The 71,368-nt window shown below is 44.3% G+C and overlaps 4 protein-coding genes and 1 long non-coding RNA gene across 6 annotated transcripts; all 5 read left to right on the plus strand.

Annotated features, from left to right (window-relative positions):
- Positions 1-7,989: 7,989 nt before the first annotated feature.
- LOC129595776 (uncharacterized) lies at positions 7,990-11,920 on the plus strand. 2 transcript variants are annotated; one of them, XM_055492886.1, is made up of 5 exons: positions 7,990-8,121; positions 8,424-8,479; positions 9,114-9,909; positions 10,113-10,979; positions 11,357-11,920. In XM_055492886.1, the coding sequence occupies exons 3-5, from the start codon at positions 9,160-9,162 to the stop codon at positions 11,525-11,527; spliced, it is 1,788 nt and encodes a 595-aa protein (XP_055348861.1). In that variant the 5' UTR covers positions 7,990-8,121; positions 8,424-8,479; positions 9,114-9,159; the 3' UTR covers positions 11,528-11,920. The 2 variants fall into 2 exon arrangements, with proteins under 2 accessions (XP_055348861.1, XP_055348860.1); XM_055492885.1 differs by lacking the exon at positions 7,990-8,121 and having other exon boundaries at positions 8,340-8,479.
- Positions 11,921-15,847: 3,927 nt separating this feature from the next.
- LOC129595790 (uncharacterized) lies at positions 15,848-19,520 on the plus strand. The gene is made up of 4 exons (XM_055492900.1): positions 15,848-15,932; positions 16,583-17,359; positions 17,601-18,476; positions 18,986-19,520. Exons 2-4 carry the CDS (start codon positions 16,625-16,627, stop codon positions 19,211-19,213), a joined length of 1,839 nt encoding a protein of 612 aa, XP_055348875.1. The 5' UTR covers positions 15,848-15,932; positions 16,583-16,624; the 3' UTR covers positions 19,214-19,520.
- Positions 19,521-21,518: 1,998 nt separating this feature from the next.
- LOC129595791 (uncharacterized) lies at positions 21,519-25,002 on the plus strand. Its single transcript, XM_055492901.1, has 4 exons — positions 21,519-21,643; positions 22,413-23,268; positions 23,395-24,274; positions 24,551-25,002. Exons 3-4 carry the CDS (start codon positions 23,459-23,461, stop codon positions 24,737-24,739), a joined length of 1,005 nt encoding a protein of 334 aa, XP_055348876.1. The 5' UTR covers positions 21,519-21,643; positions 22,413-23,268; positions 23,395-23,458; the 3' UTR covers positions 24,740-25,002.
- A 7,309-nt stretch (positions 25,003-32,311) lies between these two features.
- Positions 32,312-34,890, plus strand: LOC129595794 (uncharacterized). The gene is made up of 3 exons (XM_055492905.1): positions 32,312-33,201; positions 33,379-34,267; positions 34,623-34,890. The coding sequence occupies exons 1-2, from the start codon at positions 32,467-32,469 to the stop codon at positions 34,180-34,182; spliced, it is 1,539 nt and encodes a 512-aa protein (XP_055348880.1). The 5' UTR covers positions 32,312-32,466; the 3' UTR covers positions 34,183-34,267; positions 34,623-34,890.
- A 12,739-nt stretch (positions 34,891-47,629) lies between these two features.
- On the plus strand, positions 47,630-48,818 carry LOC129595804 (uncharacterized). The gene is made up of 3 exons (XR_008691365.1): positions 47,630-47,782; positions 48,075-48,443; positions 48,533-48,818. It is a non-coding gene; the product is annotated as an uncharacterized LOC129595804 (long non-coding RNA).
- Positions 48,819-71,368: the final 22,550 nt, after the last annotated feature.

Raw genomic sequence — 71,368 nt, forward strand, 5'->3', positions numbered from 1 at the left:
TTTCACCACAAAGAACGACGATATAAAGTGTGCGATGGTGGAGCGCTTCAACAGAACGCTCAAGGACAGACTTTATGTCTATATGACAGAGAAGCAGACCTACCGATACCTGGATGCACTGGATAATGTAGTATCAGCATATAATAACAGCGTGCATTCGGCTATAGGTTTTGCACCAAGTGAAGTGGACGTAGAAGAAGCTCGCGTTATTCGGGGAAAATGCTTGAGGATGATGAAAGGATACAATGAAACCTCCTGTTTTTGCTGTTAACGACTATGTGAGACTTGCCAAAAAAAAAACTTACGTTTGAGAAAGGCTATGAAACAAACTACACGGAAGAGCTATTCAAAATAGTAAAAGTTGTCAAGAAAGGAAAGCAATGGTTGTATGCAGTTGAAGATTTATCAGGTGAAGCAGTGGACGGCCTGTTCTATCGTCAAGAGTTGTCGAAATTTATTATGACTGAACGACCAGGTCATAAAATATCACGCATATTAAGGACGAGAAAGCATAAAGGAAAGGAACAATATCTCGTGAGATGGTACGGTTACGGACCAGCTTATGATTCATGGGAAGATAAGGAGAATCTAAAATGAGTTTTACATGTCATTACAAGTTCTGCATCCAAGACGATATTCCCGGATAATCGTCCTGGCTGCTATACGACACAACTCGTCCGTTCGATTGACTTGGACGGATCGTGGAGGTTGGACTTTCTGAACTAATTCTCCGCCAATGGAAATGCGTTTTCAGTCAGATCTAAAGGTTGGGATAAGCAAACCATATATGCCGACTTTTGAAGTTCGTACGCTGCCAAGAAATTATTCTACAGAGATGAATATGATTTAATCAGTAGCGTAAACGAAATGCTCACATACAATCCGCGTTTCGCTCGCAATTTGGACTTTCGCTACAGCAACCACGACTTGATTAACAGAGAGCCTAAAGATTTACCCCAAACAACGGAAGACGAAAAAAGCAGTATGAAAAACTTCCTTTGCAGCCATCAAAATTCAAGGAGATCATGGACAGCTTTTCGTGCGCGGTGACAGTCAAGTTATATTTGAAGGAGCGGAGTATACGTGCCCTTGGATTACACGATAATTATCCTTATATGGGGATCGAAAAGGAACCTTTCGTGTTACGTCCACCAAAACATTGTCGCATTGTGAACATTTACTGTGATTTAGTGGAATATCAACTCGTAGGGGATGCAATGGTCCCTGTTCTGCGCACGTTGTGTACCGAAGCCAGTTCGTACGATGGTACTGTTCTGCGCTTTGAGAATCCGCATTACTTGCCTGTTCAAAAACAGACATTTAGCTCAGTGGAGATTGAAGTGACTGACGACAGAGGAGAAGAAATACGATTTCATAGCGGAGTAGCAGTGATTAAGTTACATTTCAGACCAAAAAGATATTAACCATGGTACTGAAAGAGCACCATTTTAGCGAATCTCGCTACACAGATTTATTTGCCAAACAGCATGGCTTCGGTATGCCAAAATACCGAGGCGCCCCAGTTTTGGCGGCAGCTTCTGGGGCGGGTGATTGGATTTGCTAAAGGTCTATTTAGCAAAGCTGCACCATACATTTCGAGCCTTGTAACCAAAGCACAACCACATATGAAGACAGTTGCTTCTAAGGCAGTGGAGTCGGTCATCGATACAGCAGTAGAGAAAGTTAACAAAAGCTAAAAGAGTCCGCCGGCGAAGAAATGGGCATTGGGAGGACGCAGGCGACGGAGAGTACGAAGACACAAAGCGCAGAAAACACGTCGACAAACAAAACGCACGCCAAACGAAAAGGAACAAGAAAACGAACCAAGCGACAGTTAGCTATCGACGCTATCGCTAATAGATTTTGACAAAATGGCAATGATCGAAGCAAACTCGGAGCCTTCAATGCTACTGGAAAGCCATCTATTTTACCTGCCGGCAACACTGACAGAAAGATGGAATACGAAGGACTATGACATTGGACCAGCTCAAGCAACATTCGATTCAGCAAACGATATTGTTTTTACTATTGCTCCCTCTCTGAGTGAGTTGGTGAGCCTAGCGGATATTAGATTTAAGTGTGACTTGCACGTTACGAATAAGGATGGCGCAGATTTGAAAGACTCGGACTGTCTGGCACCAATTAACAACATTTTGCACAGCTTATTCCAATCTGTTACCGTTAGTATCGGTGGCAGGAATGTCACGGATACAAGCACGCTGTATCATTACCGTGCGTATCTAGAGTCGCTGCTCGGCTTTACGGATCAAGCTCAAAAATCGCAGTTAACTCTATCAGGATTTGCATTGGATAATAACTGGGAGAAGAAACCAGGTCATGTAACATCAGCGGATGCGGCGAAAGTGAACCGTTTCTGTAGCGATGGAGCTAACAAACGGCGCGATTGGCTACAGAATATGAAACCGTTACAATTGTCAGGCAAGCTGCACTGTGATCTGTTTCAACAAGAAAAACCACTCCTGCCTGGAGTTGAGCTCACAATTAAATTGGTGAGGAACAAAAATGAAGTGGTTTTGTTGCTGACAGTGATAACAACGCCCCAAAGCTGTGGCTATAAGAAATCCACGTTTGCAAGTAAGAAAATTTGAGCCATCTCCGGATTATTTTACCGCAATGAGCAAACAACTACTCAGCAACACAGTCAAATATCACATTGAGCGAGTGGTGATGCGTGAACATACACTTATTCTTGGACAGCAACAGGCTGTTTGGTCCAATATTGTAATGGGACAGTTGCCGAAAATTATGATTTTTGGCCTAGTGCCTAGTCGCTCGTTTGCCGGGAATATGCATCATCACCATTTAATTTCACGCACTGCAATTTAACGAACATTGTTGCCGAGATTGACGGTCAGCTATTTCCCACACAAGGCTACAATTTAAACTACGAGAAAGGCAGCTCTATACAAGGCTATGAAGGCTTGCTTGATACACTTGAACGTCTTAACGAAGGAGCGGGTGAATTGCCAATAGACCGCGAACAGTACAACAAGGGGATTCTGCCTATACGGTTTCGATTTCACACGTGGACACACAGGACGAGGAGCAATGTCCTTATCGCGTCATGGAAATCTGAACATACATTTGAAATTTGCTAAGGGTTTGGAGGAAAATGTTGTTTGTGTTGCCATGCTAGTATTCGATAACGTTATAGAAATCAACAATAATCGTCAAGTCATTTTTGACTTTGCACCATGAACAACATACAGATCCAAGACGCGCTACAGAGAGATCCGAAAATCCGCGAGATTTTTATCGGAGTGTATTCTGCCAACAGAATCCCAGACAAGGAATTTCCCGGCGCTTACATTGTCAATACGGAGGTGGAGGGCGATCCCGGACAGCACTGGGTTGCATTCTACTGTGTCTCACCAGGCATACTTGAGGCTTTCGATTCATACGGTGAAAACCCATCCGTTTACTCGCAGCATATCAAGAACTGGATGGGGACGACTTTATTATTTTATCTAACACGGAGCGACAAAGCGTAAACAGCACAGTATGCGGCCAATACTGTATGTTTTTTGTTACGCTACGCTGCTACGGATATACATACAAGGATGTCATGTCAGCGTTAACCAAGCATAAAGGAGTGAACGATGTGTTCGTATGCAAATTTATTAACAAGTTTTTCAGTATGCGAACACGAGTGAAAGACCGGAACTTTATAAATGGACTTCTCAAAATTAACAGAAAGCAGGTCGCAGGTACCGTTTTCTGGGTGATTATGTTTGGCCTCCTACTCAGTTTCTATTCCTGCAAATCTATCAATCCATTAGGGAAACAGAAATATAACGGAAATCGATATCAAGGCATCGAAGGACGTGACAGAAGCGTTTCTAAATACTCTGAGATTAACGTCAGATGAAATCGGCGGAAACAATTCGACAAGCTACAATGGATAAAAAGATTTCATATTCTACAGCATTGTCTCGACATTGTGCATCATTTTGTGGACGTTGGAAGTGTATGTTCAAATCAAGATGACATCACAGCTGCCTAGTGATCCGGTTATGATCCCTGAAGTCATGTTCAACAAAATTTTTCATAACGTAACTAGCCTACTGGGTGGACGACAAATATACAGAATAACCGGGTACGGACCTTTGACTGTTTAAATAAAAAGGGCAGATGTTAAGCTACTCTCAATGTGCAGATCCATGAAGGTATGAGTATGTCAGAAGACAACCAGGAAATAGCAATACGTATCATTACGGTGGACATTCAGTATTAAACAAACCAGTTTTCTCCCTCTCACTAGAGCTAAGAATGTCCTCAATCAAGCCACAACCTGAAGACGCTATGTCCGTTAACACAGAGGAGAAGGACGGTGTGAAGTATTATCATTTTACCGATACTCTGTGCATGGGGTGGCGTGCGGCTAACAAGTCGTTTATGCTTGTACGGGTATGCCCTGGCGGTTTGGTGAATAATGATCCCAATGAAGGTTTTGAACAGTCTGTTGAGAGTATGGATGAGTATGATGTGCGTGTGGCTCGCAAACTTATTAGGATGGAACTCTCCGGTGAGATGCCCCAGACACTTGTCAAATCGATTAATCGTTGGCAACCTGTTGTTCGGGTAATCACTGATGCCAAGCGTAAAGATTTGTTCATCAAAGTGAATGGACGTGCGATGAATAAGCAAGCACAGATCTGTTTTATACGTCCAGCCAATGGTGGACCCGTGGAAATATCTGTATTAGAGTTCCGGATGCTTTGTGCAACTCTCATGACACTGATCGATCAGTAATGGTAAGCGGCATAGTCAGAAGTTGTACAGAAGTAACATAGCCACTCTGAACGTCAGAAGTGTAGCGGTTACACACTTGTATCGCTATCTAGGAAAAACTAAGAGTCTATAATCACATATCTCGCCTTCTGCAGCCGCCAATATGGAGCGCCTATCTTTACCGTTGTTATGCCTTTCCCATGGCGTGCTATGGTATCACTTAACGGACAACATTCGCGTGGGTGTCAGAATACAAGATGGGCATCTTATTATCGGATCATTAGCAGCTCGTGGATCCAGTTGTAGTTTTATGCAAACCATCGGCGAGTATGATAAAGCAGTTGTTATACGGATGGCAAAGTTGTATGTGGACGGTACAATTCTTCGGATGTGGGATCGGGCTTTTACTTCACGGAAAACTCAGTGCTATCGAATCAGGACCGACACAGGGAGAACCGTTCGGATCCGTCTCAGACCACACTTATGGGACACAAACTGCTTCCGCATCACTAGTGCTGGGGCAGTGCCCTTGGATCTAACTTTTGTTCAGTTTAGTGGCCTATGTGCCAAATTAGCTGTTCTAACACTCTGAATAATTTTTTTTCCTATGAAATAAATAAAAAGCAAAAAAAGTTTCAAAATGCAAAAAAAAAGAGGCGTTGCCCCAAATTAGTGACGGTCTTAGCTTGTCAGAATAATTGACAGACAAGCTGACATCGTCACTATTTTGGGAACCTTTTTTGCATTAAGGATCGGCACTTGGATTAGAACTAGACTGAAAGTCAGCACAATTACTTATAATGGAGGCGGCTTTGGTAGAAGTTAGTTACCCCGGTTTTGAGGGGATCCGAACGTACCGGTTTGGTAATGGTAAAACAATTATTTTCTGGCACTACACAGTCGGTAAAATGGTCATTGCAAATAATATTTCGTCAGCTGACGAGCAAGGCTACACTCAGGCCAAAAAGATTGGAGTGATTCTTACCAAACGAGATCTAGAATTTTGGAATGGTTGGTTCACATGGACCGCTATTCTCCTGATCTGGACCAAACCGAACATGTTTACAAAATAAACCAAAACCTAGAGATTATTTTGAAACCAGTGACTTCAATGTACACTCCTACTATAGAATTTAGACAATTGGATCGAGCAATTTTGTTGTCAGCATTCACCCTTATTCAAATCTTAGAAGTTGCAAGTTGAGGTATTAATGTGTTTTTGTGACGTTGTTTAATGCAGTACTTGGTTCAAGCGCTGCTGTTATTTCTTGTTACATGTTTTTAATTTTTTTCTAGATGAATCCAGTGAAGAAACCGACGAAACCGACGAAGCCGACGAACGCTGTGCAGCAGCGTGTGGACGAGCTCGAGCTACAAGTAGCTCGACTGACCTCGCAAAAAAATACCCTGGAAGCGCGCTGCAGTGCATCGGAGGACAGCTACGCCTCTCTGCTCCGCAGAACCACTGCGGAGCGCGAAGCCCTCCGGGAAAAGGAAGTGGAGGAAGCCAAGCGTCTTGCCGCTGAGAAGCGTGCGGCAATCAAGGAGGTCGCCGAAGGCGCACCCACCGTGGCAGCGGCAGTGAATGCCCCGGGAGTAGCGGCCGCCGGGGTGGCGGTGGCCATGACTGCAACGTCGACTTCAACGTTGCAGCGAGCCGACCTGTTCCTGACACTGGACGGTGAAGTCCAGCGTTATTCGAAGCAGTTAATTGAACTGCTGGTGCGTAAATTAAAGTGTACAAAATATATATGTATAGATACATTATATACATATATATGGCTGTATTACAGGGTAAGCAGGAGAAGTGTCGAAAGGTCATCGCGGAGCACGTGAACGCTGCCTTGGCTTTCAACCGTGGTGAAGTGCCACGGACGCTGAAGAAAGAATTCCGCTGGATTGCAGCGGAATATGTCCCCATCTATCCGGACGTTGCCAACCTGGAGCGCGACCAGAAGATCCGGGGCTGGTTTGGGAGTTGCGTAAGAGTGTGGTGGAGGCCGGCAACAAGGATGCCCAGCGGAAGTATGCGATGCTACAGGAGGAGGAGCGCAACCTGCTGCGCGGTGTGGCCCAGACGTTCGGAGAGTGGCGTGCGAAGCGTCTGCAGCAGTTGTGTGCGCCGCTTCGTGGAGCGCAAGCACAACAAGCGAGCACACCCGTACCTGGCGTTCTTGCCTCCACGGATAAATAATGTGTGCCTGTTTTGAGCGGAGAAATGGCGGCGTCGGCGGCGGCGGCGGCGGTGGCGGCGACGCGGTGGTGGGTCATTGTCGTTTGTTTGTTACATTGTTATTTTGACTGTTGCGTTGGTATGCAGTAAGTTGTGCATGTAGTTGTTTTGTCATTAGTGGTGTCGCGCATGTTGGTAATTGCCATTATTGTTTGTTAGTTTTGTTAGTGGGGAAATTTGTTGTGGTGACGGTAATAATTATTGTATTAATGATAATAAATTAATGCCGCCGACTGTTGGTCTTTGTTAAACAAGAAACGGAAAGTAACACGGTACAGCACACACAAACACACACACACACACACACACCGAGAGAGAGAGAGAGAGAGAGAGAGAGAGAGCTGCCCGGAAGTCCAGGCTATTTGTACGAGCGTGGGCGGGGGATGCTATTTGACGGGGATAAAAGGGGCGGGGGATGCTATTTGACGGGGAAAATCCATGCTCTTTCCCCCGAGTACTCTTCTTAGGATGAGCATTTCATTGATGTTAGTTGAAGCGGAAACATCTGAATGTGTAATCGTACGAAATCTACGAATGTTCACTTTTATCGTGGATTTATAGACTGGTTTGGGAAATGTCTAACTAAGATTGTTCTTGCTCTTGCCCCTGCCCTTGCTCTTCCTCAATGAATTTCAGCTGATTAAATTTGTGTGCATACGCGTTGAGAATGAGTTCCGTTGCCGACTTTCGTTAATGGTTAATTACATAAGCGATCTTAAAATAATTCGTTAACACCACCAGCACTTCCGATCTTGGTAAGGGTGTGTAACCCACTCCACTAGGGACCGCTTAGAAGTGTCATTGCAATATGCACAACAAGTGTACTAAAGACAATCGGTGCAATTCTCATGAATTATGACACATAAAAGTTAGTTATTCAGTGGCATGATCCACAAGGGCACGCGCCGGCTGTGAGCATTCACACGGGACTGGCGACGCATTGTTAGTGTTTATAGTTAGCGGTACTTCCTCAAGTTATCTCACTTTTTTCAATAACAGAGCGTGTCATCTGGCAAACTCGACCGGTCAAGCGTGTCATCTGGCAAACTCTGATCACCTCCCGGTGCATTTCGTGGAAGCGATGTGGCGTACATCTGCGGCTCTTCTATCGGTATATCGCTAAGTGACGCTAACTGGTAAGAGAAAATTATTCATATGTTTTACAGACCTGTTTATACGATACTTCTACTTCATACGAGTATAAACGACACCAGTGTGAGTGCCGATGTATTGCCCACGAAGGCGGGGGTATCCAATGGGAAGCTTTCTTTGCATAGTACGTGCGTTCTCGGTCTTGCGCTCTGCAGTTCGTCCTCGGTCTCCTGGTGGAGTCTGCACTCAGATGCATCAGAAGGCAGAAGCTGTGCTTTCATACTGCAGCAGGAGCTCTTCGTAAAACTCCGACTTCCTCAGTTTTTGCATTTTCTGGTTTTCTTAGGTTACAGTAATCGTCCTCCTTATCCTTTGGATTTTTGCAGATTCCGTTGTGATAAGGTAATTTTTGTGTTTATGTTCTTCGCGTCACGTCTCGGTGTGCGCTCATCGGAAGCTGATCGTCCAATCGATTAGCGGACCCATTCCGATCAGCGCCGTCCGTAGTACGGATGCGCCACTTCTCCGCATTTATTTGAGTATTACTTAGGCATGTAATGACGTCTACATGCATGCCACTTAAGAGTTAGGAGTACTCATTACTTGCTCATTATTACTCATACAATCGTGCTGAAGATATTATAAGATGGAAGATGGCTTCAGAAAACCTTTAGAAAGCCAAACCCAAGTTACTATTAGCGTATAAAATCATTTTCAGGAAAATAAACAGACTGAGACAGCGCGTTTGCCGAAAAATATTATTACGTCGAAGAACTGGTCTACAAGTTGTAGGTGAAAGCGTTCAGGGTCTGTACTTTGTAGTTTGTAGATACATATTTATGTATAAGTAGGGAATCAGAGACTGAGGCCTTAATGATTTACACTTGTTTTTCAGTGCGAAGATTAAGTTATCTTTTGAAGTTTTGGTCTGTTTTTAAACCTGAATTTACGCCCACTGCTACAGGAAATTACCGAAAGCGGTGTAAGAAGAAGGCAATTTTGTTTTATTTTTATGATATTTTATTATGTTTGCCAGGTGCTGGGTCTCTTGGCTTAAGGACCTTTTTCAAGCTATATCCGTGATGTCTGACCAGGGCTACCAAGACAACTACGTCGATGTTCTGGGCGACGATAATCTGTTTCGCATTGGACGTGTGGTGGACATAGCGGACAACGGGCTTTTTGTTGACTTCTGTCCCAAACGACGACAAGAATTCGCCCCGTTTAATCGAATCTTCCAGGTTGTGAGGTCGCTGATTAACGAAGAACAGCTTGTCTATGCGTGCGGTTATGGCAAACCCCACGCGATCATACTCGTGGACGCTCTAATGCGCGAGGCACCCTCCGGTCCGTGGACCTGGTTTCCCGCTGGAATCATCAGTTTGACGCGTGGTATTCGCCACAAGCGGTGCAGCGTAGCCGTTGTTGAATGGTTTCATGGCCAGCCACGTACAGATCTGGTTCCCCTGGAGCGACTGCGCTGGAGAGTGTCAGATGATTGGTGGGCCACTATAGGCCGGGAACCTCCAGCCGAGCTTCCAGCACGGGATAACTGGCATCATGATTACTCTCAGATGCACAGAGTGGCCACTCGACTTGAGCCAGTCCGACCAGGGATTTTCGAGAAACGAAGTGTGCCATTGCCGAAAGAATGCCGCCATATAGATACCGATAACCTGCTGCGGCAGTTGAATGGCAGAGCGTGGCGTCGGGCTGAGCCCGATAATCGTGCGATTTCGTTCGTCAACATACATGACGGAAATGTATCCTACATTTGGCGACGTCCGACTGAAATCGAGCACCAGAATGACTACTGTTTTGACCTCGCTCAGGTAACCGAAAGAAAATTCATTTTCTGGCTAGGGATTTGAATGTTTCCGCCCGAATAAAAACTTTTTTAGAAGAAGGTTATTGAAGTATTATGGTGAATTTAAAATTTGTGACTTGTGCCATTATTCAAAAATTTCGGATGGTGAAGAACAATCCTGATTTCTAGTTCTGCTCATAGTTAACGGCAGCCTACTTTATTTTCCAGAACAAGATCGATGAGTGTCGTTCCGCATTGACCGCCCATATACGCAGCATAACCTGGATGTTGACCGAAGGAAGCGCACAATCTGCTGAACGCGAGGAAACGGATAATGTGCGTGTGCTGACGTCCGATGTGATGCTGGAAGTGTTTTCCCATTTGGACACTTGTACGCTGACCAGGTTGCGGACTGTTTGTGCTGTATGGAGTGGCATCTTAGAATCGCCTGAGTTGTCGGCTTGCATCGTGGTTACAGCCTCCGGAAATTCCACTCCCTCGATTCGCGAAACATCGCACTACTTTTTGATGGCACCAGTTTTCAAATGCCTCCGTCCTTCCACGCAGCATATGGTGGTTGACGCTCGTAACAGTTCGATGGACATTGGCGATTTTCTTAGGCTGACGGATATGATACACTATGTTGGACAGACTACAGGGAGTAGCTTGCGAACGTTGCATGTGGTGGGGCTTCGCATAGATCTGGAGTTAGGCAACGCGATGATTTCCTATAACGACATGTATAATAAATGCAAACTGCATCGTAACCACCCTGAGTTCGATCCTTTTGCTTCCCCTATGACTCGTATCGACGATTTCATCTCCGCTTGTGATGGTCTGCCCTGCGATGCCATGCACCTGGTCAATTGCACTTTCAATTGGGAATTTTATAAAGCACGCAAGTGGGCTGAAGTCAAACTGGCGGTTGACCTTTCAAGGGTTCGGCTCTCGTTGAATGGGGATGTGGACAGTGCGATGTGGGATGCACTGGAGAAATGCGTGCCGAAGCCCAGTGCGAAAGATCTACGAACGTTGTCCATGTTCTTGGCGTTCGTTGCGGCTAATGAGGGCCATTCTCAACGAGAATGGTGCAACGTAAGTTTAGTCGAGAATATGCGTTTTCATACCTTTGGTTTAGTACTGATAATGTGCGTTTTCATGCCTTTGGGATTCCGTTTGCATGTTAATGCTTTTGCGTTAACTCATTTTTCATGGCGTCATTGACATCGGAATCCCTGTCATTTTCATCTTGTTCAAGCTCCATGCGGCATGCGCTACTGGACGGTTTACTTAGATATTGACACGAGCTAAACGAAATACAATAATTATGTAATTGGATTTTACCTGTAATTTTCAAAATGAAGAAAATATTCCATAGAAAACCAAGCGAATCCATAAACCTCACCAGACACGACTGGTTCTCTTGATAACGGTAAAACAAGAGCTTTAAATTTAACGCTTTGATATTGTAGGCATTGTGCGCGACGCAGTCAGCTGACCCGCGTCTTTCCTCGCATTATCGTGGCAAGGAGTGGTGCGCTGATGGCCTGAAGGATCTGCGGTTGGAGAAACTGTCTTCGATTGCGCTGTACTTCCTGGTTGAAGTGTATAAATTTGTTGACGGACTTTCGATGAGCGATTAAGGTGATGACTGGTACGGCGAGGCCACTCACCGGACCGATGATGAGTTCGAAGACTTTTGAAGACTGTTGAACTGACTTTGAGTTTGAAGACTGTTAGGAAACCCGACTAGTAATAACGACTCGGATAGGTCGGATTATCGGCGGCTGCATGACATTTGAAAACGCTTCGTTTTTGAATGTTTGCTCGTGAGACGAGAGTTGTATATTTTTCTTTTGTTTTAGAATAAAATTGCATTTTATTTTAGAAAGATATTGTCCAGCATTATCCTGTTATCATTCTTAGAGCACAATCTTCTTCCTGTTGTTTTATATTGCTACTTTTATTGTTGTAGCCTTACAATATACGTGTAGTGTACAGATCTGTATATTCTACCTAAACGCAGCGATATAATAGCATAATGGTACTGTACATAGTATATGCCTATGTTAACTGATGTACATACTTTGAATAAGAAACTGTACTTTGAATAAGAAGCGCCTTCCTTTTCGCCTCCGCTTTTCTTGTACAAAATAGTATATCATATTTTAAGTTCACCTTCATTACTTGAAACCAGCTTACTCCGGTAATCCAATCTGTGCTTTCAAATATTTTAGAGATAATGAATGGTTATCAGTATGCTCGCTTTGCCAGACTACCGTACTCATTTAAGGCGTAGTGCATATGAAGCCCAGTATTCATATGCGGCTTCATATGCACTACGTTTAAGGCTCTCCTAGCGCTCATTGTATGCACAATACAGAGGCTACCGCGCGTCCCCTCTTTCAAAATTTATAAACACAGAGATACTCCGAAGTTCGGCCCACCCGACAGTGGTCGACTGTAGTGGCAGATCAGTACATGTGCTTTAGCCCTCGAATTAGCAACCTCCACCTCGGCAACAAAATAAACGTAAGGTCAGTATGTATCGAAAATGTTTTTGCGAGACGATAGTACAGAATGTACGCTTTCGCTACTATGGTATTACCGAGCGAAAATATCTTTGTACTCCGCACTTGCGAAAATATCTTCGTACTTGTTACGTAACGAAAATTCTGCTAAATCAGATAAAAAGATTTTTTAATGAACGGCAGTTCTACGCTGCTGTCCTACACTTGTCCCAAAATCATGCTTCCGGTGTACGAAGTGGCAATTAGCCAATTGCCTGTTATTAGCCAATTACTTATGTTGTAAACTAAAAACTAAAATAATTTGTTGGGGAACGTTCGTTGACAGACATTAGTTAAATCATTTGGTTTCAAAACGTTGATCCATTATGCACACCATTACAGTACAGAGTACGTACTTCGGCATAAATTTTCTCAAAAGGTATGCGCCTTACGTACAGTACTAGTACTTGTATAGCTCATTGATTTTAAAATCAGACTCGCCCAAGCTCATCCCGAGTGGTAGGTTACAGTACTTACTTAAACGAGGAACTGCCGCATGTTGCTGCTGCAACTGAATGGTATGGGCATTTTAGCTGCCCGCTGGTAGCGGACAACAGAGCCTGTCATCACATGCATACGACAGCTGAGTCGGAATTTGTCATGCTTCCAGCTTGAAGTAAATGTCGTCATATAAGGAAGTAAAGAAAATTATGTCGTATAAGGAAGCCGGAAATGACGTCACATAAGGAAGTAAAAATGATTTTCAGAGAAAGGTCACCTCAAAGGCTCAAAGGAGTACCAGCCGTAGTAAGGTCTCCGTAAAAATTGAGATTTGCAGCAAACATTTCTTTATTAGCCCTGCTACCTGCCCTTTGAAAGGTTTGACACGGGTCTGGCACAAAGGTTGCCGAGAAATACTTACGAGGGAGATACCCGAACACGTCCGCGTCAGATCAGCATACACTTGGTACCATTAGAATCCTTAGAATTTCAGCTATTTTCTTTGATAATCAAAATACCCCCAGATAAAGAACTCGAGTTTTGGGATCCCTGAGAAGCCAACACAGATAAGATGGCTGATTTCCATCGAAACGTCAGCAGACGCCATACAGAGCTATACGGCGCGTCTGTACGGATGCGAGATTGCGCAACCGTCATTCAGCGAGAAGTTAAATAGCGCTTTATCGATAGCTATCGCAGTTTTTTAACTCATTAAGCGCAGCAGCATCGACTATAGCTGCAAAGAGATCAATGCAACCGCGGATGCTGTGCGCGCGATAGGGCAAAACGGTGAGACAGCCGTCAACAAAACCAATACAGAATAACAGATTGCAGCCAGACTATGCGTAACGCATGGCGCATCTAGGCTGGACAATGCGTATGGCGCCTGCTGACGTTTCGATGGAAGTCAGCCATCATATCTATGCTGGCTTCTCTGAGATCACTAAACTCGAGTTCTTTATCTGGGGGTGTTTTGATTCTCGAAGAAAATCTAGCTGAAATTTTTAGCTTTACTTTGGTGGTATGACGTTGGCGAAGCTTTCTGTTTATGTTAAGGTTGAGCTCAAAAACCGTTTCAGTCAGTGAAACAGCAAGCCGGTTTGTGTTTTCTTTTGGAATTCAAAAATCAGTCTTTAGCTTTTGATAATAAGAATACTATCTATACGATCTACATACAGCTCGTTTCAGTTTGGCTGACGTCCATCACTGCTAATGAGAGCCAAATTTCCGCACGGAGCAAGGCCTGTTGGGAAGGTATCGTACTACTGTATGTACGAAATCTGATGCACACTTTGCGTTGTGCGTTTTGGCACTGGAGACTTTTCCTTAGAATTCCGTTTGCAGCTTTCGTAGAAATTGCAAACGGTACGTAAGCATTCTAGATGACCGTACGAAGAAAATTATGGGTGAAGCCAAAACTGTGTGAATAAATGATATCTGTATTCCACATTTCCAGAAATCTGAAAATCTGGAATAAAATATTTCAGTCATTTTTATTCGTACCACAGTCTGTATTATTTTTTTATAAGTCTTTCATCCAGATATTGCTTTATTTAACAGAACCAAGTTCTCAGACACTTGCGATTGGGAAACTTCACTTGCGAATTTCGAGCCGTAAACCGTATCGAACCATCTGTAGATTTTCTTTAAAAAATAGTTATGCATGCAGCTTCCCATATGGTACAGGGTCTCATCACTTCCTGTTCACATTCCCATCACATCCCACGTACCGAACTTTGGTGGGATGACAACCCTATCACCCGATATCTTGGCTTACAGTTACAAGTTAAACGAACGTGGTGTTCTACTGTAAATGGCGCTTGGAATTAGGAGTGCTTGCCCGTGCCAATCGGTTTTGCAATGCAGTTGCTGAACGCGACGCAGACAGTGGACCCGCGTCCGTTCTTGAATTACCGCGGCAAAGATTGGAACGCTGATGGCTTGAAGGATCTGGAACTGGCGAAATTGTCGCCGGTTACGCAGCACTTATTGGTCCGTCTAAGATTACTTTTTATCGAAAGTCGATGGATAGTGACGTCGGCGTCGGCGACGACGTGGAAAAAGCACCAATGGAACACCTATGTTAGGAATTTTAAGATCGTTCAGTTAACGATTGTTCGCCTCAGACTGCGTAATTGTTTTCACAACTGGATATACATTTTCTTTTGTTGCCCCCATCACTATGTACGGTACGTACATAAAAATAGTGTTATGTTATAGTGTTAACATTACTATGTTGAACTGATGAAGTGGCCCAAAGGCGGTATAATTATCAGAGTCCTTATACAACTGTATGTACTCGTATCATTCTGAACGCTATTTAGTTACTTAACAAAATGGCGGTCAGCCCTTCTGACTCGTTTTTTTGCAGGCCACGGGTCGCCTAGAAAACAATTTAGGCTTGTTCGGTAGACCATTTAATTTGCTACTAAACTAGCGAAATCTTGCTCTTAAAAAATTAAGCCGTGCTGGTTTGTTATGATGCCAAATGGAATTGTGTAAAAAGTTTCGGTGTGCCAGCTCAAAAAGCCCAGAACTGCTTGGCATTTCTCTCCTGTACAGACTAACTGAATCAGGGCAACGGTTTTATGTAGAGAATGACATCTAATTTCAATAAAAAAAATTGAGGCATCGTGCGTGCGCGGGACGAGTTATGGAGTTATTACAATTCGAAATTTTCCCAAAATGGCGGCTGTTTATTTGATTTTTATGCGTACTTGGTACTTGGAGTTAACATTCATTAGTCATCACTCATCACCACAACAATCTGCTACAACAATGACGCAGATGCAGTATTGCAGGCTTAATTTGCAGCGAATAGGATGCTTCGAGGCGACGTTATCTCTGTAGCACGTGCGCTCTCAGTCTGAAGTCGGCCTCAGAGTCAACACTCATACTGCAGTAGAAGAGTTTTTGCGTAGTGACACGGTAGTTCTTACTTCTTCGCACTCACTGGCGTAGTTCTTGCAGTTCTCGGAGCTTCTACATTTACAGCACGAAAATCCGCCGCTTTGAGCATTTCCGTTTGCTAATTCCGGTGCGTATTTTGATAATTTTTGTTTGTTTCATTGTTTCTGTGTTCATCGTGTTGTTTCCTAGTCGGATCCATTCTCAGCACCGTACGTAGTCAACAGGTTTCTGAGAATCTCAACGAGTCTTAGGAATGCAGGCCATTCAGGTCTGCTCATAAAAGCAGAAATAAATTAGATTTGATTAATGCTTAATCAATTACTATTAGATTCTGTGCCCATACATAAGCATTTTCCTAAAATAAAACAAACTCCCGAAGAAATACGAAAGGAAGAAGTAAGAACCATATGCCCCCAGTGCAAGTGCAGCCCGTTGGCAAACAAGCTATAGGTATGAGCGTTTCCGAGCACAGAGTGAACTCCCGATCTTGAACACCCTCGGTACGCAATTTTTTGTTCAGTGGTGTTCACGGCTCAGAGGTTACCGCCAGTGTTATGCATTACGACGATACAAAAAAATCTGTTCAAGGTTCAGAGGTGTTCATCGCTTAGAGGTGTTCAAACTCGGAGGTTCCACTGTACATTCCCTGTTTAGCACGAGTCACGACGATTGTTAACTTTGGACGGGCTAGGAATTACAGGGAATCACTAAGGCGGAGCTGCCGGAGCATGATTGTTACCGATTGCTTTATTTTTACGATTTTTTGGCTTTCGTCAGGTGATAAGTCTGCTGACTACTGGATACTTTCAAGCTACGGAGATGTCGGACCCCGGCTACGTCGACGTTTTGGGCGACGACAGCCTATTCCGCAGGGGGCGTGTAGTGGACGTATCTGACAAGGGGCTTTTCATTGACTTTTGTTCCAACCGACGACACGAATTCACCCCGTTTAACCGAATCTTCCAGGTTGAGAAGTCGATGAACGACGAAGACCGTCTTGCCTATGCGTGCGCTTATGGCAAACCCGATGGGACCATTCCTATTGACGCTCTAATGCGTGCCACACCCTCCGGTCCGTGGACCTGGCTTCCCGCTGGAATTATCAATGTGGCGCGCGGTATCCGTCACGAGCGGTGCAGGGCAGCTTTAGTGCAATGGGTGCAGGAGGAGCGGCGCACGGATCTCGTGCCGGTGGAACGTCTGCGTTGGAGAGTGGCGAGCGACTGGTGGGCCACTGAAAACCGCGTCACTCCAGCTCAGCTTCCATCTTCGGACAATTGGCATGATTACTATGGGAATCATGGATTGGCCACTCGGCCTGAGCCAGTTGAACCAGGATTGTTCGAAAAACGTACCATGCCGTTGCCGGACGACTGTCGTCATGTAAATCTGGATAAATTGCTGCAACAGTTGAATGGCAAAGCGTTGCGTCAGACGGCGCCTGATAACTGTGCGGTTTCGTTCGTGGGCATCAAAGATGGGACTGTGTCTTATATTTGGCGATGTCTGCCCAAAATTCAGTACCAGGATGAGTATTATCTTGACCTCGCTCTGGTAACTGAAACAGTAACATCTAGTGCGCACTAGGAGCAACATTCTGTCATGGCAGCAGGGTATCTCTCTATAATGTTATTTAAATGGCTACTGAAAACGTCATGATCTAAAAAAATTTCTTGACTAAGTGGCATTATTTCTAAATTTGAAGTAGTGCAAAATTTTAGATCAGTGCAGTGCGAATTGTTTTTCTGTTGCCGTTTATCGTGCGTTCTAACGGTAGCTAACCTTATTTTTCCAGTACGAGAGCCGTGAATGTCATGAGGCACTGACCTCGCGTATACGCAACATTACCTGGATGTTGACCGAAGAAAGCGCATTCGCGGAGGAGCTGGAGGAGAGCGACAACGTGCGCTTGCTGTCGTCAGCTGTGTTGCTGGAAGTGTTTTCCCATTTGGATACTCGGACGCAGAGCAGTTTGCGCGCCGTTTGTTTTGGATGGAACGCTATCTTGGAATTGCCTGTGTTGACGGCCTGCATCGTTGTAACACGCCCTGAAAATTCCGATGCTTCGACTCGTGACAAACTGCATTACTCTCTGATGGCACCTGTATTCAACTGCCTCCGTCCTTCCACACAGGATATCGTCGTGGACGCTCGTAAAAGTTCGATGGACACCGGGGATTTTCTGACGCTGACGGATATGATACACTATGTCGGACATAAAATAGGCTGTCGATTGCGAGCAATCCACGTAGTGGGACTGGACATCAAAGTGCAATTAGGCAATCGTATGGTTTCGGAAGATCACGTGTCTGCGAAATGCGAACTGCACGGTAACAACGCTGACCAGTTCAGTGGATTTGACCCGCTCAGCTATCGCCTGGTTGATTTCATAGCAGCTTGTAGTGGTCTGCCGTGTGATGCCATGCATCTGGTCAAATGTACTTTCGACTGGGATTATTTTAAAGTCGATGAGTGGAGGACGATTCAGCTGTCGGTCGATCTACGAAACGTGTGGGTATCGTTGAGTGGTGAGGTGGGCAGTGCGATGTGGGACGCACTGGAGAAATGCGTGCCGATGCCACGTAAGACGGAACTTGACGCGTTGTCGACGTGGTTGGCATCCGTCATTGCTGACGAAGGCAAGGACTTCGAGCGAGAATTGTCATGCAACGTAAGTGTACAGATAGTCGATGATGCTGAGGTTCGTATGTTGAGTTCGCAGCAACTGGTTACCGTATTTTTCGAATTAGACTAAATTGTCCGAGGTGCCCAGGGGAGGCTTATACCTTTTCAAAGCTTCTGAACTAGCGCTACTGCTATGCAGTGTTTATAGCGGGATGCTTCTAATGCGAAGGAGGTTACTGAATTTTGAACAAAACCGGAAGAGGCTTATCTCGGAGAGATGGGGCTTGAAATGTGAAAAATACAGTAGTTTCCGTCCCGGTTTACCGCTTTCATCGGGAACTAATTTTATTTTCATCTGTGAGATATGGGTATAAACAAGTTACATGTAAGAAATTAGATAGGTGTGCGGAGCATTAATAGAGGGCAAAGAAAACGTTCGCCAGAACTAAATTCTCTACGCAGTGCGTAGGTTTTGTCCGTTTCTGTTAGTGAATGCTGATCGCGAGTGGAAATGGTATGATGGGAACCTTTGAGCAGATCGGTTTTGCGTTTTAGGCCTTGTGTGCGACGCAGTCAATCGACCCGCGCCCGCCCTCGCATTACCGAGGCAAGGAGTGGTGTGTTGACGGTTTGAACGGTCTGCAGCTCGAGAAATTGTCTCCGATTGCGCTGGACTTCCTGGTCGACTTGATGGATTATTTCGATGAGCTGGAAGATCACGATACGGACAACTATTGCGGAGGGGCGTACTATCGTTCGGATGATGAGTTCGAAGACTATTAAATGCCACGGAGCGAGTGCTGGCGACACTTGTAGGATTTTTTTTGGCTTTGTAATTTTTTCTTTTGTCTTACAAAACAACATATTTCTCCGCTGTATGGCGGTTGCCTTCATGGACTTTTTAAAAGTCATTTGAATAGATAGTTATAAGCGCTATTCTAGTACTTTCGCTTCTGTACACATTCACTGTTACATTTAAAGTCTGTTTGTTTTTGGAATGTTCGATAGTACAGATATATGGCGCGACTGTTGTGTTTGTTTTTTGGATGAGTAGCCTTATTATAGCTTTTTGTGTTTTCTGTTATAAATGCAGTGCATTAGTGTATACATACTGTAATTTTGTCTTACAATTAATAGAATCAAATGCATAGCTAACATGCTAGCGCATAGCTGACAGTTTGAATTTGGTGGCCGGTCAATGATTATGCTAACCGGAAAAAAACCACCTACGAAATTTCAGTCTTCAACAAATTAAAAGAATTAGTTAAGACACCGGTACGCGCAACCACTCCTTGTTAATCGACATTCCCTTTGTATTATGAAGTGCAATACAGATAGTGCTTTGTAATAATTACGTACTGAACAGCTTACATTCATAATTATAGTAATTTCAGAATATATTGCGGTTAGTGAGAACTAAGAACTTGCGCAAAATATTTATTACAGAGTACTCTGCGCACTGCTGTATACAGAGTACTCTGTACAGTTCTGACCACAAGTCGTAACTCGTAATTGAATTGATACAAATTATATTATCATAACTGCTCGATAGTGCTATTCTCTAGTGCGATTAAGTATGCGTACTAGGCACGTACGATAACTTTAATACAGTACTACATAGTATTTGATTTTATAGTACGTACTTAACTAATGCTAATGTAAGTACTACTTATTATATTCATCGCTATTGCCCAGTATTTCTTGTGTTATGTCTGGTTTCTGGATCCGATGTTGTCATATCGACGTCTCTGAAAAGAGACATTTGACTTGGAAATTTGTTACAAATTGCCAATGCAATGTGACCTCACAGAATATTATCATAACGCCTGAATGATGACTGTAATACAGCGCATTGAATTTCATAATAATTTTCTGTTGTTCACGGGAATAACATTTTAAAGTAAAACGGTTGGGCTGGAAGGGAATCAAAGCCTTATGAATTTCATGACGACTTTATGTTGAATGCTTTAGGATGGAAACGGGATTTGTCCTTGTTGTTCTGTATTTATTGATTTGACGGCGTACTACAGCTGATCTGCATTGTTAAAAATAATGCATTTTGATATAATATTTTATCAGCAGCATATAAGCCAAGATATAATTTGCACACTGCCAAGCTGAAACCGGACTAGCCCCAGCCCCAGCAGGGGAGAAACGAGTATTGCAATCGGGATTATGGATAATAGTTAATTTAGTCAGAGTTTAGTATGAGCGAGCTAATGAAACGTGAGACTCGTCTTTTCTTGCCAACCTACACATACGACAGGAATTTTGGGTTGCCATGCAGCCAGAAGGCAATATTTTCTCCTGGAGAAATTCCCATGCTTCTAAGTGTCGTGCTAGTACATCTATGGAAGTACTGTATTTTTAAAAAGTTCCAAAAACTGCATTACTAGTACATTCTGTTCGTTTATCTCCCAGAAATTTTACGCATCGAATTCTGACACTGCGCTCGGTGCAAGGAAACATGTCAGTACATTATGGTAATATAAGTTATACGTACCGAAAATCTGCGATTCTACACGTTAAATAATTACCATTAGTATGTAAAACGAAGCATTTTATAACGGGTGTGCCGTATGCTAAACTATACTTACAGTACTCTGTACATAATCACATAATCACGTACATAATCACGTACATAATCACGTATACTTACAGTACTCTGTCATTATAAAATTTCAATTTAAATGAGATTCCGATTTCGATTTCGATTGTTAAGTTTCTGAAGCGCCGTAATTTTTGAGTCAGAGGGAAAGGCAATGAGGAGATTGTCCAAATATTTTTAGCAAATAAAACAAGCTTTGAACGCTAAACGAAATGTTTTGTTCAGCGTCAGTGCAATTCAGACGCTCTAAATTCAGAAAAATCCAAATTTTTGTAGATAGTGTGTTGCGTTGCGTTGTAGATAGAGTTTTTGGAAAAGCGCTTAGGAATGAAGACTGCAGAAGAGCTTGCATTGCACTAAATAGGTCGTTAAACAACTGATGGTGAGAACTTCACTGTAGACTTGATGCCAGTTGATGGTAAAACTGTAAACTTCGGAAAATAAAGAATATTTATTATCACGTTCTTTTGCCGGTTTCGTTATGCTTTCAAGGGTTATGCCAATCCTTTCGGCCACACTCCCATTTGGTCAAATAGCCGCTTTCGGCCGCCGTTCACTTCGGCTGTCCTTCAATCGGCCAGCTATTCGACCACACAGCGACACAGGTACATTTCAGCCTAGGCTCACATCGGCTACCGTGCATTTCGGCCACAGATCGGTAGTATCGGTACGAGACTACTAGTACTTATATGCAAGACGTTTGCTAACAATGCTAAAGTTCAACAGCCAAAAGTGAACACAGTGCTCCAAAGCGTTTTTACTGAACATATTGTGAAATCAAAAAGAAAGCCGACGAAAATAAGAAAAGCATGTGAAACATCAGAAATTGATAAAAATAAAGAAACCCAAGAAATCTAGAAAAACTTGAGAAAATATGGTTTTAAAACGAACTTTTAAATGTCAAGTAGTAGCGCCTTGAATGATGATCGCTGATGGTACTTAATCTCGATCGCTTATCCACCAGCGATCGCCACTACATTGTATCTGGCGAAAAATTGGCTACAGTAGTGGAATAATAATAATTATAATTAAAAAGCGGCATTCTCATGGTTTCTTCCGAAGAAGCGGCACTATCACGCTTTGATATCGTGCTATAAAGGAGCGGCATGTTTAGCCGCTTTGTTAGCAAGCGGCGAATCCAGTACTTTGAAGGCGGAGACAGTGAATGGAAAACTCCTGCGTAGCACGTGCGCCCTCCGCATAAATTTGCTGCAATATCTCTCCGCAAGGTTTTCAGTCTGCCTGGGTAGCTGTAGTTGTGCTCACCTTCGAGGTCAGTGATAGTTCGAACTTCGAACGCTAAAGTTGGAATACCCAGGTATTAGTAAGCCAGTTTGCAGTATTCCTGGACGACAATGCGTTTATTTTCTGTAGGGTACGCCAAAGATTTCAAGCAGACCACTTTATCCAGCGGTTCTGCAGGATTGTTCCATTTTCACGATTTTCATACAGCAATTTTCACGTGTCAACGAGTGACGACGCTACAACCATGTCTGACAGTGTACGCAAAACTGTGCGCGTCGATGTTTTGCACGACAACCATGTGTTCATCCGCGGCCGCGTGGTGGATGTTGTTGACAACGGGCTGTTCATCGATTTCTTCTGTCCCAACCGTCGACGGGAACTAATCCCGTTTAATCGAATTTTCCTAAGCAGGAAGCCACTGGCGGATAGAGAGCTGGCCGTTGCGTACGCTGACGCCAAACCCGGCCTGACAATTCCGGTGGAAATGCTGATGCCCCAGACATCCTCTGGTCCATGGGCCTGGCTACCGGCAGAAATCGTCAATGTAACGCGCGGTATGCGCCCCACAGCGTCCTGCGTAGCCGTTGTCCAATGGATGCATAATGGCGAACCCTGTACGGATTTGATTCCGCTGGAGCGATTGTGTTGGAGAGTGGCAAGCGATTGGTGGGGCACTGTAGGCCAGGAGGCTCCAGCCCAGCTTCCTTCCTCATACAACTGGCATAATGGTAGCGCTGTCCTGAACAAACTACTGGCCACTTACTTGAAGCCAGTTGAGCCCGGTTCCTTCGAAAAACATAGTGTAGCGTTGCCGGAAGACTGTCTCCATGTGGATGTTGATAAACTGATCCAGTACTTAAATGGCAGAGCCTGGCGACGCTCAGGTTCTGACTGCCGACCAGCATCTTTCGTGGACGTAATGAACGGACGCGTGTCGTATATTCGGCGATGGAGTCAAGATTGGAATCATTTTCTAATTGATGAGGTAATTGCTGAAATAATGCTATTCTGTGTTTTAGCGGTACTTGGTTTTTGAAGAAAATAATATTCTGAAGGCATGTTATAACGTTACTCGTAATTCTCTTGCCAAAATCTCATCATTTTTCTGCAGGCCGACGCTGCCGAATATCATAAGGTTTTAACTTCACGTATACGGTATACGCAATATTTGTGGGATGCTGACAGAAGAAATCACTCGATTTGTGGGAATTGACGACGTGGGTGTGCTACCGCCAGCAATGCTGCTGGAAGTGTTTTCCCAGCTGGATACCATTACGCAAACCAGATTGCGCACCGTTTGCGCTGCGTGGAACTGCATTCTGGAATTACCGACGTTAACGGCCTGCATCGTGGTTACCGGCTTTTACAATAACCTTGCCTATTTGGTGGTTCGCAACCAGGCGCTTTACTTTCTAATGGCAACTGTTTTCAAGTGCTTTCGTAAATCCACGCAGCACATCGTTGTGGACGATCGCAAACACTGGATGGACACCGGCGATTTTCTGATGCTGACTGATGTGATACGCTATGTGGGCCGAACAACAGCGAGCCGTTTGCGAGCGATCCATGTACTGGGGCTGCGCTTGGAACTGCGGTTCGGCAACGCTTTTCGCTATAAGGATAAATGTCAAGTGCATCGCTATAAGGCCGAAGATTCAAGGGATTTCAAGTGGGTGACGTATCGTCTGTTCCATTTCACCGCAGCTTGTGGGGATCTGCCTTGCGATGCCCTGCATCTGGTTAACTGCACTCTCGATTTGGAATATGCGTGGAGAGATGAAGAGTTGGAGAAGGCTGAGGAGCTGGAGCTGTCGGTTGAGCTGGCAGCGGCGCAGTTGCCGCTGAGTGATGATTTGGGTAGCGCGTTGTGGGACGCGATGGAGAGAAGCCTGCCACTGTTGGATGGGAAGCAACTCGCCAGATTGGCAATGTGGTTGAAATCGGTCACTGCTGGTGAAGGTCGAGGTTATCAGAGTGGACTAGCTGGCAGGGTAAGTGCTACCACGGGCTCGCTTATTTGTACATACACTGCCGTTTCAGTTCGCTGGAACTCTTAATGTAAGTTTCTATCATTTTATTTTTTTCCTTCCAAGTCTCACTTTTTAAAAGCGGACTTTTGACACTTGTATGAAGAGCATTCAGTAGAAAAATAACATACTAGATAGATAACAGCGAGAGCATTGATTTAGTTTTCCGTTGAAATATGTACGGCGTTACGAGCGACAAGTCTTTCGCCATGCTGATCGGTTTGACGTTGCAACTTGCAGGTGCTGTGCGCGACTCAGACAGCCGACCCGCGTCCTACTTCCCATTACCGCAAAAAGGAATGGTGTGTTACCGGCCTGAAGGATTTGCAGCTGGATAAACTGTCTTCTGTTGCGCTGCATTTCCTGGTCGAGCTTATTGATTTTTTCAATAGACCGTCGACAAGCGATGACGACTCGTACGACAGCTAGGGCGAGACATGCCATTGGGCGGATGACGAGTCAGATGACACTAATTTCAGAAAACTTTTTTTCGAGTTTTTAATGTGTGTAAATAAGTCTGTAGGTCCGTTTTATCTTGTGTTTTTCTTTTTATGTTTAGAATAACACCGCATTATGAGGCGTCTGTTTTCGCTTATATTCGCTAGTTGCAGTCTGTTAATTAAGATAAATATTGTACTTTTTTTCCTCAATGGCAGTGAATGATAAGATACAAGTATCGATATTAATTTTACCTGTTGCATGCCTTTGTGAGGAAGAAGTTTCTTTTTATCGGATTTTGCGTCTGTGACGTCGGCACTACCAGTAACAATGAGTACTCGTAATAACTTACGGAGTGATTCGTTCGCGTTGTAATAAGCTTGCGCAAGGAATTATTAATCTGATAAAAATTTTTAATGTTAAAAAACAAAACATCAAACAGTGAACTGGGCTTCGAATGCTGTTGACAGTGAATTTTAACAGAGTAGTACATTATATGCCGTGCCGGCCTGCACGGTTTTACTGGAGAACTGATTCTGGTGAGTCATTTTTACTCGTACCTTTGACGTTTATCTGCTTTTATGTGCCATTTCACTCCGCATAAGAAGTTTTTATCCTTGCCGTGGGAATTCTTTATTAGTTCACACTGTTTACGATGAAACATTATCCATAGGACCATATTGCTATTTAATTGAAGTTTACGCTATCTTAGCATAATTATTATGTCAACAGTAAAACAACGTAAAATTTAAAGATATCTGTAGTGCACGGCACGAAGAAAGCTTGCAACTGACGGCACTATACTGAGTGTTGAAGCTCCACTATTCTTGAACCGCGTCAGAAAATTTTGAAAGCTGCTATTGCTGCATGGTGCTTGTATTAAATTAGGATGTTGAAGGGTATCCATGGCGGCGGAGGAAAAGCCGCAAAGGTGCAGTCAAAAGAGTAAAGATAAAATGGCCGAACCCATTGAGTGGACCGGGTGCTTAAATACCGACCTCATTACATAATTAATACAAGTGCGTCATACTCAAACATATATTAGGAAGAAGATCAATAGTACGCGCGGCCTCCCCACAGTCTGGGGATCTCTCTAACCAGAAACTTTTAGCAAAATCTGATACCACAGTTAGATCGGCCGTGGTCCAGAACTTCGTCACATGACTTTTGTTTTTGAATACGCTCAATCAGAATCGTGCCGGCACGATGCCGCAAACGATCCAACCCAGTCTCAAGGTGACCTTGGAACTTAGAAAAATTTTGCCTGAAAACAATACGCAACATAAATTATTATATACGCAAATTTAACGGAATAAATTGAACTTATTTTCGTACAACACCAACCACGTAATTAAGTAATCACAAGGTAGCCTATCGATTTTCGTTGCCGGCACATTTGTAGTATCGCTACTGTTACTGTCCAGCGTGCAAAATCGCTAAATGAGTGAGTGAGTTACCGAGTTACCACTACTGTCCAGTGAGCAAAATCGCTAACTAAGTGAGTGGGTTACCGAGTTACCACTACTGCCCAGTGAGCAAAATCGCTAACTAAGTGAGTGGGTTACCGAGTTACCACTACTGCCCAGTGAGCAAAATCGCTAACTAAGTGAGTGAGTTACCGAGTTACCACTACTGTCCAGTGAGCACAATCGCTAACTAAGTGAGTGAGTTACCGAGTTACTACTACTGTCCAGTGAGCACAATCGCTAACTAAGTGAGTGAGTTACCGAGTTACTACTACTGTCCAGTGAGCACAATCGCTAACTAAGTGAGTGAGTTACCGAGTTACTACTACTGTCCAGTGAGCACAATCGCTAACTAAGTGAGTGAGTTACCGAGTTACTACTACTGTCCAGTGAGCACAATCGCTAACTAAGTGAGTGAGTTACCGAGTTACCACTACTGTCCAGTGAGCAAAATCGCTAACTAAGTGAGTGAGTTACCGAGTTACCACTACTGTCCAGTGAGCAAAATCGCTAACTAAGTGAGTGAGTTACCGAGTTACCACTACTGTCCAGTGAGCAAAATCGCTAACTAAGTGAGTGAGTTACCGAGTTACCACTACTGTCCAGTTAGCAAAATCGCTAACTAAGTGAGTGAGTTACCGAGTTACCACTACTGTCCAGTTAGCAAAATCGCTAACTAAGTGAGTGAGTTACCGAGTTACCACTACTGTCCAGAGAGCCCGATCGCTAACTGACATAGTGAGTGACCGAGCTACCACCACTATCTAGTGCTCAAAACGCTACGTGAATGTCTAATCCCATCTGTTTCTTCGCATCTAGCCCATCTGTTTCTTCTAAGCTAATGCCAATACTAACGCTGGCTAGCTTCTAAGACCAAGTTAACGCTGCTGTCCGGTGTACGGAGCCCGTTAGGTAAACGATTGACCGAGCTAATATTCAATCTAAATCAAATAAAGTAGCTAAGGATCACAAGAAACGCGGAGGCGAAGCCGCAGCTGTTTCTTGTATATATACGTACGACCGGACACTACAATCGTACAAAGATTTGCTGTTAGCTTCAGCCTTCAGGTATGGGTTTATAACTAAGTGTAGCAAATATCGGAATGTGGCGCCTCGATGGCGGAGATAACGAATAAAAAGCTGCCGCATTTGTGACGCCTGTGAAACATATCAGTTTGAGTTTTCGGTAAAGTTGTCAGTTCTAATTTTTAGCAGAGCCAACGAGGACCCTGCAATCATTTAAATTCCGCAAATTCGGACTAATTCGTTCCAAATTTGTGATTTTGTAATTCTTGGGGTTCTGAACTTGCTGATGACTGAACGGAAGATGTCTGGCTGTGTCGACCAAACTTCCCGCGTGGATATTTTGGGCGACGACAACCTGTTTCGCAGCGGACGGGTGGTAGACGTTGCCGAAACCGGGCTCTTCGTTGAGTTATGTCCCGGGCGACAGCATGAGTTCTACCGATACAACCGCATTTTCCAGGATATAAAGTCCGTGATGCGCGAAGATGTTCTGGCTACTGCATGTACTTTTGCCAAACACGACGTCACCATTCCCGTAGACGTGTTGGTGCCCGAGACACCCTCCGGTCCGTGGGTCTGGTTCCCCGCTGAAATTGTAAATATTCCGCGCAAACTTCCGCTTAAAAAGTGCAGCGTAGCCGTCGTCCAATTTCTGCATGGGGTGCAGTGTACGGATCTCGTTTCGCTAGAGCGACTGCGGTGGAGAGTGGCAAGTCACTGGTGGGCCTCCGCAGGCCGAGAAGCCCCTGCCCCACTTTCGACGGTGGGCAACTGGCTTGATGAAGGCTCTCAATTAAGCGGATTGGTAACTTGGCCTCAGCAAGTTGAAGCAGGGACTTTTAAGAAGAACAATCTGGCATTGCCGCAGGACTGTCGCCATGTGGATGCCGATAGACTGCTGCATCACTTGAACGGGAAAGCGGATAATCGCCAAAAGCACTACGGCCATCCGAATGATCCGATTTATTTCGTGGATGTACTGGACGGCCGAGTATCTTATATTTGTCGAAATCGATATAGCGAACCGCCTCAGAAAAGAAAGGTAACCGCAAAACACTGTTTGAATTTGTTGCAATTTGCCGATGTAGCTTTTCTCCGAGAAACCGTTTTAAAATTAAAAGCATATAAAAATCTGCATTTAGTTGGAATTTCCATAAAAGAGCGTTTCTAATTTGTGAATTCTGGCAACTCAAAAACTTCGTCTCGTTTTTTCCCCGCTTGTGATGGTCTGACCGAATATCGCTGTATTTTGTAGTACGGGATGGATGAATTTGACGCAGTGACAGCATACATCCTGAAAATTACTCGGATGCTGACCCCCGAAAGCACATTATCGGTGGAACGCGAGGATATCGTTGATATGCGCGAGCTAACGCCCGCTGTTTTGCTGGAAATATTTTCCCAGTTGGATACTAGGACGCAGACTGGTTTGCGCACCGTTTGTTCTGCATTGAACCGCATCTTAGAGGAGCCTGTATTAACGGGCTGTATCGTTATTACAATCTCCCATACCTCCTTGTATTGGGATCGTAGCCGGCTGCAACGCTTACTAACGTTTCCTGTTTTCAAACGCCTCCGCAAAACCACACAGCACATCCTTGTAGATGGTCGTAACAGTTATATGGATAGTATTGGATACCGGCGAATTTGCGCTGCTGACTGACATGCTGCGGTACACTGGCCAGAAAAGAGGGAGTCAACTGCGAGCGCTCCATTTAGTGGGACTCCGTCTGACACTGCCATGTGGCAATCCTGCGGATTATCCCTCTGACAAATGCCAACTTCATCGTTACAGCTCTGACGTGGCCAGACGCCAGTGTTCCACCTACCGCCTTGCCGATTTCATCGCAGCCTTGGGTGATCTGCCGTGCGCTGCCGTTCATCTGGTCAAATGTACTACCCATTTGGATTATGTTAAGATCGACCACTCGATGGGCGCTATTGACGAAATCCAGCTGCGGGTTGACCTACTAACAGTCAGGTGGCCGTTGGGCGGTGATGTGGCCAGCATTGTGTGGAACGCATTGGAAGCAGGTGTGTTAACGCCTAGTGGGAAGCAACTGGACATGTTGTCGACATGGTTGTCATCCATTACTGCCCAAGGGAGCCAGCCTTTTGACCTGGGACTGGCCTGCGCGGTGAGTGCGGTCGTAGCGGTGGGTTTTTATCGTTAGCTCAATTGGCACAAGCCCGTCTGACAATTTTGCATGCATGAATACTGCAAAAGAAACAGATCAGGAATTACGCCGTATTACTGTAATTTTTAACTCCCTACTGGAGTTAACCAATAAATAATGTTAATAATAATTTCAAAATTACGAAGTATTGAAGATTTCGAATTGTCCGGTGTGATAACTGTGTTCTAATGGCCATTTTCTTTAAGTTTTCAGTACACCCCAGCTTTTCGGTTTCACAATGTAGGTGTTGTGCGCGATGCAGTCAGCCGACCCGCGTCCCTCTTCGCAATATCGTGGCAAAGAGTGGTGCACCGATGGCCTGGTCGATCTGCAGTTACGTAAACTGTCTCCGATTGCGTTGCACTTCCTGGTCGAATTGGCTGAATTCTTTTATCGAACGTCGGCGATGGATGACGACGTCGACAATCTCTTCACTTTTGAGTATTAGTACGTGTTCTGTGGTATGGCGTATTGTACGTACTCGAATGTTTCCTTGTCGGCATTAGCGATTGACTTTAGAAACCCCTTAATTGGTTTTGTGCTGATGAAATCTAAGACTTTCATAATTACTGTGCTTTATTTCGAACATGCATCGGGCGAATCTTTTTTGTTGCCACTGTTAATTCCTAACGTCCTTTTATTCTTCTATTCTAGCTGACCACGGCGGCATAATTATTCTTTGGCGTTTCAGCACTTTTCATTTTTTTGCAAATCCTGACTTTTGTATGAGCTCTGAATAATAAATAATTCCAATATTATTTTCTTCGCTTAACTGTAGCGAAAGCACTGATAGTTCGGAATTGTTAATAATTTTGTAGTATTAACGATCTTGCGATTTCAGCTCAAGTGTGTGACCTATCATCTTATCGTACATTCGTACTTACAAAAAAAAACGTTTCAGCACGAGTATTAGGTACCACCGTATCAGTACAAAAATAATTTCAGTCGATTTTTCGGCCTTTTGTCTTTTGACCATCTTTTAGATTTTGAAGCGTGTTTGCTAATGCACTCGTACTAAGTCTTATAAAAGTAGTAAATGCGTTGCCATCAGGACTGGGATAAAGAATGAAATTGCGCACTAAATACGAGTAGCAACGTTAGGAAGTGTGCCAAATCCGAATGAATGTTTCATTTATAAGACTACCCCACCGGCACCAACGGCTTCAATACGCATTAAAATGTTAGTCAGAATTTCAATTCGAAATTTGCGAACGAAGATCCTGTTCTACATGCATCATTCATTTGCCCACATTCTGGAACACTCGGTAACAGTACAAAAATTTTCGTCTCTGTTGTTATCGTTTTATGGTGGCATTATACACCAGTCCGAAATACGAAAACAGCTGATTTTCCAGCCGCCTCTGCTACACAGTGCTCGTAGGTAAGACTGATCAAAGCATCCCCACATGTACAATACTTCAGGTACCCGTGCATTTAGGCCAACTGCCTGCTTTTGTCACAGCACCAAATTTCCTGCATTAGTTTGCATGTATATTTTAAGCAGTTTTACTTTAGTAAGTACTTCTATTATCATTATATTATGAGTAGTTTCGCAGAAACAGATTGTCGAAAAGAGATTTCCGAAATCGAAAACCCGACACCTGTACCAAACTTCTGCAGCACTGTTTTCACAGGTGAATGTTCGATAGTTTGGTCTCTCTTGCATCGCCCTTCATCTGGTCGACTGCACTATGAATCTGCATTATGGACCCCCTGGAGATGGAGGTATCGGTGGGACTCTTTGCTGTTCAGTTGCCGTTGAATGATGCTGTGGGCAACGCGGTGTGGAACGCGCTGGAGAACGGCATGGTGAAGATTACTAGGGAGCACCTGGACACGTTATCAGAATGGTTACTGACGGCTACTGATAATGAGAGCTGGCGCTTCGAGCGGCTCGTTGCATGCATGGTAAGTGTGGCCTTGAACCTTGAATAGTGTAGTCTTGAACAAATTATAAATACGTCTTCCGGAAAATCAGAAAGGACAGCCTCAATTTGTTTTTTGTTGTTACAACATGCTTTAGTTTGCTTTTTGTTCAAAGACGGCAAGACGCTCATGCTGATCGGTTTTTCATTGCAGATGTTGTGCGCGACGCAGACAGCCGATCCGCGTCCTTCTTCCAATTACCGAGGCAAGAAATGGTGCGTTGCCGGCCTGCAAGATCTGCACTTGGATAAACTCTCATCGATTGCGCTGCACTTTTTGGTCGAACTGACGGAATATTCTCAGAGACTGTCGTCTAACGATGACGACCCGTACGACAGCTAAAGCGCGGCATGTTGTCGGACAAATGACGAGTCTAAGGTCCGCTTTTTTCGAGACATTAGTGCGCGCAACGCAAGTGGTTTTGTTGTGTGGTTAACGCTGGTGTTGTGCTTCTGCTTAGAAAATACCGTATTAGGCTTTTGGCTTTCAGCTAGATGCTGTGTGTTAATTATAATCAACGTTTCTTACGTGAAAAGTTAAAGTTTGAGTACAACTCTGCAGTACGAGTACGAGGTACTTTTAGCTACGCAGTAAGGTCATTTTTTTGAATTTGGTTTTATAAAGTGGGTACTGCGCGTACCAGTGCATGATGGTTTTAAAAGATGATTCATTTACGTTCTGATAGGTCTGCGCAGTGAACTGGTATCCAGAATGTATATACTAAACACATCGAGCATTGACTTTTGCGTGGGGTGATTAAACCGATTAAGTTAAAATTAAAATGTAAGCTTACGAAAGCTGCCATTGGCTGAGCCGTAAATAGCCGTACAATTTTCTCAGTCAAATACTGTAATTTTACGGGCAGAACGTGTACTCATACAGTCGTACCACTACAGACCGATTTTAAGCCATTTACTACTTAAGTTTCTTAATTACTCCCGATTAAGAAATTTCCGATTTGCAAAATTTGTAGATTTTCTTAATCGGACGGATTACCGGGTTAAGTGATGAAACGATTTAACGAGACACAAAACTGCCTGAACGTTTAATTTGCGTGTTCGTTGCTTACTCGGTTTTCGCCTAGTGCTCACGATTCACGCCGAAACACGCGCACCCTACAACGATGTCTGACGATGTCGGCCGTACTATCCGCGTTGACGTTTTGGGCGACGATAACCTGTTCCGCAACGGACGAGTGGTGGACATCTCGGATAACGGGCTCTTCGTCGACTTCTTCTGCCCCAACCGACGACGCGAATTCACCCCGTTCAACCGAATTTTCCAGAGTAAAAAGACATTGAAGGATAAAGACCTGGCCACTGCCTTCGCTTACGCCAAACCCAACATGACCATTCCCGTGGATGCCCTGGTGCTCGAGACACCCTCCGGTCCGTGGATCTGGATCCCGGCTGAAATCATCAATATGGCACGGGGTATCCGGCAGACGGCATGCGGCGTAGCCGTTGTACAGTGGATAGGGGATATTCCGCGTATGGATCTGGTTCCTCTGGAGCGATTGCGGTGGAGAGTGGCAGGCAAATGGTGGGCCACTATCGGTCGAAAGGATCCAGCGCAGCATTCAGCCTCAAACAAATGGCATAACGGCGGCTATAGGCTAAGCGAAATGGTCACGCGGCCTAAGCTAATCAAACCAGGGACCTTCGAGAAACATAGCGCAGCGTTTCCGGAAAACTGCCGCGATGTGGACGTCGACAAACTGCTCCAGCACTTAAATGGTCCAGCATGCCGTTATTTGGAGATCGGAGGCCAACCGGTTTCCTTCGCGGCCGTGATGGACGGACGTGTGTGGTACGTTCGTCGGCCGAGTAAAAAGTGGTATTATTTCCCCCGGGATCAGGTAAGGGCCGAATACTGTTTAATGCGCTGATGGTAACTTTATTTCAAGAACTTGGTATGAAGGCACTGAGAAGCAAGGACTCATTCGAGTTTTTCTACCGAAATAACGAGCACTCAGCCTATTCATAGTTTCCGCTTATAATTCGTTGTCAGGAGCTTTTAATATCATTTTTTGCAGGCCGCCGTCAGTATGTATGAAGATCTCCTTACCAGACGTGTAGGCAAAATTACTGCAATGTTGGTCGAAGAAAGCACACCGTCTGTGGAAATTGACGATGTACATGTCCTACCCTCGGCTGTGCTGCTGGAAGTTTTCGCTCATTTGGATACTCGAACGCAGACCGGATTACGCTCCGTTTGCTTTGCGTGGAACGGGATCCTGGAGTCACCAGTGTTGGCGGCTTGCATCGTTGTAACTGTTGACTTCTCCTGCGAAGAGAATGCCTATCAGAGGAAGCGCAGCCCGAAGGATTACTTTCTCATGTCACCGGTTTTCAAGTGCCTTCGCAAATCCACTCAACATATCGTCGTTGACACTCGCGGTTGGTCAAACACCGGCGATTTCCTCGCGCTGACTGATGGGATACAATTTACCTGCCAGAAAACAGGGACCCGATTGCGAACGATCCATTTAGCGGGAGTGCACTTAGAACTGCGACTCGGCCAGGCTGCAAACTATCCCGAGAAGTGTAAGCTGCATCGCTACGGCGCCGACAGTACCGACTGCCTTTTGAGCTCCCCCTCTCGCCTGGTCGATTTCGTCACTGCTTGCGGTGGTCTGCTGTGCGATTCCATTCATCTGGTCAACTCTACTATAGTTCTGGAGTACGCTATGAAACAGCCGTATGTGGAGGAACCGGACAAGATGGAGCTCTCGGTTCGCCGGTTAGATTGCCGCTTGACTTTGAATGATGCTTTGAACCGAGCGCTGTGGGATGCCCTGGAGGGATGCGTTAAGGGGAGGCTGGAGGAAACCCAGTGAGGAGCAGCTGTTTACCTTGTCAGAGTGGCTGACTTCTATCCGTGCTGAGGAGAATCAGCGATTCGAGAGAGAACTGGTCTGTGGGGTAAGTAGAGCCGGTGGTTCGTACAACATACGTCGGCCTTCGAAGTGATAAGATTCCGAGGGAATCGTTCTGATCTGCGAAAAAAATTTTTGTAAGGAGGTTCGAATATTGCTGGCACATATATTGCATGTATTGCATGGGTTTTCTATAAGGCACGTTGGCTTTATGGATTTCCTAGCAGCAGTCGCAGTACTCTACTCATGTTTCTGGAATTTCGTGGCAATCGTCTAGCATTCTTGAAGAAAACTAAAAATGCTTGACGGATGTGATAGCCTTGATAGTCCCGTCAAAACATGTAGACATATATTTTCGGTTAGGATTGACACGATTTGATCATTCGGGTTATATATTGCAGATGTTGTGTGCGACGCAGACAGCTGACCCGCGTCCATCGTCCCATTACCGTGGCAAGGAATGGTGCGTTGCCGGCCTCGACGATTTGCAACTGGAGAGACTGTCTTCGATTGCGCTGCACTTCCTGGTTGAACTGTCTGAATATTTTGCGCAAAGCGACCACGATGCCGAATCGTACTACAGTGACGGCGGGTCAGACCACTGTTCTTCGACGGATGACGATTCTGATGAGTGATGAAGACTGAAGCCGTAGTAGTAGTAGTGTGCGTGAGTTTTTCTGGCAGGCTGTTTAATGCTATGTTTTTGTCTTAGAAATTCTGTAGATATTTTGAGGATGCCTTTGCCTATTTTCCAGTCGCTGTAGTCTGTTAACTTTAACTATAATAAATAACTGTATTTTTTCCTGAATGCAAAAGTGAAAGCAACACTAATACTTTCTAGCTGCTTCATGCTTTACTTGTGGATAAGTTTGTTCTTGTTGCGGTTGTCAACCAGCGATAGCAGTTTAAAATGCCAGTTTTGCATAATATCACTATGACGTCTGTAATTACTGTACAGTAGTGCCAGTAACAAGGTGTAATGAATTTTGGGGGATCCCTTTGGGTTCAAATCGGAATGCGCAGTGAATTGATTTATAAAGATAGAAATAAAATAAAAAAATGAATAAAGTAAAATTTAAAAAATTGATGAAAGTGCCGCCAAGAGCACTTTTATAACTGTATGGATCTGGGGGCGAGCGAGTGCCGGGAATTAGTTCGGCATTCTAGAAAAAGGCTACAGCCGACAGTTGTTGCTGTTTTAACTTTTCGAGATGAAAATCACCCGCCCTTTTCAGCTTGTCTCTCTTGAATTGGTTCTGCAATGCACCCGTTAACGAGAACGGGTGATAGGCAACTGCCAACTGGCGAGCATTAGCATTCGACAGTCGTCAATTAGCCAAATTGTTCCGTGCTATGTACTCTGTAGTGGCGTTAGATGTTATCAGAAAATTACATCCGGAAGACGACATAGTATTCATACCGTCGTACGTCACTGTAACAAAGCGGGTTCAAGCGGATTTCAGCAACGAGCTTTAACTAACGCCTGAGGACTTGCGTAACTAAAAAGGTAGGCATTCTTCAAGGTCGTGCATGGAACTGGAAAGTGTTACTGAACGATCCTAATGAAATTACGGCAAAGTAGCATCAATACGAGGTTTTTAAGGGTAAAACGATCATGAATGCCTAACTTAGCGGTAGTTTTGTTGGCAGTTTTTTCTCTGTGAACGCTCTTATTACACTCAAACTTGTGTAGCAGTGTTTTATTTGCTTACGTGTCGTGAGCTGAAGACTGGGCATTAGCAGATCTTGACGATGTTTCGTACGAACTACGTCGACGTGTTGCGCGAAGACGGTTTATTTCGTGTTGGCCGTGTAGCTGAAGCGACTGGCAGTGGGCTCTTTATCGAATTCCTCGGAACCAACGGCCAACGCGAACTCACCCCGTTCAACCGCGTTTTCCGCATGGCCAAGTCGCTAACGGAGAAGGACCTTGCCAATGCGTACGCCTACGCCAAGCCCTCCACGACGATTCCCGTTGAAACTCTCTTGTGTGAACCGTCCGGTGGCGCATGGACGTGGTTCCCTACGGAAATTGTTAATGTAACGCGCGGCATCCGCCATCATACGTGCAGTGTAGCCATCGTCCAATGGGGAAGTGATCTGCAGTATACGGATATCGTTGCTGTCGAGCAATTGCGTCGAAGAGTGATGTGCGCCGATCGCTGTCCAGTGTCTTTTGGGGACGTTATCGATTGGCGCCTGGAGTCATTTTGGTGGAGTCTCTGGATACACAGCATCGGAGCAATGCGCACCCTCGCGCAGGTACAAACTCATACTGCTTTAAACCTTTTGCGGATAAGTATTTTTCTTGGGGATATGTCTTCGGTGGAAGAGTACTTTTATATTTATTTTTTTCTCTACTGCAAACCTTCGATGTATGAGAATTTCCTGGAAGATACTATTAATCCGTGAAATTTGATACGAATAGTGATACGAGCAGTAAAAAGTAAAGGTCATTTTCCCGCAGGTGGTTCTTCCTTACTATGACGCGTTAACCTCACATGTACGACACATCAAACGGCAGCTGACAGATTTCTTCTGGGAATGCGCAGAAATCGGTGACGTACATGTGCTAACGCCAGATGTGCTAGTGGGCGTATTTTGCCATTTGGATACCAGGACACAGACCAGATTACGCACCGTCTGCTCTGCGTGGAACGGCATCTTACAATCACCTTTGGTGGCGTCATGCATCGTTGTTGCAAGCTCTGACAAATACTGTGCGATCCACAACCGACTGAATTACTTTCTAGTGGCACCTGTTTTCACATGCCTTCGTAAATCCACACGGCATATCATAGTTGATGATCGCGAACTTTTAATGGATACCGGAGATTTTATGACGCTGACCGATATGCTACACCATATTGGCCAGAAATCAGAGAGTCGGTGGCGAGGGATCCATTTCGTGGGGCTTACCATGGAACTACGTCTAGGCTACGTTTTGGAGTCTGAGGGTTTCGCAAACGGTAAACCGTAAATGTCAACTGCATCGCCACAGCGCCAACGATCCCATTTCGTCGTTGCCGTTTGCTTATCGTGTTATCGATTTTATCGCCGCCTGCGGTGGTCTGCCGTGCGATACCATGCGTCTAATCGACTGCCGCATCCATCTGAACTACGTCGCGTTGGACGAGTGGTTGGAGGAGACTGTGACCATCGAGCTTCGTGTTAGCCTGGCATCGGTTTCGTTCCCAATGGGGGATTTTGGGAACGCGGTGTGGGATACACTTGAGAGAGGCGTGCCGAAGCCCAGAGGAAGGCAGCTCGTGACGTTAAAGTGGCAGTTGGCTTCGGCTGCTGCGGACGAACGCGGATTGGCATGCAAGGTGAGTGCGGTCGTCGACGATAAAGAGCTGTAACTTTAAAACTGAAATATCTGTTATCCTATCTTGTTTATTGTACCGGTTTTAAGGAAAAATAAACGAAAAACTCAGGGATAGCTTTGAAAATCTGTACAAGGGCTCCTTCCATTGTTTCGAGCACGGTAGCGGCGCTGCCTCGCCGAATTTTCAGCGATTGCCGTTAGCGGAAAAACTCGTGAGACCCGAGGATCTTTCGTGTGCTGTTGGAGTCGCTTGCCGATTATTTTTACTAAAACGGTAGCTGACATTCCCATGGCCTAAGAGTTTCGAAAGCTAGCGGTTTGAAGACGTATCTGACCTTCGGATATGAATATGAGCTGCACCTTCTTCTCTTCAATGAATTTGTATGGCGAAATGTTTATATTTCTGAAAACGTTTTCGTTTTGTCTTGAGAACGTCATTAAATAAGTTTTGAGGGCGTGTAGACTCTACACTGTAGAGCAAAATAATGTACTCGCAGCGGTGTAAAAGTATTCGCAGCGGTGTAAAAGTATTCGCAGCGGCGCCGAGCAAAACAAGCAGCTCAGATGGATGCAGGTCCTGTTATCAATAATGGTTTGTTTGGTCATAGGTAATAAATAGTCAATGCAAGTGATGCAACTTGCTACGTTGCAGGTTTTGTGCGCGACGCAGTCAGCCGACCCACGCCCATCCTCCCAGTACCGCAACAAGGAGTGGTGTACTGTCGGCCTGGAGGATTCGCAACTGCGGAAACTGTCCACGATTTCCCTGTGCTTCCTGGTGGGATTGATTGGTTATTTTACTCTGTCTTATATAAGCGATGACGACTCGGACTATGATTACTATGATGATGAATTGAACGACACGTAACCACTTCTTTTTGGAATAACAGTGAGCGTAGGGAAAAGCGGTCATAATGAATTTAATGCTTTTATAATAATGCTTGCGATAATTGTTGTCGGTTTTTTCTAATGGGTTGCATCTGGGTTTGTCTTGAAAACCTTACTTTATGCTGTTATACCCTGCTGTTAACGTTGGATCTGTCTTATATAAAATTTCATTTTTAGTGTGGCAAAGCGGAATGCGGGGCTATAAGTACGAGTACGACCTTTCAAGCATTTAATATGATAATGAATAGATTTCTACATATTTTACCTTTACAGGCGATATACTTATTATTATCTTATCATTATTGCTTTTTCTACGGCAAAGTCACACTAACTACGTACATTCTCCTTGACTGAAAAAACGCTCTTAATATGGATGGTCTTTCGAAAAGTGAAGATTGGAATAAAACCCAACTGCGCAAAAAATCAGAAGGTACCGTTCCTAAATGACGCAGAGGTTCTCCAGCAGCTCGGGCATGGTAGCGACTACGCGGTGGTAGACGCAGTGAATACGCTACCGGCTCTGTTGTAATGTATACCTCCTCGTAGTCTGGCAACCATATCCTATTGCGGCGGGTTACGGGGATGCTGCGGTTTGTGCGGATTACTCTGATGCTTCTCAATATTCATTACTACTGGACACTACGATCTGATTACATCGAGCTGATATGGTCAACAGTATTCAGGCGGAGGTGATTGTTGCGCAGAGACTGTCTACACCGGTAAATTGCATTCGGTTCCGCGGAAAATGTGTGCTGCATCTGTGGACCATGCAGGCAGCAGTTATAAAGGAAAGATATAATACATATATGCATAGTAAGAGAATTTTGTCCTACGTAATAGACTTACAGCCTATAGGCGATCCATTTCCCTGATCATTCATGATTCATGAATAATTTGGAACATGACGTTTAGCCAGTGCGCAAAGTACATAAAGCGTCTATTTTCGGCCGTTTTTAGGGAACTTCATTATTAGTATTTGGCTACACAGTATAGAATCATCACTGTGTCGTACTTGCGTTTTGTGACCTTTTGCACATGTCCACAGCATGGAGTTGACCTATCCTCCATTCTAAACTTATATATTCTGAATTACTGTCGGTTACAGACGTACATTATCTTTTGCGTTGCACATTAGACGAAATTTTAGCGGACTGTCTCAGTCTGTCTGGTATATGTCAAACGAAATGGCTACTGGAATTGGCTTCATGCAAGTTCCAACGATGTCTGACAGAGTGAATCGAAATAACTTGGTCGATGTACGGGTGCTGATGGCCTGTTCCGCCTTGGCCGGGTGGTGGATGTATGTGACACTGGACTGTTCATCGATTTCCTCTGCCCCGACCGGCGTCGTAAATTCACCCCGTTCAATCGGGTTTTCCTGAATCAGAGGCCCATGATGACCGGAGACCGTCTGGCCTATGCGCACCACTGCGCGGAAAACCACGATCGTGGACGCGGTGATTCCCGTGGACGTCGTGATGCGTGAGGGACGCGGATGTGCGAGGACGTGGTTTCCCGGGGAGATTGTCAACGTGGCACGTGGCATCCGCCACAAGGAGTGCGGAGTGGCTATCGTCCAATGGGCAAAGTGAACTACAGTATACCGGTATGGTCCCCTTAGAGCAGATACGTTGGAGAGTGGCGAGCGGTTGGTGGAAACTGAGGAATTTGCAAGCTCCAGATATTCGGATAACTGGCATTATTACTGCTCAATGTTGAGCGGCCTGGGCGCTTGGCCGGAGCCTGTTGTGCCGGCGAACTTTGAAAAACGCAATTTACCGTTGCCGGAAGACTGCCGCGATATACATGTCGACAGACTGATCCAGCACTTCAATAGCAAAAGCGAAGTTGAAACACCGTTTGATTTTGGGCCGGTATATTTCGTGGAAGTTGCGGACGGCGTGTGTCGTAAGTTTCCTGGACCGGCGTACGGCTCAATGCCAAGACAGTGAATAGAGTCCTGAGGAACGTGCCCGTGATCAGGTAACTGTTGAACGCTATCAAGTTCTCTTGTAATTAAATCTTGTTTCGAGGAGGCTCATACTGAAAAAAACTTACTTTGACTAACTACGAATTTTTGTTTTAGCAAAATGCCGTTAGACGTTATAACGCGGGGCCGTATGGGCGCCACGCGTATCCTCGACAGCGAACAGCGGTGAACCCGGATGAGGCTTTATTGCCGAATCTAATGCGCACCGTGGCGCAGCAACACCAGACCAACGAGGAAGGATTCTGCAGCCAGTGCAACTGTGCTGCAGATCCGTCAAAACAGCGCAGCAATGTGCGGGGTGGAAATCCCCAAAAACAGCGAATAGCCACTCAGGAGGGCGCAGCGTCCCGCCCTTACAACGTAAATTATTCGATTAGTGAACAACAGTTTCTTTGTAGCACGAAATTAAAAAATACCATGAAGCGACAGCCTCACGCATGCGACTGTTTAATGGGCTGATGAGCGAAGAAAAAACAGTTGCCCCGAATTTAATGAAATCGGCATGCTAAAGCCCGACGAATTGCAAAAAGTGTTGTCCCATCTAGATACTATTACACAGGCTGCTTTGCGCAGTGTTTGTTTTACGTGGAACTCCATCCTGGAGTCTCCGGCCTTGACAAGCTAGGAGTACATCCTTATCACCGTATCTCGCAAGGACAGAACGCACAGCAGTCAGCTGCATTACAATTTGACGTCACCTGTCTTTAAATCAGTGTTGTATTTACTATTGCCCCAAAACCTTACTTACTTTTTACTTTTCGTCTGGCCATTGACTTTACTATTTACTTTACTTTTACTTTTCATAATCTTTCTTCTTTACTTTTACTTACTTTTTACTTTTTTTATCGTAACCTTACTTACTTTTACTAACTTGGTAATTACTAGTAAAATAGTATTTACTATTCGTGTTTTGCGATAAGTCGCAGTACGCAACAAAAGTTTTCAATTTTGCCATATTCGCTTCTTAAGCATATTACGTTTCCAGAACAAAAATTACAGTGCTGTTTGTACTGTGGGACATTGTGCTGTGTGCAGTGGCATGCACACCGAGTACTTTTAATTTGTGGTCAGAAATTTGTTTCAATGGAGCGATTTGGTTCTGTGTGTAAAATTTCAGTACTTTTTTTGACAAAAATTAGTAGAAGTCATTACACCGCATCCGGTGCCAAGGCAAGTATTGCAGTGAAGCGGCACTTGCTAATATGCCTGGCAGTCACGTAACTCGCCCACCTGAGTGGTTGAAAGCGTCCGCTGTGCAGCGAAATTTTAACGATTCCGAAGGAAACCTGTTCTGCCAAACGTGAAAGCATGTTCAGCAGAATTCTGTTGATGCCCGTCACTTTTATTTGTTGCGGACGCTTAGTAAAAAGACCGATTTACTAATTAAACTATTCCCGTTTCGCGCCTCTTACTTTTACTTACTATTTACTTCTCAAGCCTCGGCTGCTATTAATTTTACTTTAATTTTACTCTTCCGTTTTCCTCCTTACTTACTTTTTACTTAATTAGTAAGAGGCAAAAACGGCTTACTAAGTAAGGTTTACTATTTACTTTTACTAAGTAAAGCAACACTACTTTAAATGCCTCAGCAAAGCCACACAGCACATCCTTGTGGATGGACACAAACGCTGGATGGATGCCGACGATTTTGTGACGCTGACCGATGTGATACACTACTGTACATGGGCCTGGAAACAGGGTGCCGATTGCGAACGATCAGCTTTGGGAGGATTCGCTTAAAAACCATCAGTGTATTGTCGTCCGCCTATCCGCTCGCCGATATCAGCGCGGCTTATGGCGGCCTGCCGTGCGAGGCTATTAATCTGGCCATTTGTTCGGTCAACTTCGAATATACAAGATCGCAGCAGAAAAAAGAGGTCCGACAGTCGGTGAACCTGTTGGCCGTTCGGCTGCCGATGAGCGATGATATGAGAAGTGGGATATGGGATGCATTGGAGAACTGCGTGCCAGTGTCCAATGAGGAGCAGCTCGAGAGGTTATCAGCGTGGTTAGCATCCATAGCTGTTGGCGAAAGTCACAGTCTAAACGGGAAATGGCTTGCTGGGTAAGTGGAGCGGTTGATGGGTGCACAGTTGCACTTGGCGTATATGGTGAGTTTTGTACTGCACGAACATTCGTTTGAGTCGTACTGCTTTTGCCGGAAGTGGTTTTTGATGTCAGTAACTCACAAGCAAGCCGATTATTTAAAATGACGTTGTTAAGTAACAGGAAGTGCTGCATTTACTCAGATCTTTGCGTTACTTAACACTGCTCGCTGATAAGGGTCAATGAATCCGCCCGCCCTAGTTGTCGGCTCCTTTGACATCGAAGCAGTCGACGCCGGGCCGTCCAAGGAATTCTTGAATCTTATTATGGAGTAAATAAAAAACTGTAGCTGGGGTTGGCAGTTAGGAAGAGTAAGGTGGTTATTCAAGGCATTTAACATTTTAGGGGTTATGGTCGGCGCAGTCAGTCGACCCGCGTCTTTCCTCCCATTATCGCGGCAAGAAGTGGCGCGCTGATGACCTGAAGGATTTGCAGTTGGGAAGACTGTCTTCGATGTCTATGCATTTTCTGCTCGAAATAGCGGGCTATCGTAAGCCCTCGTTGGCAGTCGTTGCCGAAGAATGACGACTTCGGGCGACGGCTATGGCGCACCGGGCTGTCCGAACAAGAGTTGGAAGAAATTTTAAGTCGGTTTGATATAAGGAAAATTTATGCGCATTTTGGGTTGAAAGAGCAGCGTACCCGAGTATCAAATATTTTGTGGTTCTATTATGTATATATAGAGTCGACGCCGCTATTACTAACAAAAATGAACTGCTAGTCTGCTCAGGTAACTTGAGGTTCGCAAAATCTGACATAAGTTAAAATCCGGAATTTTTTAAATAATACTCATAAATTCTAGAATCCTAAAAATAATAGCAGTGTGACAAGGGTATGCAGTGGAAAAGGCTATAGTACAGTTTTTCAACTGTATACTATTTCAGTTGGCATTTTGCCGCAGCATGACAGAAAACTCTTTTAGGCTATTTCCTACACACATCTTTTCGGAATAACCATTAAAAAAGGTTTCCCAGGTAATGTTCTTAGGTTAGGTTCATTAAATACGAAAGTTCTTTCAAGACCGAGAATCTAAGTACTAGTATAGTGGTCAAATCATACTCACTCATAACTGCTACAGAATAAAAAATAGTACAGCGCGATTAGAACAGCGTATCCGGGACATGCTACCTACTACCTAGTACCTAGTTCGTCATGATAACAACGCGAGGTCACCCGGATTTTAACTGTAGTTGAAAAGTTAATCTCCGGGTCACCTCGCTCAAAGATTTTGAGAAGCGTTATTGAACGATCCTGGCAAAATGTATGCCTAATGGAACCAGGTCAAGATTTTTATGGGCAAAACAATTATTACTGCCGAACTGGTGTGATCAGAGTTGCATAGTTGTATACTGTAGTCATCTATAGACTGGGCGTACAGTTTCCGCACTACGCGCAGTAAGTTTCGAGGGGAATGTTGCTTTTCATCTAGGCGCTTTTACTGCAGTCAGATATTATGGAGCATTTCTTATACGCCCTGAGCTGAAGATTAGGTACTAGCAGTTTTCCACCATGTTCCGTATGCCCCACGTCGACGTGTTGGGTGAAGACGGCTTGTTCCGCATTGGGCGCGTGTTAGAGGCAACGGAGAGTGGGCTCTTTATCAACTTCCTCTGTCCCAACCGACGACGTGAATTCATCCCGTTCAGCCAAGTTTTCCATATTGCCGCGTCACTGACGGAAAAAGATCTTGCCAAAGCGTACACCAACGCCAAACCGTCCGCGACAATTCCCGTTGACACTCTGCTGCGCGAATCCCTTTGCGATGTATGGACGTGGACTCCTTCGGAAATTGTTAATGTAACGCGCAGCATCCGTCATCAGATGTGCAGTGTGGCCGTCGTCCAATATGGGAACAACCTTCAGTGTATGGAGATCGTTCGGGTAGAGCAACTGCGTCGTAGAATGGCGAGGGATGATTGCCGTCCAGTTTCCTTGGTTGATGTTATGAATTTGCGCGTATTGCCCTTTTGGCGGAGGCTTTGGATGCGGAGCAGTGTGTCAATTTGCACCCTCACGCAGGTAATTGGTTACACTTCCCAAATTTTTCCAGGTAAGTTCTTTCTTAGAAACTGTGAAAAGGCACTTCTACCTTTATTTCGGTCGATTAGAAAATGAATGAATTAACTTCTAAATGAGCTATATATACATAGAATGAACTTTATATGAATTTTCATGAAGAAATGCGGTACTTATATGCTTAATTTGTGAAATTCCGTACGAGTAGTGAAGACTAAGAACGAAGGTCACCATCCTGTGAAGATCCCTTATTCTGTTGGATGATAGCATCACTGTCAGCATGTATGATTTTCTTGAAGGTGCTTCTTCCTTACCTTGACGCGTTGACCTCAAGTGTACGACACATTAAACGGCAGCTGGCCGATTTGTTCTATCCCGATGAAATCGATGACCTGTGTGCGCTTCCGCCAGAGGTGCTGTTGGACGTGCTTTCCTATTTGGATACGAAGACCCAGATCAGATTACGCACCGTTTCTTCTGCATGGAACTGCCTCTTGGAATCAGATTTGTTGGCGATATGTTTAATTGTTACAAGCTCGCATAAGGGCCGTGTGAGAATCAGCCAACTAAATTACTCTCTAGTGGCACCTGTTTACAAATGCCTGCGCAAATCAACACGGCACATCATTGTGGATGATCGAGAACGTTGGATGGATACCGGCGATTTTATGCAACTGACAGATCTGCTACACTATATTGGCCAAAATGCAGGGCGTCGATGGCGAGCGATCCATTTCGTAGGACTTGTCATGGGACTGCGTTCAGGCTACGTTATAGAGTCCGAGAATAATATAAACGGGAAATGTCCACTGCATCGCCACAGCGCCGACGATACCAGTAATTCGTTGCCGTTTGCTTATCGTCTCGTGGATTTTATCGTCGCCTGCGGCGGTCTGCCGTGCGATACCATCCGTCTTATTAACTGCCGAATCCATCTGGAGTTCGCTGCGCTGGACGAGTGGTTGGTGGTTAATCGGGAGATCAAGCTTTGTGCTAAGCTGTCGGCGGTTTCGTTGCCGCTGAGTGGGGATTTCGGGAGCGTTGTGTGGGATGCATTTGAGAGATGCGTGCCGAAGCCCAGAGGAGGGCAGCTCGAAACTTTAAAGGCGCGGTTGGCGTTGGCTACTGCTGAACAACGGGGATTGGCATGCAGGGTGAGTGCGGTCGTTGACTTTAAAGCGCTGCAACTTCAAACTGATTAAAGCCGCCGCTTGAATTATTTTTCGAATAATTAATTTTTAAAATAAGCGAAGAGCAACAATAATCGGACGGTTTTTGAAGTATGTAACTTTCTGTATGCTGGGTTTTTTTTACTTCTGAGACTGAGTTCGAAAGACGTTATTTTTGTTTTGAAAAGCCCTGCACTTAAACGGTCGAGCGAAATACATTTTTTGAAAAATGAGATCCAACAGAATACATTACTCGATAAAAACATTAGCGTCGATTTTCGAAACACTAGGCTTAGACGCTTTAGACGAAAAGAAGTCCTGTTGACAATAGCGCACTGCGTTCGCGGTTAAGATGGACTTAAGGGATCGAGTGGAATAGTCAGTGCAACTTGCTACGTTGTAGGTTTTGTGCGCGACTCAGTCCGCCGACCCACGTCCATCCTCGCAATACCGCGGCAAGTTGTGGTGCGTTGCCGGACTGAATGAACTGCAGCTGCAAAAACTGTCTAAGATTGCGCTGTACTCCCTGGTGGAACTGGTTTATGAGTTTAATGTGTCTTCTATAAGCGATGACGAATCGGACTATGATTACTACTATGACACGGATGACGAGATTGACGACATTTAACCGGATCTTGGATCAGTGAATGGAATGACAGTGAACATATGGAACATGTATGCGTTTGTTATAATCTTTTTGAAGCGTTTTAGACTGGCACAGCTGACCATGAGTGCGACGCTGTAAGCCTGTGCGAGCACTTTTAGCCGTCAAATGCTGCTAGCAGAAGTACGGGTACCTTGACAAATTCCTTATTCCGGCTCCCCTTTACGATTTTTACCATATTCCGGCTACCGGTTATTCGAAAATGGGCGGTATGAACAGGTGCCCTGGTTGGCGACTGCAAGTTTATTAGCTGCACTCGATCCATCTGTTTTTCGAATTTTCCTATTGGTCGACGTAGCATCGTGTACTTTATAGTTCATACCGCATTTTCAAATAACCGAAGTATACTTTTCTCTTTAATTATGTTTTGTGGTTAAGAAGATTCTTCCTTCTAAAGTGCGGATTCATATCGTTACTGGACGGACAGCAATTGAATATTAGTTGTTTTGTTTAGCCAAGTTGTCACTGTCATTAGCAAATTATTTCTGATGCAATGAAATTGATATCGACGACTGCGAGCAAGCTACGAATAAATTTCTAACGGCCGTTTCTAGCTTTCTTTTTCAGCTAACAAATATGATTTTTTCGATCGGGATTCGGCCATCACAATTGTAAGCGACGTATCTTTAGCTTGCGCAGATCGGTTAGGCACTCAAAATCGCTTTTAGAGTAGTATATGGAACAGCGCAGTTGGCGCATACCCGTTCAACGTCAAAGATTTAAAATCCCATCCGCGCTGTTGTAACTCTTGTAACTCAATGTCCCACTATGAGTCTAAGTTAGGACTCCTAAGTTGAACTTAGGAGTCCTAACTTAGACTCATAGTGGGACATTGAGTTACAAGAGTTACAACAGCGCGGATGGGATTTTAAATCTTTGACGTTGAACGGGTATGCGCCAACTGCGCTGTTCCATATACTACTCTAAAAGCGATTTTGAGTGCCCAACGTGCGGTTGTAGGTGTTTACATAATTGTCTGCCGCAACAAAGTGTATGTAGTGCTAGTATATACAGACTCTGTACTGTACTTACATACAGACAGATACAGTTCGTTTCCTAATTGTTGGTTCCGAGGAAAAAACGGCCTGAGTCTGCGTAGTCCTTAACACGTGCGCTCTAGGGTGACGGTTCGAATACCAATCATTACAACAACATTGAGCAGCTCTGCAGTCGCTAGTCAGCGAAGTTTTCCACCAGATTTGAGCTTTTCAGTCTTGAAATTTGCAGACGAGGATCCTACTCCAAAATCATCTCCATTTCGATCATCCGACCGCGTTGATCAATTGATCAAACGCGTTGATCATTCAATGTGTTGACATTCTGGAAACGTGTTGACACAGTTTGCTTAGTCTTGAAATAACTTACTAAGTTCCATTGCTTGTTTGTTCGACAGATTTCAGGTAAAACTGTCTCAGCTCACCTCCTCATTTCCGCAAGCCTGTTTTGCAAGTTTTTTAAGGGGTTAGTGCATTTATATATGTAATTTATAAACATTATGATTGTGTAAGCCTGTAAGTGGTTTACGAACTAGCTTCGCCAGCTTCCCAGACGAAAGACAATCTTTCTCACTTCCAGCTGTACTCCTTGTATAATAAATCACTCTGTGTAGACCGTACACTTGCAGCTACAGGGAATTGGCTTAAACTGCAGTATTCACTGTGACAGAGTGTTGTGAAATCGGGCGTTCGCTAGGTATTGACGTCGCTGATCGGTAATCCGCTGTGTGGGCACCGCCATTGCACGACGGCGCCTCCATTGAATCTGGACGGCAATTTACGCCCCAAACCACGCATTTCGCCCGGGACACCCAAACCGACGGACCGGCTGGTGTTTCCGGCACCAGAACCTCCACAAGTTGCGAAGCTTGAAACCGTTTTACATCCCCGGAATCCATTGGACGATGGAAGAAGATGCTACCGAAGGGTGCGAATTCACGTCGCCGATTGGTACACAGCAGGTCGACGTAAACGCCATACTTTGCCACGTACACGACGCGCCCGTAACGCATCCGCTGATCTCTTCCCAGAACCCACATGGCGTTAGCGCGATGCATTTTTCAAGGTGCGACTGACGACGCTAGACAGAAAATGACGCACGTTGTTCTGGTGTAGAACAACGAACTATATTGATACTGTGTGTGTATGTTGTAGATGATGATCTTCCGAACCCGTACCTTGCAAGTTAGAAGCCCTTAAGTGCCACTTTTGATTTATGTTCTTTACTGACTGACAATGCTGAAAAGTAATGCAAGCTAAGAGCTTGCCAAAACAGAAACAGCTTCCATTGGCCATCGCGTAATTAGGCTCAAAGGTGGGTGGTGTCCCAAGCACACCTTTGGTTACCGTTTACACGCGAAAACTGGATGTTATAATCCTCTGATTGGAAACGTACCACCATTGCTGCTTTTCTGTTGTTCTTTTTCCTATACTTTTTTGGGATACGGTGTACTGTAAAATTCCTTACGCAGTACACACTCGTGACGCAACACGTCCCATAACGGGTGTCATACTGTACTCTCCTGGAAGTCTCCTATTAAACTGTTGGTTTGTAATTTTGTCTTTGCGTTTATCTTGTTACGGTTCTAAAATTGTCGTAAGTCTACGCTACAAAATTTCCGTAAACTAGGAAAAAGTACCAGCTGGTTCATTAGCAGACCGGAGCGCAGCTGCCCATGCACCAATGCACCTTAAAAATGCTATGCGAGAAAACCTTAACAACAACTCCGAGCATTAAATGCTGTACAAACTACAAAGGGCATTCCAAACGTTAGAGAAATTCTCCATTTTTGGGTTTACCTCACAACCTCATTCTGCTCTTCGCACCCATATTGTTTACCATATTCTTTTCTATACCCGTTCAATGAGAACCTAATTTGTGTTCACCAAGCTGAAAAACTTCGGAAAAAAACAGTTACGCGCTTTCTTACATCCAATGTTGTGAGTTTCCGGCAGTAAATTTTATTCCACAGCTTGGCAAAAATTTACTCGTAACTAAAGTGCACTGGAATCGACTAAAAAATCGGCCTTTATTGACAAAATTCGCAGAACGCATGAAACCGGAAATCCGCAAGAAATGTTACGTCTTATGGTAAAAATCACTTCTTTAATTAGTGAGAGTTTGTAGACGATTTGTGTCATGGTAATAACAAGGGCGGCAGTTTTGGGCACTTTGCCGCGAGTTAAACAGTTCAATAACGCTAATGATGGTATTGGATGTTTTGGTAGTACCTAATTTTGTAGCAGTAGTGTCTGGTTAATACTGTCATAATTATGAATCGAAATAAAGAAGAGATTAATAACAAGGGTGCAATTAGCATTCGGCGACATCAATTAAAATGGAAAGCAGAAGAGTGGCAATAAAATAACTGAGAAGCGTTAAGAGGCAGAGAAGTGGTAGTGAAGTGAAACAAATGAATTTTAGGAAGGGCAGTGGTAAGACTGGCCGAACCATCACCAGTTAAACAATTTTTATCTGGACAGTTCTTCTTCGATGATTTTATTGCAGTAGCTTACATGTCAAGATATATATCGTTTGGTGCTATATATATAAGATATATATCGGTGCAAAAATATATATCGTTTGTGTATCACTTAAAACGGAAGCAGGCAAATGGCGGGAAAGAACAATTGAAACGCCCTTTGTCTTACGCATATCTGCCGTTGTTGATGACGGGTGGTAATTTAACACAGCTTTGTAGCTACAGTTTACTTTCGAAATGGATTTTAAGCCGATATGTGCTATTAAAATTATCTGGAGCAGAATGTTATGAACTGTATCAGGAATTACTATTTGCTTTCGCAATTTCCCGCAACTGTTCCACTGGCCGAAAATTGATGAGACGAACCGAGCAGTTTTGGTCTGATAAAAGAAACGTTTCGTTTTCCTGTGTAAAGGTTATGCAATCATTCCAATGTGCAGTTGTTGTTGTCAGACAGGTATGCAGAGCAACCTGCCAGTTCCAACTGGATCTCTTTGTGCTCTGTGTTTTAGTTTATTCAGTTGCATTTTATAAAAGAGCACGGCGCTTACGTCGTGACAGGCACCGAAAGGCGTTTGAGTCCGATAGAATTTTGTGCATTTTAGGTTGAAAAATTTAAAACCATTCAGTGTTTCAGTAACTACTTTCGCCGAGCTGTGAATTCCAAAGATAGTACAGATACCTTAGTCATTGTAGCCGCTGGCGAACTTGCACCACTGTCAGGTCCCACAGCTGCTCGCCCCCTGCCGGCCTTCGCACGCGTTACTGAGAAGATAGACCCAGCATGAAGGGCGTTCTTCATACACCAAGCTCTGTGGTGCAAGTTCGTCCACCAGTTGCAGTATATAACGTCACCTTTACATCCTTATATGACGTCGGTTGACTCTCTTATTTGACGTAATTTCTATTCTTATATCGAGATATTTTTTACTTCCTTGTATGACGTCCCTTTTACTTCGTTGTATGATGTCACTTCTCTCCTCGGTATAAAGAGAGATAGAATATTTTCAATCTCGCGTGAATTAGATGACCTTTGCTGCGCACTGGTCGATGGCGACATTTACTTCCCTTATGCTGTCCTTTTACTTCCTTATATGGCGACATTTACTTCCTTGTGTGAAGTCATTTTCTTTCTTCCGTAACGGACAGACAGACAGACACTTTTTAATTTTGTCTGAATTAGAAGACCTTCGCTGCGCTCCGGTCGACTAATATTTTCGAAACACCCTTTAGCTTCAGCAAATGCAGTTAAACACATCGCGTCATTTCTATAGCCGCGTTTTGTTTCTGTTTCGAGGTTGTGCTGTCAGGTTAACTTTGTTTTCAGGCAGATCCTACTGATTTTCATAAAAACGATTGTTTGGTATTCTTCAGGACCGGAGTCTGCTGACGATTCCAAGTAACTCCAAACAACTGCGATGTTCTTCTCTGACCGTGCCTGTCTAACTAACGGCGTTGAGGTTTTGGGGTTACTGTTTCGCAGTGGGCGCGTGGTGGACGTGGCGGACAATGGACTCTTAATTGACTTCCGCTGTCCCAGCCGACGCTGCGAATTCACTCCGTTCGGCCGGCTCTTCCACAAGGCAATGTCCGAATCAATGAACGATCAGCTTCTTGCCACAGTGCACTTATTCGCAAAACCCGGCGTAAACATTCCCGTGGATGTGCTGGTGCGAGAGACACCATCGGGTCCGTGGACCTGGTTCCCCGCTGAAATGCTCAGTGTGCTGCGCGACCTTTGCCACAAAACCTCCACCGTAGCTGTTGTCCAGTGGATGCGCGATGTGCGTGTACGGATCTGTTTCCGTTGAAACGCTTGCGCTGGAGAGTACCAAGCAGTTTTTGGGCGACAGTGGGCCGTGAAGTTCCCGTCACGCTCTCCATATCGAATTACTGGCGTGATGATTCTTCTCATGTAAAGCAACCAGTCACTTGGCTTGAGCCAGTGAAACCAGGCATATTCGAGAAACGCAGTATGCTGTTGCCGGAAGACTTTCGCCACAGGAATGACGATCAACTGCTCCTGTACTTGAATGGCGAAGCGATTTGTCGTCCTGCCTCTAACTGCCAGCCGGTTTATTTCGTGGATGTAACGGTTAAGGATGGATGTGCCAGACTGTCCTCTATTTGGCGGCATCCGGTCGATGATTTGTGGCAACGGACTATGAACCATTTTGGCCTCGCTCAGGAAACCACAAGATCTTGCGAATACTTTGAGCCGTCTGAGGTCAGGCTTTTGAAACTGAAGTGCAGTTGTGTTAACTAATTCTTTGATTCCGTAATGCCAATTTTACTGGTAGACTTGCTTGTGGTGAAAAGTTTTCCGTGCTTCGGATACATCTTATTCTACTTTCATATAATTTGATAACATTTGTTTTACGTCTGTTTTTGCAGTACGAAATCAAAGAATGTGAACATGCTATAGCTTCAAGTTTGCGGAACATCAGTTGCCTGCCAGAAAAGGGAATTCAACTGTAGAGCGCGAGGAAATCGATGAGATCCACATGCTCACGCCAGCTGTGCTGGTGGAAGTGTTTTCCCAGTTGGACACCTGGACGCAGGTCGGACTGCGCACCGTTTGTTTCACGTGGGACGCCATCTTGGAATCTCCTGTGTTGACGACCTGCATTGTTATTACCAGCCCGCAAAATGACTCCCAACCGAATTGCAGTCAGCTGCATTACTTTCTTACCTCGCCTGTTTTCTCTTGTCTCCGCAAATCCACGCAGCACCTTATTGTCGATGCCCGCAACAGTGGGATGGATATGGGCGATCTTCAGAAGCTGACGGAGATGACACACTATATCGGCCAGAAAACAGGGAGCCGATTGCGTACCATCCATTTCGTACGACTCAACCTGAAACTGCAATTTGGCAACATTGGCGATTCCGGTGATCGTGAGGATGCTCGATGTCAGCTGCACGGTCACAACGCTGACGATTCCAGCGGGTTGTTCTCGTCATTCTATCGTCTCGTCGAATTCATCGAAGCTTGTGGTGAACTGCCATGCGATATGATACACCTGGTGACCTGTTCAATGAAATTTGATTTTGCTGATTTACGCCAGTGGAAGGAGACGCTGCTGTCGATTAACCTGACAGCGGTTCGGCTGCCGATGAGTGGGGGTATGAGCAGCGCGTTGTGGGATGCCCTGGAGTCCAACATGATTATGCCCACTGCCAAACAGCTCGGATTCTTGTCAACATGGCTGGCATCCGTCATCGACAGTGCACATCCCAGAAAGCGCTCTACGCGCGGAATAGCCTGCAGGGCGAGTGCGCTTTTGCTACGTTAAATTAAAGATATCGTTGATCCACTTCGTTCGAACGGCACTGCTATTGCGGAATTTGACTTTATGTCGCAACGATCCAAGAACAACTCAGTGTTCACCAAATTAGAGGAAACCATGAATTAGAGTCCATGAATTAGAGGAAACCGTTCGGAAAGAAAGTAGCTTCGCCTCAAACAGTCAATGTTTATGAACCGTTTCAGTGTTGCAACTAAGCTGACAGCGTTTGCGTGGTAAAACGATACTATTTTCGTGCTGGAACTCAGTTTCTGATTGCAGGCGTTGTGCGCGACACAGACAACCGACCCGCGTCCGTCCTCACATTATCGCGGCAGGAAATGGTGCGCTGACACATAACAGTTTCGAAGTGCGGGGCTAAGAGTTACGTCAGTGTGTCACCGCCTTTCATTCTGTCATTTTTTATTTTCAAAATTCACCGAATTACATATCTCAAAATTAATTCCGGACATTCGCAAATATATGCCGACCCTCGAAACACGATAAGTAATACTGAAGTAAGTTCAGAAAATAGAACCCTAAGTTACCGGTTGAATGGCCAAACGCGAAGCGCCCATGTTAATTCACCTATACTTGAAGTTTAATTTAGTTTACCTATATACCAAACTTAATTTACCTAATTTATCTCCTCCACAATAAAAGCCTCCTCTGCGGTATAAGCCTTTTTCCGGGCACCTTTGAAAATTTAGAATTCTAGGGCTTGTGATTCGAAAAATACGGTAAGCGGGTCTGGCTCACAAAATACGCTAAATGAAATTCCCCCACTAACGGTTTTCCTTTTACCTACGAAAGAAAGACATACCATCTAATCGTTTTCCATAAACGTTTCGTCGTTTCGACATCCCATGTTCTGCCGAAAACGAACCACCTTTACCTAAATCATATCCAATGATTTTTTTCGAACAATTTTGCGTTAAAATATTTTGCGCAGTTATAAGGAAAGTCTGAATCCGTGTACAAGCTAACAAAGACAATCAGTATCTTAATTCAACAATAAATGTATGATTTAGAATAGACTTGTCGAATATCTCTGCGCAAATACCATTTTATTTCGAAGCAATTAACGGTTGCAACTGGATCGAACACATATTAAGTTAAACAGAAAGGTGGATGACCTTTGCAGAAAGGTGGATGACCTTCATTGAAGATCCACCATCCACCCGTCCACCTTCCTGCCGGCTACAAGCGTCGCTTACTAGCGCCTTTAGCAGTATAATGTTTTTGGTAAGTGATGTGTAAATTACTGGCTAATAACTAAACCAATAAAATTCACTCCCTCAGCAGTATAAAGCGGCGTTAATACTCCATGCACCTTGTACTAATAGTGAGTCACGAACGTCAGTAGAATGTTACGGAAAGTACATTCTTGAAACCAATATCGTACTCAAGGACTTTGTTATATAGATATTACTTACATTATACAGAACAGTGAGTACGGCAAGTACTGTTTCAGTGTGAGCAACTACTTGAACTTATGTCTTAATACGAGTAGTCTTTGCAAGCAGACCTGAACCTTTGACCCTTTTGGGTTATATTCTCCTTTACTGTTCCTAGCTTCGCTTCGGTCTTATAGTGCTAGCCTAAAGCGGTGCACTTTCCTAGTTAATATCACTCTATAGCAGCCATTGACAGACCTGTGCTGTTATGGAAAATTTACCCAGAGTTATAGTTTTCGTTTTCTGTTACAGTGCGAGTTACGCTACGGGTTACGCTATCCATCCAAGCAAACCGACTTTCGAGTTATTCAGTGAAATACACTACCACAAGCAATTAACCCTTGATTCACCTGTACAGATACATCGACTTTTGTCAGAACAACAAGTTTGTGTTACGATGTTCAAGTTCAGAACTGTCTTCGCTTTCGCTCCAGTAACGGTAAGATCTGAGTCGGAATCATCAGACAAACCAAAAGAAAAAAACATACAACATTTATTTACAATATAAAGTGTATACAGCAGCGTAAATACCGGTAACTGTGCCGACAGGTTCAGCTGTATAGCGGATTAGCGACTTAACAAAATACACGACAACATTGAATTTAGTGCTTTTAAAAAACAAATGGCGATGGCCTTTTGTAAAAGTTATTTCACACACGATCTCGACCCCGAAAAAGGACGGTCAAAAAACTCGCCATCCATCGGAAAATCCGCTCCAGAGTAATCATCATCCCAGTCTTCTTCCATCGTCCCAGTTGATTAAAATATTCCGCCACCTCGACCAGAAATTGCCGCGCACGCTTATCGGTAGAAGCAAACATAGGTCAGCACATACCCAGCAAATTATTACCCTCTCCGAACGATGGCTGTCATCAGCAGTGGTTACCTTCAGCCACATCGATAGCATCTCGAGCTGCTCTTCCGTGGGTATCGGGATGGATTTCTCAATAGCATCCCGCATCGTGCAGCGCACATCAGCGCTCATGGCAAACAAAGTGGTGCAAGGTCGACTTCCAGCTGCATCTCCAGCCCGTCGCCTGTCTTATTATAATCCAAATCGATAGTGCAGTTTACTAGATGCATGACGTCGCACGGCAGATCACTGCAAGCGGTGATAAAACTGACCAGCCGATAGGTCGGCGAAAAACATCTGATTTTCAATCGAAGCCCAATGAAATTGATCACTCGCAATCGACTTCCGGTATTCCGGACGGCATAATGTATCATATCAGTCAGTGTTATAAAATCTCCCGTATCCATCAAATGGTTACGGTCATCGACAACGATGTGCTGTGTGGATTTGCGGATGCATTTGAAAACAGGTACCGCCAGAAAGTAATGCAGCTGACCGTGATTCGCTTGATAGTCTTTGTGAGGGCTCGCAACGAGGATGTAAGTCTTCAGCGGAGGTGATTGTATGATCCAATTCCACGCGTTACAAACTCTGCGTAATCCGGTCTGTGTCCAATTATCCAATTGCGAGGAAACTTCCCGCAGCCCGGATGTCTTTAGTACACGCACATCATCAATCTCCTGGCGATTCGCAGAAAATATTTTTTCTTCAATCAGCAACCGATTAATGTATCGAATACGCGAGGTTAGCGCGCCATGATATCGATGAACCTCCTGCTGCAAAAAAAATAATTTAGCGTAGGTTCTTTAGAGAAGAGCCCGTCAGAGTTTTTGTGAAAGCAGCTTTCCGCTGGAAAATAACTAACAAAGACAGCATTGAAAAGCAGAACGTATTTTGCCGGTACCTGACAAGATGACGGAGTCTCTTTACGCTGATATTCAGACCGATGCCGCCAAATGTACGACACACGTCCGTCCTTTACTTCGACGAACGACACCGGCCATCCTTCTGTGTTACCATTTAGTGATGGAGCAGTTTCTCGACATCCACATCGCGGCAGTCTTTCGGTAACGGCAGACTGCGCTTCTCAAAGGTCCCTGGTTCAACGGGCTCTGACCATCCGTCCTACCCGATCATCTCCAAGAAGTAGTCATGCCAGGCATCCGACAAAGAATACTTACTGGGCGGGGGGCTGCAAGCCCATATAATCCCACCAGTCGCTCGCCGCTCTTCAACGCAGCCCCTCAATGGGAAGCACTTCCGTGTACTGTAATCCATTCTCCCATCGGACCACGGCCACTCTGCAAAACCTGTGGAGGATACCGCGCGTCACATTCACAATTTCCACCGGAAACCACGTCCACGCACCACCGGGCGACATGCGCATCAATGCGTCGACTGGAATCGGTGTACTGGATTCGGTGTATGCGTCGGCCAGGTCTCCCTCTTTTACTGACTTGACATTTCGGAAAACATGATTAAATAGGGTGAATTCGCGGCGTCGATTATAACTGAGAAAATCAATGATGAGACCATTGTCCGCCACGTCGACAACCTGTCCGACACGGAATAGACCGTCCTGGCCCAATACCTCCACGGAGTTCGTCCTATAAACTTTGCCAAACAACGTTAACGTTGAAGCTGGCAAGTCGTCTGCTCCTGGAAATAGAATATACAAGGCAATCCTTGGATAATTTTACCGTCTATGGATTGAACAGTCTGGAGAATCCGTAGAAAGTCTCGCACATAAAATTAGCCGCAGATCAGTCAACTGCATCCATCTAATGCTCATAGTTGTAACTGTTTCTGTTGTACTTAAATTATGTGTTCAGCATTAATACGATTACTAGTAACCTTCACTCTTTAGTCTTTAAAATAAGGAAATGGCTATTCTCACCACCCTGACACCACCTTTGGCTATTGTCACCACCTTTCACCTCGTTTTGGCTATCCGCACAACGTTTTTTATAATATTTTTCACACCACATTTGGCTATTCCCACCCCTTGTGGCTTTGCTGCTCTAGTGCATTCGGCTATTCCCATCCGTTTCTGAATATACATATATCTTCGCTTTCAGTCACACTTCACTTTTCTGTACTGTTGCGAGCCAAAAACGTTCGAACAAAACTGGGTGCTGACAGTGGTCGGTGACTACTCTGTTCGCATTGCAGTGCTATGCTGCCAGAAAAAATGCAGATCTATACCACCTTAGAACAACAACTGGTGCCACTGTCAAAAATTGTGGTCATAAGGCTTACGACATACAGAGCGCAAAGAAACAGTTTTATTAAAACTTGCTTCAAGATTTGTTAAAGATTTTTAAAACTGTCTAATAAAAAAACATTTCCTACGAAGAAGTGGGAATAGTCAAAAGGTGGTGAACGGTGGTGAGAATATCCAAATGGCGGTGCGAGGTGGTGGGAATAGCCACACCCTTAAAATAATGAGGGTCCGTGTATCCGCATTCGGTATACCTACTGTAGTAGACACTGTGTATTAGTGATTGTAACAGTCGGCGCATAGACTACAGTACAAATTCTACGTACAATGTAGGACTAAATAGTCGCATAACCCTATACCCAGCATTCTGTGCGCATGCGGCGCAGTGCACTTGTACGAACCGGATATTTTGAACTCACTCGTACAGCGCACTGCGCTGCATACGTACTGAATGCGGATATGTTCGGTATGCGACCATTTCGTCCTAAGCTGTACGATATAGACAATCGACGATTATTTTTTCGACCGCTGTTAGGCGCTGCATACCGGCGGCAGGGTATGGTACCAGTACTGGTAGGAATGAAATCTTTATTGATGTTCTTATCACGACATAACAGTCGTAATTCATATCACTACGGCCAACAATGCACAATTAAGAATTAAAACAAAACAAACGAAATCAGTATTATCCATCAGTTTATTCTTGCCCGGTAAAGTTCCTAAAACGGCAGCTGCATTGCCTTTAATAATTGCGAGGCTAATACGCGGCTTTAAAAAAGCTGTGGATCTGCATTCCCCGGACCTCTCTTTCGTTTTCCGTCCAAGGAAACTGACCATTTCTCTGGCTTCTTCGCCGAGCACTCCCAGGGTTTCCACGGCAAAAGGATAAAACCACTATTCTTCGCCCAGCTGCCGATAGTTGTATCGCTTCCGGCATTCTGCTTGGTGTGCTTTACCAGTACTGTACTGTTGTAAAAGTCATGTTATTACTCCTTTTAATCCGAAATTGTCAACTGCGGCGGTATAAATGAAACAGCTGAAAACATTTGACCTGCTGTATACGAATTACGAGGTAACACTTAATCGAATTGCCACGCATTCATTCGGAATAAAAGTAAACGGGGAGTGGTGTAACTGGTACGAGGAGGGGGTAAATACACGGGATAGACAGAAAAAACGGCAATAATAAGGGATAACCATTCACGTGTTGTGCAACACGGCCAGCCACCAAGGGAAGGCAGTTCAGTAACACAGTGCAGAACAGCCGTTGAGACTCCAGTCTCGAGCTGTTTCTCCGTAGACTTCTATGTTAAATTCAACCACCTTCGTCTTGCACATTTCAGAACTAATCCGCACAATTGATAGCTCAAAAGAACAAGAAAAAATTTACAAGATTTTTTATACCAAACAACTTGCCACTTACGAAAACTGAAGCAAGATTGAGCCATTTGAGTTTCGTAGACTAAGCATAGGAGTTGGATGGTTTGCTTCCACGGAGCTCCTATGCTTTGTCTATGGAAAACTTAATTGGCTCTAGCTTGTCTTATTTCTCATAGATCACGGTTTGCGTGGTATCGAAAATCTTGTTAATTTTTTCTTGTTCTTTTGAGCCATTGATTGTGCGGTTTAGTCCTGAAATGTGCAAGATGCAGGTGTTTAAGTTTAACATGGAAGCGTACGGAGAAGGCAGCTCGGGTCTCAAAGCCTGAATTTTATGTAGTGTCGCTGGACTGCCTTCCCTTGGTGGCTGGCCGTGCTGCACAACACGTGAATGGTTATCCCTTGTTATTGCCGTTTTTTCTGTCTATCCCGTGTATTTACCCCCTCCTCGTACTTCAAATATAGGGGGCAAAACTAAACGTGTTCCACGGTTCCCCTGTATTCCCTCGTGAAAATGAAAGTTACAAAAAAGATCTAGTTAAGAATTCGTGTACTATAGAAGTTACTACTAAACGTTGTAAAATATTTTGTGAGCAGCCGATCCTATGTCGAAGTTTAATGTAACTTCTCATCTTTGTTTACTTACACTGAATGCTACACAAAACTTCCACGACAGTTCAACATTTTCATTACCACAAATCGAGAACAGACGCGGCAAATACTATTCGTAAGAAAATAAAAAAAACAATCAGAACGTCGCAATTATTTGCTAAAGTCTGTCCGAAATTCCTGACTTATTTAAGTAAGCCAGGAGAAAAACAACAAAGTTATTGATGCGAAACAAGAAATAATAGGGCAAAAATGATGATTGTAGGAAATGAGCATCGTCGAAGAAGGTTTGAACAAATCCAGGCAGAGGAAATGCGATCGGCTAATTCGAACCAGAAACACCACAGTCGCAGCGGTCACGACGGCATGCGTGTCAAAGCCAAAGGAGCATAAATCTGGAAACGAAGAACGTAATATTCTCTAGCGAATTAAAAATTATCAAGTGAAGTTGGACAAGAAAAATCGGAAAAATAGAAAAATATGTTTTGCTTACTTTTCTACGTGTTGCACAAAATGACGAGCTGAGTACTCCCATCCTTCACAGTCTCGTATGTCACCAGCTCGATCAGGTCGTCCGTCGCCGGGATGTTCAGTGGCGGAATTTCAAATCGTGTGTGCGGTGGAATCACTCGCCCCTCGTGGCCAGCGGTTGGAAGCCAGAGGACACTCCCGAGCGTTGCACTCAATTGCATGTACAACATCACCTTTATAAAAAGGTCCAGACAAAGGAGCGAAGCAGCCTCGGCATTTCAGGTAAAACTTTTTCTGCAGAGAAAGTAGTTCCATCAGCATTAGAATTATTAGCCAGAACTGGAGTCGACTCCTTAATTCTTACCGCGTGAATCCTCCTCATATGCGTGGTAATATGCAGCCAGTTGATCTTCTCACCGCAGAGGGTACACAAGACGTAATAGAACTCCCCCTTTGACCTGCATTAAAGCAGTCATTACAAACTGTATACGAGGAGGGAGTAAGCATCTTCGGTAGCGCGTTCGAATAGTCAAGACTCTTTGAACACTGTGCGTCAAGTGCGTGACAGCATGATTCATTGAACTGCCAACCGTGGAATGTTGCCCATCGGCGTGCACCTCACCGTCAACCGTGGATGGTTGCCCTGATTGACAGTGGCCAAGTTAAACGTGGATTGCCAGCCTTCCGCGGTTGACTGTTAAGCCAGATTTGCAGTCAAACGAGTGTTCAAGGTGTCTTGACTATTCGAACGCGCTACCGGAGATGCTTGTTCCCTCCACGTACTGATGGAGAAAAATCTACACAATTATAACTAACTACCTTTTACGAGCGTGGTTTAAATAAGAACGGACTTCCGATCTAATCAGACACATCACGCGGTGGCAGGTTGCAGTTTCTGTCCAATGCTTGTGCGGCAGGGACAGGTCGAGCCGACGGGTGGCGAGGCGACAGAGTCCCACAGAGTCCAGCATACTTTTCGCCGTCTGTTAAATGCGCAAATAAAATGACTGAGAATCGTACAAATTATGACTTGACCGAACAATTCCTCTACCTCCGGCGAGTTTGAAAGGAACGGTTTAATCCAGTCGTAAACATAACAGGACACCGACGCCTGGTCTTTAACGGATGGCGGCTTCTGTAGACTGCGGGGGAGGAAGACAGAAGATGCAAGTGTAGGTCGACCTTTGTGTTTTGCCAAGAACTGCGCCCACTCCTGGACCGCCTTTTCCATATCCATTGAGAAGCGAATGAATTTATGGAGCTCAGTGTCCATCAGCTAACAGTCAATGTCGGAGTTTCTGTAAACCCGGCAAATGCTTGATTAATGATGATTTTGCAAAAAACTGAAGAAATATTCAGATCTTCATGTTGGACACAAATACTGCAAGTTATTTATGCTCTGGGGAATTCTGCAGTACCCGAAAATTGGGACTTCTTTGCTCAGGTAAAACTTCCCCTTGTTTTCGTATCCATCAAAACTGTCTGGAAAAGCGCAGCGGAAAGTATTCAGCGGGAATACAATCGAACTCATTCCCGGAAGAGGAATCTCTGGTGCCATGGACACCAACGATACGACTGTGTCTAAATTCTGCACCAGATCCGACATGGCGGTGAATCTCAACGCTGCATAAAGCCTCCATCCCTCGCTGCAAACCAGAAAGAATTACAGTTTGAAAATGGGTCGACCCAACATAGACTGTTAAAATATATAAGTATTACACGTTGCAATTCGGACAACGACAGACGATGTCATGATTCTCGTCGGCATTTGCTCCCGGTTGTTTCGCAATCCATTCGTCTGCGCATTTATGACACACTATTCCACTACAGCACGGCGAAATTACAAGGCTATGGAACGGACAATCTACGCCAATCATACACTGAACGGAATTCTTCACATCCTGCAAACAAAACAGAAAACCGTAAAAACAACTTGTAAATGTCCATGGGATAAGTCGAGAATTAATTTTGAAAAATCTTATGATTTAAATTTTACATTTAAAATCCGTTATTCAAAAATAGCTAAACGTACGTATACTGCGTCTAGTAATCTTCTTCGGTGATCTTCCATTTTAGGAGTCGACTCCACGTAGCGCTAACCTGTAACGAGAACCTCCGTTAAACTCTTGAGACGATTGCACACCGAAGCCGTCATGAAAAAAAAATCTATAACCTTCTCGAAGTGTAATCACTTAGACCACAATGCACGGTGCGCCCTGCGAGTCTGCAGCCAACGCTATACAGTACTTACTATAGATAATGCCGATCGAATGAATATGCCAAACGCCAAACCAGAAAACAGTTATGATTACGGAAAGTACCAAGATGCCGCTTCAATCAAGGACACACTGTGATACATTCATATGATGAGAGAGATCTCCCGGCTTCGATCCCGGCGCGGTTGTATTACCGTCCTGTGGCAGCTGCGGCTTGTGCGGCACGGACTGCTGATCGGGGAACAATAATATCCAAAGAATCTGCAATCAGGAAACAAACTGCAATAACCTTTCAGAATTCCTTAATGCTTACGATCATGTTTCATTTAACACAATGCTCAAACTAAATAATCCCAAATCGGACGCCTACAAAGGCTATTATTTTCAGTAATGAAATTCTCTACTAAATGCGTACTCCTGACACATGTCACATTTGAGAAGGAAATCAGAGAGAAACGGATTGTAAACGTAACTATTTACTAGTGATTCATTGTGAAGTTATGAAAAAACGGAAAAAATGAATGCAGTAATGCTAAATAGCTAACAATAAACAACTACCCATCAATAGCTAACCGGGCGTAAACTATCGCAGGAAAAAAACGCAGACTATACAAAAATGGAAAAGCGCGTATTTTCAATAAATTATTTTTTTTAAAAAACGCGTAATTTTTATAACCACCGGTAATAATTTACCATGAGCTGAGGAAATTGTATTGAAGGCTTAATTATCTGTACACAAGTAAAAGTAGTGGCACTTAAAATAAGTGTTTCAGTGAAGCTAGCCTTCATCGTAAGCGGAGCGTTAATAGTACTTTCGGTCCATCATTATGACGAAAAAAACGTAAGTGTTAAACACAGGAGACTTAAACTTTTTCACCGAAACCTTCCTCGAATAACGGTAACTAATTACCTGATCGACAAATTGCGAAAAGCTCCAGCTAACTGCTAGCTGTCAATACGGCCAGGAACCAAGCGTACAAGCACACAGGAACCCGGATCATTGAGATCATAGAGACGCTGATCTACAGCAAATTCTCTATTTGGCACAGCCTGCGCTCTACTTTGGCTACAGTGACTACACACCGCCACTGTCGCTTAACGGGTATTTGCAAGTTTACGATATCTTGCAGCCGTTTTCCTTTCTCTGGCTCTCCGGACTCAGAGTAGTACTTACTTAAAATCCTAGCTTATCGCAAAACTGAATGGTTCTTCAGTCTTACATTCTGCCGATAAGGACACACGTAACAACTACCCTATTTATTAAACTTAACCGCCAGCGAGCAAAGCACTTACACTACGGTAGGCAAACAGTGACGCGCTACGCAACCAAGAAACATCCACTTGGGCCGCTGGGCGCTGGAATCCCTCTTGTTTCGGCTGTAAAAAGGCAATCGCGAAGGCAAGCGTCACTCTACAATCAGATCACCCGACTCTTCACCGCAAACCACCACACTACCGCACTCAGCAAATTAAGGAGAACACGAATCAAATAGACACCGCAGTTCCTCGTCCATACAAATAACAAATGGGAATATTCGTCACAAGGGGAATGATCAACAGTAGTGATTCTTTAGATCAGCCAACGCTACACATCACTCAATTCAGGAGAATTTCGAGTTCAACCGTTTATCAGGATGTTATCCAAATTAAGAGTTATTAGTAGCATTTACTCGTCGAAAAGTAAAAGTAAAAAACCCGAATATGTTGCGCAATTTTTGGTTCGTCAAGTTTTCTGTGCACAACGTTCTCACAGTTCACTGGAAAAACCTGTAAACGGAACCCAGCGGCTTATGCGGCGCGACTCTTTGGCATACCAAAACCGTCTGACCCGCCACCTACCTATTCTTGACTTGCATTCATTACTCAGTAACGCATAAGTACTCAAGCCTTGTGCTGCTAAAAGCTGCCGGTCTTTGTCTTGTTTGCAAAAATTGGTGACTGTATCTGCAGTATTTGGAATTTTGTCCCTACAAAGTCTTTTCGTTTTTTTGCTGGTATCTTTTCATCTTGGTGCTGCTGTTGTTGGGTCGAACCGTGCCAAGTAAGAAACGCCTGCGTTTTGCTGCGAATTTTTGTTCTACAGTAAAGTGTGGTTGTTTTTAGCATGTTGAGCGACGATGAATCGTTATTTGAAGGATGCTTTATAATTGATCCCCGACCTTACAAGTCTCAAGAAGCAATCCTCGTAGCCCTGAAAACAGCTACCACAAGGGTTGTGAAGGAACCGAAAGAAGAGACGAAAAAGGTCGACCTACCGTCTGAATAAAATCCGCGTGCCACCGCAACAAGCGATACACCAGAAGATACATGGCAAGCGCTTTCTGTTCGCGTAAGTGAGGCCCCGTACGATGCAGTGGTGTTATGCATGTTCTGTTTATACAAATTTCCTGTAACTGCACATAGGTTTTGCCCATATATTAATAAAGTTAGCTATTTTCTATTTATTTTGTTACTTAATACAATACAATAAATTTCAGGTACCAAAACGTGAAACTTCTATCTATCAAGAGCCGACCGGACCGAAAAAGAGCAATGATGAATTCGATGATTTTGATTATGAAAGTCTAGCGTTTGAAGACGAAATTGTCTTACCGAAAAGAAAAAACAAAAGTAACGGATAAAATTACTTTTTAAAGTCCATCTTGTTGAAAGCGGTTCTAGGGTCGACCCGTTTTATTTACTCGAAGAGATGTGATTTTAATTACATGATAAATCGCTTATTCGGTATACAGATATAGAATTCAGGATAATTATGCTTTCCATATATACACACAACAGGTCTAAACAGAATATCGATAGCCACTACATCGTACTGCTGACAATCCAATCGCAAGAATTTTCTTATAAAAGGCGGATTTGTACCATCTGGTAGTGTAATGGCACTAAACGGCTCAGTTCCGATATGCTCAACAGCAGCATAAATACTTCGCACAACCGATTCAAAAAATAACGAATTTTAGCAGCTTCAGTATTCTGCCCGTCACCGTTTGGAACCAGTAATTGCACCGCCGCTCTTTTCTGCGAGTACCGTAACACTCCAGTTCAACGCCAACGCTCCTGATTACTCGGTTTCGGAAGCTGCTTGGACAACCTCCTAGCGCTTCTTGCAAATGTCCTATCTTTTTTAGAATTTGCAATTCCAAATCCGCATCATACATGGGTCAACCCGCTAATTTATGTCATCACTAGTGCCAGTCGCTGACTGGTGACAGCGCGAAGCCTCTAAATGTTGATAATTTCGTACAATTTGTTAAGCCACGTCCGTACTGCCATGAACCGATTTCGTTAATCCACCCAAAAAGTCCGCAAAGTAAAAGGTCGACCATTGATATGCGGGCACCCAGTTTTCTAGGGCTGTAGAGAGATGAATAAGTTGGTGAACGTTAAACAACATCCGTCGCTCTCCGTACAATTGTTGGAATCGCTGGCAATAACGAAAAATAAGGCCCTGGGCGGTAGCAGCGTGGTCATTTAGTAACCCACCATGATCCAACATGAGATAGTGCATTGCTGTCACTAAATCTAGCAGATTGTCACAAAGTACATGAGGCAACTGTCCATCCAATGCATAAAAAGCTCCATACATGAGAAAATTAAGATACTCAGAGGCGTGATACGACGAACATTCCGATATGGGGGGAATTGTGCGGCTAAATTGTGATGGAAAGATGATACGGGAAATTCGCAGGTCGACCTCGATCTGAAGATTAGCAGACAAGATCTTCCTTTTTTTGTTGTTAATATTGGTGTAAACAGGAAGAAAACACATGGGGTCCTTCATCCAGTACTTGCACAGCTTTTTGGTGACTCCCAAAGCAACAGCGTGGAGAAAATCAGGAGGACAGTGCACATCGGGACTGAAAGAGGGGATTCGAAACAAACTGCTTGCACGAATAATTCCATGGCATTGTTTATTGTGCTGCAAAGCAACCCGTGCACTGCGGATATACTGCTGACGATCTTTGTTTGCCGAAACACGATCGAAGGGGTACACGCGAACACCATCAACTACTTTTCCGGTGTGTAGGCACGCAGTGCATCCGTATTCTCCAGCAAAAGATCCATGACACAAGATGTCATTTCTCGCAATGGTATCAGCCACCCATAATGCCGGCTTTATCGCACTAATTCCGTCCGCTTGGGTCGACCCATTTGCAGTATCTGTAAGTTCCGCTGCAAGGAGTTTTAGGATAATATCCATGTTCGGTTTCGCCTTTCCCACCGCAAGGGCAAATAAAAACCGGTCACGGTACCGCTTACGCGTAGGAAGCTCGTTGATTATGTAACTAACAACTGTAATTGATCCGTTCAAACTACCATTGAACCCAAACGTTTGTCCATCGTCCACATGAAATGTCAGCGATACATCTCTTCCGTGTATATTTAGTCTTTGATATCCCTTCCCCCAAAAAATGTCCAGATTTGTAAAGCTGTTTCTGAATTTAAATACATCGCCTCCTTTGTCCGATTTTACATAGCGTTCGACAGTGCTACCAGTCGGAAACGTGTAGAAAATGCTTCCTCGCTTTCGGTTGTCTTTGATGGTTTTATGGGTCGACCCGCACTCTGCACTCGAACAGCATATTGGATCCCGAAAACTGTTTTCTTCTCCGATATAGTTTTGATGTTCGTAGCAGAAATGATGGATATTGGGATTCAGCAGATAAGGCGTAAGAAACGAATCGAGATAACACAGATTTTCAGGAAACTCCGACGTATCCTTGGGTAGTTTCTTGAAAAAGCTCAACATTGCCCCTTGTTGAACGCGAGGCATTTTGTGTTTCCTGCAGATCCGCACGAACTGCATGACATTTCCCAGGGTGTCGACACCGGAATCACCTTCACCCTCTTCAAGTATATCCGAATCCGAGCTGGCATCTTTTTGAGGTGTTGAAACCACTCGCGAAACATACGCTCCGTCATCCCAAGTGCCGTCAGGAGACATACTCTTGAAATAAACATTTTACGCACTGAATTACTTTATTTGATAAATATTTCGGATGAAGCGAACAAAACATGACTCCTTTTACTTTTAGACGGAACAATTAACATCACTGATAACATGTAAGTTTTTCAAACAATAGCACTCGTAGCATAATAAATTAAAAAATTTAATGAGTCAGAATAAAAATACCAGGGAGTCGACTCCTTCCGGCTGCGATTCGCTATCACTTGACTCAACAATTCGAGGGTTGGCCACTTTTCCGCGATTTCTCCAGTGAGATGTTTTCGGCAATAGTCCATCTTCATACAAGTACGATCGATACCGTTTTCGGCGTTTACGCTGTTTCTCCGCCATTGTTTAAATAATTTAAAGATGAAATTTGTAACTAAAAAATGAATAATTTAGTCAAAATATCTTCGCGTGAACTGTAGCAGCAAAAAGATAAAGACGCCGCCACTATTGTTGTTTCGCTTTATCAAGCCGCGCGCATAATAGCCGGCAGCGCTGTTTTTTTTCCGGTTGAACTGAACTGTGTTTGCTTGTGTGCGGCACCAGTTGTAGCAGATAGTCGCCGCGGGCCGATGGTAACCAAATCTGTATGTACGTATCGAAAGAGAAGGGGTCGACCCCGGTAAACGTAGATGATATGGGTACGCCCGATTCGTGCCGTCCGCATTTTTTCTTTCAGTCCCACATATGCATGTAGTCTTTGAGTTGTGCGCGGTGAACAGGTTTACGATCTCTGTTCTTCAAATTCTTCGTTTTGTTTACTTAGTTTTCTTCGTTTCTTGGTTCTTTCCAGCAACAGCGTACTATGTCTGCTCAAAAAGATAGACCGCCTACTCAAAAGGGTAGAACGCAGCGTGTGAAGAAAGTTTCCGGATCCTTGAACGAGGACGACATAGAAATGGATGATCTACAGCGTCAACAAAAAGAAATTCATGCCCGACATGACGCTCGAAAAGGTAGCATCCAACTCGAAACTGTAAAGATTTCTGGGAGTCGACTCCTGATCAGTTTAGCCGTTTTCTAACAAACCTTATATGATTTCGCATATCTGGAATTAGAAATGGTGAAAAACACCAAATCAGAATGTGTTAAAATTCTAACCTTATTTTATCGGCAGTTGGACGTTAACTAGTTATTACTGACATTAACAGCCGTATCGTTTGTCATCGATTTCACACTAAAAAAAACTTCAGATTTTGAGCTGCTTAAAGGTGCCTGAATGGAATCGACTCCAGTCTGTTTTTTTATTTTTTAACCGAGTTGTATAGACAAAGGTAACGCAAGTACTTGTTGATGGATACTTGTTCTACTACTAGTAACAATAAGGAATTTTTCAGATTATTGCGTTGTTCAATTTGCTGAGGACGGTCTTGTTCACATTATTTCTATGGAGCGGCAGTCCAGCAGCGCGGCATGGCGTTTGGAAGAAATGTCCACATATGAATCACTGCTGAAAGAGAGGGATATTATTAGCGTGAAGGCACCAAAGAACCAAGACGCTCTGCAACGCTTCTTCACGGCTCGGGTTGTTAAGGTCTCTTCAAGTGAAAAAGTTGCTGTTTCCGTTGCAAAGAATTTGGAATCGCGAAAGGCAAGACAGTGTTGCAAAACGTTCATTAATGCCAATTTATTTTTATTATAATATTTCGTCACTCTTAGAGTCGCTGTGTAGTTTGTCAGCAAAGCAATGTTTTGCAGAAAGGAAAGGGCGCGCGGACGCTGGAGTCGACTCCATCCAAAAAGAAAAGTCAAGAAGACCTGCTCAACGAAATCAGTTCAGAGTCTGAATCCCAAACTGATGCTAACAACACCCAGGATCTCAGTTGCAACTGGAGATTCGATCCCTATACCGGAAAGCCCGTTGGACAATGTAGTCCCGTCGCAGCCGGTAGCGGAAGCATGAAAGGAAAGCAACCAGGTACAGAGAAACTCGGTTGCCGTTACTTTTTGTTTTAAGTTATTTAAAATATATATGTAAATTTAGAGTTGCCGGCACATAAGCGGAAAAGACAGGAATTTGAGGAGTCTGATGGTAAGTGGTTCCGATTGCTTTCTAGTACAGCAGGTCGACCTTTCCATGGTAAGCTCGAGCTGGCGTAAGAACGCTTGAATATTGCCACAAGTCAGCATTACATCTACTAGCCATTAACATGTACTGTACGTTCTTGGCAGGAAGTGATGATGACAACTATACATGGTACAGGCTGTCTCCCCCTACGGGCAAACCAAAACTGCCGGCAATTGCGGCCCGAGAATTGTTTCCTCAAAAGATTATGCGTAGGTTACCCGTCAAAGACCCAAATAATCGCATTTGCATATTCCGGTATTGACATATCATTTAGGAGCCGACAAAGGTGATGACGCCGATTGCCCTGCTTACGGCAAGGAGTCGACTCCACCGATGAAAGTTAACAGAACCGTTTGCATGTAAATATGGTGCTCTGATTACTTTCAGCATTCGCTTGTGCTATTTTTCAATGCATCTCTTCTGTTCGTAGATTTTTACGCTGAGCGACGTGGCGGCTCATCAAAAGTGGAGAAGCAAGCTAGCGGTACAAGTACTTATTAAACAATTACCTAACCGTTACACCGGTAAAACCATATTTTTCTAGGCACAAAAAGTGCTGGGAATGCGAAACACAAAGGTGCGGCATATCCTATTTCAGATTTTTTCATACAGATGCTGCACAGATAAGCATGGTCTTTTTTCAATAATTTTTAATAAATAACTTTTATTGGATGAGGTCGACCTTTTTCCGTGAAGTTTTTTTGATGTTTCACATAGATTCTATGATGGAAGAGCAAAGAGAATTGGCTGAGAGCTGTCGACAGCAGCTGAGACTGAAAACCAGAGAGAAGGTTGCGCTCTATTCTGGATCCGGAGTGTACTTGCCGAAGGGACAGTTCATCAGTTTCGAGGCCCGCTTAAAGCCAAAGAATGCCCTCATGGACGGTGTCAACCATGCGGCGATGTTTTTCCGCAATACAGAAACGGCAACCCGGATCTTTCGGGGAGACCATTATGGCTTGAAGTCTGCGCTGGGGACAGATCTGATGGGCGAATTGATGCTTATTATTTAAAATTTCAAAAACCGCTTATGACATTATCACCATGGAAAATTTTTGATCGTAGCTTACATCAATGGATACCATCCAGCTACGGCCGGGAAACAGTTGAAGATCCAGGAAGCAGAGCTGATCCGGGCTTTCAGCCATAAGCTGTACTACCTGCGTAATCATGGGAAGGGGTCGACTCCACGCAAAGGTTAAGCGTTTCCTACGAAATCAGTGTTAACTTTGGCGCGATGATGTTTTATTGGCAATTTTACCACTGGCGGAATACGTCGATTTAGCGTTTTGCATTTATGACACCCACTAGCATATTTTTGATACCTTACGTGAATACCAAAAGTGCACGCGATGTTTTATTTTTATGCACTTTTTGGGTTCGTTTCCTGTATCTTTAGTCTCCGAAATGTGTTGCACTGTTACCTACAAGTGTTACTGCGAAACTTACAATAAAACTTCTAAAAACGAGTTCCAGATTAAGTTGGTAATTGTAAGTTCTACACTAACTTTGTGGCACAAAAAGGTATAGCTGCTGTTCAAAAATTGTTACAAAAAAACTTATACATTTTCGCGGGGGATTGCTACCGTCACCCGGCTGGTGTTTTACGTTGTGGCTAAACATGGCGCTTATGTACCGCGCCAGATTTAACCATATGTACTGCCGTAACGTCACACTCCAGGCGGGTGACGGCAGCAATACAGGGGAACCGTGGAATACGCTTAGTTTTGCCCCCTATATAGATACTTTTATTCGTATAATGTGGGTTACCAATCTAACAATATGGTTGCTCGCAAACCGCCACGGTAACATGTATTATCAACAGCGCAAGGTTTTCGTCTGACGCTGCAGGCCGAGTAACCGGTTTCGTTTTTTTTCGAAAAGTATCCTCACTTCGATATTTATTTCTCAACAGCCGGCCAATTCACTACGTATAAGTTTCGAATACCCGGTCACCTGGATCTTTTGTTATCTATTTCCCAACTCTATCCG

This window comes from Paramacrobiotus metropolitanus, unplaced genomic scaffold (assembly GCF_019649055.1).
Source record: "Paramacrobiotus metropolitanus isolate TYO unplaced genomic scaffold, Prichtersi_v1.0 Parri_scaffold0000082, whole genome shotgun sequence".
Taxonomy (NCBI): domain Eukaryota; kingdom Metazoa; phylum Tardigrada; class Eutardigrada; order Parachela; family Macrobiotidae; genus Paramacrobiotus; species Paramacrobiotus metropolitanus.

Bases quoted from the DNA above. Each gene is read 5' to 3' on its own strand.
- LOC129595776 (XM_055492886.1), top strand. From the start codon at position 9,160: ATGTCTGACCAGGGCTACCAAGACAACTACGTCGATGTTCTGGGCGAC. The intron at 9,910-10,112 runs GTAACCGAAAGA...TTTATTTTCCAG, and splicing joins ACTGTTTTGACCTCGCTCAG to AACAAGATCGATGAGTGTCG. The intron at 10,980-11,356 runs GTAAGTTTAGTC...TTGATATTGTAG, and splicing joins CTCAACGAGAATGGTGCAAC to GCATTGTGCGCGACGCAGTC.
- LOC129595790 (XM_055492900.1), top strand. From the start codon at position 16,625: ATGTCGGACCCCGGCTACGTCGACGTTTTGGGCGACGACAGCCTATTC. The intron at 17,360-17,600 runs GTAACTGAAACA...TTATTTTTCCAG, and splicing joins ATTATCTTGACCTCGCTCTG to TACGAGAGCCGTGAATGTCA. The intron at 18,477-18,985 runs GTAAGTGTACAG...TTTGCGTTTTAG, and splicing joins AGCGAGAATTGTCATGCAAC to GCCTTGTGTGCGACGCAGTC.
- LOC129595791 (XM_055492901.1), top strand. From the start codon at position 23,459: ATGCTGACAGAAGAAATCACTCGATTTGTGGGAATTGACGACGTGGGT. The intron at 24,275-24,550 runs GTAAGTGCTACC...TGCAACTTGCAG, and splicing joins AGAGTGGACTAGCTGGCAGG to GTGCTGTGCGCGACTCAGAC.
- LOC129595794 (XM_055492905.1), top strand. From the start codon at position 32,467: ATGTCTGACGATGTCGGCCGTACTATCCGCGTTGACGTTTTGGGCGAC. The intron at 33,202-33,378 runs GTAAGGGCCGAA...CATTTTTTGCAG, and splicing joins ATTATTTCCCCCGGGATCAG to GCCGCCGTCAGTATGTATGA.